At 32.8% G+C, this 72,089-nt stretch overlaps 3 long non-coding RNA genes across 3 annotated transcripts; 1 reads left to right on the top strand and 2 right to left on the bottom strand.

Annotated features, from left to right (window-relative positions):
• Positions 1-271: 271 nt before the first annotated feature.
• Positions 272-6,316, bottom strand: LOC143056042 (uncharacterized). The gene is made up of 4 exons (XR_012972220.1): positions 6,184-6,316; positions 4,546-4,702; positions 2,515-2,592; positions 272-1,192 (listed from the first exon to the last, which is right to left on the bottom strand). It is a non-coding gene; the product is annotated as an uncharacterized LOC143056042 (long non-coding RNA).
• A 25,454-nt stretch (positions 6,317-31,770) lies between these two features.
• LOC143057819 (uncharacterized) lies at positions 31,771-36,439 on the bottom strand. Its single transcript, XR_012972826.1, has 3 exons — positions 36,046-36,439; positions 33,481-33,573; positions 31,771-32,459 (listed from the first exon to the last, which is right to left on the bottom strand). It is a non-coding gene; the product is annotated as an uncharacterized LOC143057819 (long non-coding RNA).
• Positions 36,440-40,986: 4,547 nt separating this feature from the next.
• LOC143057818 (uncharacterized) lies at positions 40,987-45,827 on the top strand. Its single transcript, XR_012972825.1, has 3 exons — positions 40,987-41,596; positions 44,286-44,373; positions 45,064-45,827. It is a non-coding gene; the product is annotated as an uncharacterized LOC143057818 (long non-coding RNA).
• Positions 45,828-72,089: the final 26,262 nt, after the last annotated feature.

Genomic DNA, 72,089 nt, shown 5'->3' on the forward strand with positions numbered 1-72,089 from the left:
AAATAGCACACAAATAAACTTTTATCAACAAAATTATGTAATGTGAAGCAAAAAATTATCAATATTGAATATGTACTTGGACAATTGAAGAAAATAATAAGTTTATATGCTTATAAATATATTTGGTGTATTGACTGTCTCCTGATTAGTTAAAATTTTTTAGTTTTATTTTCAATTTTTTTTGTTTACAAATTTTATGAAGTCAACATGTGCATGATGTGTGTACTTTGTTATTATTTATATAAATAAAATAAAAAAAAAATTTTGAGCCTTATTTTTGATAGAAATTTATTTATAATGAATGGCAATAACTTATTTTGATTTTATTGAACCATAAAATTAATTTTCAACTATTTACATTTTACATAATCCTCTTCGCAGATTATCTAATGTGAAGATTCAAAAAGTTATCTCCCTTTGACCAAGCGATTATAAATAATGTGAAATCTTACAGGAAAAATCTTGACAGCAAATACAAGACACTGAAATGAGCAACACTCAAATTATTATTCAGCATTTAATTAATTAGAAAAGGCAACAGAAAGTTTAAGTAAAAAGAAATATGTAGCTTAACCAAACACATTAACATAATCTGATGTCACCGATATGCTGCACTTGTAAATAATTTTAATAAAAAATGCAAATGTTGAAATAAAAGAGCAGTAATTCATTTTTTTACTTTAAAAAATAATCAAATTCAATAAACCAAACCACTTCATTTTAAGGGTTCCCCCCTTAAACTGAAAACTGTCAACTATAATTCAAAAGTAAACATGAAGGTATTTTTGTTCTTGCAAATTCCAAAAGTGTACCTTTGAATTGGTCCTTTTTAAAATTTAAAGAAATTTTTATTGATATCTCTCAATTTTGTGTCATATGCCCTTAAGTAAAAATCCATGCAAGTTCTGTACATTTCTTGTGACAAGGCCTCTCTGATTTACTTGGACCTCAGCTCTTTGCCCTGTGCATTCAGCTGTCTCTGGTATTTACAGTCTAGTAAATGACTTTAGTTTATCCATGTAAGATTTAAAATCTTGTGACAGTCAAATCCCAGTTGTGATCAGGCGAGTTTATCTACAGAATCACTGTCCCAACTTGACATTAAATCAATTTGCATGGCCTTTCTAAATTTGTCCTTTTCTGACACTGGCAGTTTCTTGGCTTAAAGGGCCTTAGCTCTATTTTGTAGCTTCTGTAATAAAGTAATAAAAAAAAATGTTTAATTTTATTACATTGACAAGTGATATATATGTGACAAAAGCAATAATTTTCTGCATGCAATTATTCTATCTTAATGCAGTTGTAATCAAAATCATATATTTAAAAGATATTCTAATGAGTGACCCAAAAATATCTCGTGGAATAACTCTATAAAAAGAATAGCTAGAAGTTGTGATAAATTTTCTATTTTCAATGGACCATGAAATTGGGGTCAAACCATTAATTTATCCTTTGAAAGATCATAACATAAGGCACATGTATATTTATTTTTAAGTTGATTGGTCGTTAACATCATTAACAACTATCCTGACCAAAAACTTTTACCAAAACTTGAACCTAAAGCAGAACAGATGAAAGAATAAACAAACAAAAGCATGGATCATTAAACATAAACCCCTTCTACTATTGTAGGCTGGCATAACAATTTATTACAACTATTACACATTGTGATTTATTTATCAACATCAAAAAAAATATTGATTTGTATCAGTTTAGTTTTTCAATTATATTTTAAAACTAACTCCTTCTATCATTGTTTGGTCTTATTCACGGTGTAGAATATATACAACTTTTATAATTTAATGTGTGATCCCCTCAGGGGTTCAGGCTTATATTTTGGCAAGTGTTTGATGTGTCTATGGGCACTATGGAGGTCTAAAATTAGGTAGCACCCCATTTTTTCCCTAGGGAGATTGATATTGGAATAGCTCATTATTGAGTTTGTTGTCTTTATCAATTTCAATATAAATCACAATATCAGGTACAGCAATTTTTTTTTCTTTTGACATATAAGAAGTATTTGTAAATAGTATTAAAATACAATCAGCTGTATACAATATAACCAAAACAAAAATCTGAGACTGGATTACTGCCCTTTTATCTATTTATTATTTGATCTATAAAATAATATTTAATCAATAGAAATGTGAAAATTTCAAACAAGATTTAAGTCAGTTATTGTTTGATTTGGCTAATTCTACTAAATACACAATTATTTTGATTTTTGTTGTTGTTGTTTTTTTTCCTGCAATTATTTTGTAACACTCTAATAAAAATGAGTATGAATTCAATCCTCCATGACTCTATTCATGCTATTTGTTAGATATCTCTACTCTCATTGGCAACAACACATCATCTCCTTATAAATTAATTTTTGCAGGCCTCAACTAACAGTATTTTCCATAAAATATATAAAACAATAAAAAGCTAGTACAATCATGACAATGAGTACTATTAATTTATCCCAAGACTGGTCTGGTCATGTCAAATTAATGTAATCACCAAATAGCTTACTTCAAAATAGAACCAGCTGCTGTTTTACATGTCCAGACTAGATTGTTTATGCCTATAAGCATCACAAACAGCTGCTTACTGCAAAATAAAACATAAAAAGTTCCTAAAATAAATGTGTATTGCCAGGAGATAATTAGTTGAATTTAAACATTCATATTATATTTGTTAAACTTGGTCTAAGGAAAGGGTGTACAGGATTTCCAATACTCAATATATATATATATGTCTAGCGGGACGGCTGCAGTGCAGGCGATTTGGTGTCACAATATCACAGTAGCATGGGTTCGAATACCAGCGAGGGAAGAACCAAAAATTTGTGAAAGCAAATTTACATGTACAGATCTAACATTGTTAGGTTGATGTTTAGACGAGTTGTATATATATATATATACATCAGAGGCGGATCCAGGGGGTGGTCATCCGGTGCCGGTGACCACCCCCTGGGTTTGCAAAAATGGTGCACCATGTACCAAAAAATGGTGCACCTTGAAGATTTTGAAAAATAAATTCGTCGATCAAATCAATTCGTAATCACCAGTCATAAAGTTGTCATTACTTACCTTAAGGCTAAATACATGTACCTTGACAGGTATGTTGGGTTTATTCCCTCTATTCCCACTTTTATAAATCTGGTAAGAAAAGGTAAAATTTCATGTGGGAATAGGAGGAAAACTTGTGCAAACAAAGGATTATACTGTACAAACATTTTTTAATCAACTATTACATTTTTAATTGATCAGTGTTCTCTTTTTTTTATTAGAACAGGTAATAAGTTATTTTTGCATCTGTATGAATTCTGTTCCGTGAAGAGAAATCATGTAAAAAAAGTCATACTGAAGCTAGAGCAAAAGCTCAACTTTTTCTTGACAACATTGAGCAAAGGACTACTGATATTCAAACATTTATTGATAAAGCAATGAATGAACGTATAAAAGCAAACAGAACTGTTTTGAAATCTATATGCAAGTGTGTTTTGCTTTGTGGCAAACAGAATCTTCATATAAGGGGCCATAAAAAAAATGAATTTTAATTTAAGATTTCAAAAGGTGACCACCCCCTAATAAATTCCTGGATCCGCCCCTGTACATGTATATAGCCCAGGTGGTCGTGTGGTCTAGCGGGACGGCTGCAGTGCAGGCGATTTGGTGTCACGATATCACAGTAGCATGGGTTCGAATCCCGGCGAGGGAAGAACCAAAAATTTGCGAAAGCAAATTTACAGATCTAACATTGTTGGGTTGATGTTTAGACGAGTTGTATATATATATATATATATATGTAAAGTCTCTGAATGATTGTATAATAAAAACTATAACACAAATTCCCATACGTTTCGGCCATTACGGCCTTCTTCATTGGAATAAATTACAACATTGAAACAACAATTACATCGCTTGGATACATTACGTTATAATAACTTCTATGACGTTCATTTGCCGCGTTTTTCGCTTTTTTAATATAAATATATTTATTATCGTTCATACATTGTGTTGAGTCCTTCAGGTTCTAAAGTTTTTAATTTCTTCATCCAAAAGGCTTCTTTAGTTTTTCTGTAAATTTCTGTCCCAAATACTCTCTCTATGGCGGTAACTTTTAAATTTGTCATTGAATGATTGTTCTGAATGAAATGGTTGGCTACTGGATCTTCTGTTTTTTTTGTGCGTATTTTTGAAAAGTTCAATAGCATTCGTTGATATAGTGTATCACTAAAACTAAAATATATATATATATATATTACAATGTTTGGCTATTTGAAACATTATGATCACATGCATATATGTATATATTCTGACAGACATTTCAACATACATGTAATATACATAAGGTATATTTATAGATTTTAACAAGGCTAAGTAAGTATATAAGCTGATAATACTAAAAAGGCATACATGTAACTCTATCTTTTATCAAAGACAATGGCACGTCTCTATTTGAATTACATGACTTACAATGTACATTTATATCTTTTGAAAGATTTTTAAAATCATAAATTCAGAAAATGTAGACAAAATATATATATACAATATATACCTTTATATGTGAAGGAACATGGATGGCTGTTGTATTCCCTTATCTTTGAGCATCTGTTTCTGCTTGAAATCGATTCTCTGTAACAATTGGTGCAATTCTTCAATTTTTTCACTGTCATCAAGATTTCTGTTTGGGAATCCATCATCTTCTTTATTAGCTAAGTAAAATAAAAACTTTTTGAGAAAATGTAAATATTCAACATGATGTTCATACAAAATGATATTAAGTTTAAATTCTTTTATATAAATGCCTTTTAAACTTGAGTCGCTGAACTGTAGTAACATGTATATGTTACAGTAAATACATGTAGGTGAAATTAGGAATTACATGTAATTACTAAACACTTGAAGTTGGTCAAAAATTATCTGTATTATAATGCTCAACTTAAACTATTTTGGATTAAAACTAAAGTTACTCTGATTTAACCAAATATTTGAAAGTCCATATTTATTTAAGATATTTTTTATACATATCAACCATTCAAAATTTTAAGAGTACTAACTGATCTTCTAGTTAGTATTACACAGCTAAAACAATGTTGTATTATGGTCAGGTGATCAAAAGTTATGGTTGTTTTAGCAGTCAGTAAATAGGTGTAAATATTCATTTTAAATTTAGTAATTACTGGTAATAACTGGGCCGTTTAAGGAATTACTTGTATTAACTAAGTGCATCAGGAATTACCTGTAATTCCTAAATTTTAGTAATTACATGTAATTCCTAATTTCACCTATTTACTGTAACATATATATAAACAGTATGTAAAGGTTTGAAATGTTTCCAAAAAAATACTCAATAATCATAATATAAATGAAGGAAGTATGGTAACCTACATGTATGTATCATTTGTTTGGCTATAGTAATTGGATCAACATCAGTTGGTCTTTAGCGGATAGCATTTATTTTGGAAACATACCACATTGTTTACTTTAATCTAATTAATCTTCATATACAACATGTACAATGTACATATACATATATCTTAGTTTTCTCGTTTGAATTGTTTTACATTGTCATATCGGGGCCTTTGTGGTATGGGCTATGCTCATTGTTGAAGGCTGTACAGTGACCTATAGTTGTTAATGTCTGTGTCATTTTGGTCTCTTGTGGACAGCTGTCTCATTGGCAATCATACCACATCTTCTTTTAATATATCATTAAGCATTTGAATAACAGGCACTTGTTTCTATCCATTGGAAGACCCACTATCAACGTATATTTTCGAGAAGGTACCCAAGTAATTTTTTCACCTCTCCGCTTAAAACCATTATTTCTGGTATATATATACGTTAATAGTGGGTCTTCAAATGGATAGAAACAAGTGCCTGTGATTTGAATTGATACCAATATCAAGGGTACAACTGATATGTCACCTGGGTAAGTAAGGTACATGTACCTATAGAACAAGTCAATTATCCAATAATCTTAAAAACTATAGCACAGTTTGTAATTATTCCGTGACAATAAACAATAATTTGGTTTGCACGACACTTTGACCATGCATGTCCCCTCCTTTTTAAATAAGGTTTTGGGAATAAAATATATTGGGCATGCATCTATCAGATTAATCATAAAAAGTAAATTGATTGTGTAAGGTTATGTAATATATAATGATCTATATTAAAGTAATGCGGTTACCAAATCGAAAATCATGTTGAATTTGAAGTGTGTTCTTCTTTTGGGATTTGAAAATCCCGCAACATGACGACTTAAACATTGCTATAATAGAAAACACTCGAGACTACCGAAAGGTGCACGGTCGCACTAAATACCAATAATATGTTATTAAGCCAAATAAAATAATGTATCCTTGATATGATGCGTATATAATATAATTGTTTAAAAGATGTGAATAACAGAATAAATGACAGACACATGATCTCCAGAAATTAACTATTTAAGATAATAAAGTATTTTCCTGGTCTACTTTTTGGTCTTAACTTACACTGTTATTATAACAACAATACAAAAAAAAAAACGCGGGACATGACCAGATAATAAATATAATTTTTCATACGTACAAGGCCGTAACTAGACATCTTATTTTAGTGAGGCAAAATAATTGAGCCGAGCGAAGCGAGGCGAAAATTTTTTTAGGAGGGTATGAAATGAATGGTGCAAAATCCTGCATTCTAGGCATTTTTAGAGAGTTTGATAATGTTTTGAATTTGGACACTTTTTATATAAATTTTTCATATTTTAAGACTTTTACTAACACCAAATTTTTAAAAACTTTATTTAAATTTATATGTAAGATAATCATCCAAATGTCACTGATTTGAGTCTGCTGCCAGAACATAGAACAAACATCGATTCAATAGAGTTTGCCAAATTTTTCTATGGCCGGTTATGTTAAATCGTTTCAGAATCATTATTTGGTCTGCTGATATCCTTATCGCGATTAACATGGATGCATGGCAAGACCACACAATCTCTCGCCACTCATGCATGCTCTTTTCCAAGTTTTCAGTCGTTTCAGGGCAGTCTGTGTTTCTAAAGGTAGCACATCATCATCAACACAATGATCAATGTCTTCTTTCAATTCCTTCTCCATCAGCAATTCGGTAGCAGCATTGGCAGTAACAGTTTTGTTTTGCAAAGTTTTCCTGCATGTAAGCACCATCATACAGTCGCAGTTACAAAATATTAAACTCGCTTTTATGCTGACAAAAAGTAGACAAACTAGGGATAGAATGAGATAAGATACATATATATGATTCTATCTATAGAGTTAGTATATATATGATATGGGTACAGGGGAATTGGAATGGAGTTTTTGACGTTTAAATGTAGGTCCGTAATTTCAAATTATTTCTGGAAATAGTTAGTGGTATTTTAGTTCCAGAATCTATAAATTTAGGGGTTATATTCCGAAACCCCCAATATAAAGAGACGAAATTCCGTAGTCCCGAATAAGTAAAGACAAAATTCTGTGTTAAAGGTTCTACCATTCCTCAATAATATCAAATTGGAATATGGGATATTCTTTCAATTTTTAAGGTTAAAGAAACATGGATAAAAACTAATCCATGCATGTTTCATATTATTTATATTTCATTTATCTGTAAAGAGAAAGATTAAAGTTCGTGAAATGAATACGCAGACAGGACTGCCTCTTGCGATGCCCAGTTCTTGAGTTGTCAAAAGTTGGTGAAACGGAGAAATGAATACGCAGACGGGACTGCCCCTTCCGATGACCAGTCCTTGATTTGGCAGTCTACGTATCGTTTTTGGATTGTTCTAATGAAGTAATATGCAATACTCAGACTCTGTTCACAACAAAAAAAACTAGTTTACTAGAATTATTCCTTCTTTACCTTCAGTGTCGCTCTTCCTTTTTCTGCAAGAGCCTGTTTTTAACTATAGAGATCCCTGATGATTATCGTTTCTATGCTAATGTAATCGAGAAACATCTCCCGTTGAGATACTGAGTTATATCCAGGAAGAATAGTTTAAAAGGAATGATGACAAGTTATAGAAATAAAGGTTGAGACAGAACAACAAATGACTATTATATTTATATATGTATGTATAAAAAACATAAATAGTGTCGTAATTTTAGTGAGGCAATTGCCTCACTTGCCTCAAGGGTAGTTACGGCCTTGTACGTACAAATCAAGTTGATCGAGTTACCTGGACTCATAATATTCACATATTAGTATAACCTTTAATATATATTTCTCAAATTATTGCTTTAATAGTAAGCATAGGTACTTGGGTACAGGACATTTTTTTTACCCTACCCTTTTTTTCCAAAATCTGTTATATTTTCGTTTTCTCACTTTCGTATTATTTATTTTTTTCGCGTCTGTCTGTACGTGTCATTAGAACATAAATACACTACAAATTACTTGGTTTTGCTATTTACTATCAATTCCAAGTTTACTATCCACAGCAGTCACGGATATATTACTAAAGAGAGTGAATTTTAAAATAGAAAACGAAAAAATAACGGATATTGGAAAAAAGGGGGAGGGTAAAAAAAAATGGTGACATCCCATTAGTCTGACAACCATTATTCGGACAGCCCAATACTCCGACAACATGTACTATTGACAGCCCATTATTACGACAACCCATTACTCCGACAGCCCATTATTCCGACAATATGCGTTTTTCTTAGTGTATGGATAAATTTTCTCTAAAAAAAAAACCAACTCCGCTCTCTGATATTTGTGGTTGTCCGTTTTGATTCCAATTATTTTTTGCATGCGGACATTAATTTTGTCTCAGTATATTGGAGTTGATACACATGATTATAGCAACTGCTCAGTCCTTAACCTCGCCCCTCTTTCGTTTTGCGTGTCTAGTTACTTTATTTATCTTTATATTTCGTTGTTTGTGTGTCTACTATCAGTCTGTGCTGTTCTAGCTCGCTATTTCTTGCATGTGTGTCTTGATCTACCTTCTTTTCACTAGATCTTCGAATCCCCCTTTTCGCGTATCAGGGGAGTGAGGTTCCCCCACTATGAACTACATAAATAAATAAATAATACATCGGAGTTGGAAAACACTACCCGCCCTCTTTGGTCGCAACACTTTCTCTCCTTGTATCACTCATCTGAGTTTTATTTAAATTTATTTTGTTGCAGAAATAATGGGATAAAGTAGCGTCAGTCAAAATAAGAAAAACAAAGAGACAAATACGTACCCAGAACCTAAAAAATAAGAAGACAAATAGGACGAAATATGTGCTAAGAAAAGATGAGCAATTCCAATCATGATCAATCATGAATACGGTATCATGTTCAGGAATGAGAATCCACGAAATACGGAGACAGTACATGTAGCACTTCTAATAGCGATCGTTCAGACATAATCCGAGAGATGACACTCAATATTTTGTTGGGAGACTGATTTTGTATCCTAAGATTATTTTAAATTCTAGAAAGATATGCCTCTTTTTTAATGATTGTTGGAGATGCAGGACTGCATGATGATTTACAACAAAACTTATTACGAAAAACAAATATGACGGACATGAATATTTCGGCAATTTCTATCTAAATATGCATAAGGAAAAGTGATATCGGGTCAGTGACTGTATATGTCATATAAATATACAGTCAACGCATTTTGACTGCTCAAGTAGAACGAGTGCAGTATAAAAGACAATAACAAACTAGTAGAATAAAACAATGTGTGACATTCTTGTCCTTGTGTCTTTGTCAAATTGTTTAATTGTAAAAACTTAGTAATATGTGTTTTGTGGGAAACTTATTTTTCATTTAAAAATTGGTTTCAAGAAGAAACATATTTAGATATCATTGATTTTAAGAAAGGTAATTTATATGTTAATTCAGAATCGGTGCTCTTCCATTACATGAAGAATTGAAAATGCTAAATACTCAAAAAATCGTATTGTACAGCTGATAAAGTTTAGGATGAGCGTCATTTTTCAATCGAATGCTCACTTCATTATAATTTGAGGGAGGAATTCTTTCGCCATATTTCTAGCACATATCAACTTTAAAACGTTAGACAATTATGATTAATTTCGAAGTGAACACAAGAAAACTTTACTATTATGGAGAAAAAAAAATGAGGATCATATCGTTAGCTCTTTTGAATAATGTAGTACATGTCTGGATACTGACTGTTAATTGATATTAATACGTATTTTTTTTTTATATTTTGTCTTAGCTCCGATTGTGACTGAGGCTTATAGTGCTATAAATATAATTATATCATATTAGTATTGTAATGTCTTAATGTTGACACAATCATTAGACCGCCGCTTCGAAAAAGTGGGGGTATACTGTTTTATCTCTGTCTGTCCGTCCGTCCAACCGTCCATCCGTCAGTTCGCCGCCCGTCCCATAACTATTTTCGTTGCATCTTTTTCATGAACTACATTACAAGGATTTCTGAAAGGTTTATTGAAGTCAGTTATATCGTGTGATGCTTTTTCAAACTCATTACTCATTACATGACAGCCAAGTTGAAAACTTTTGTCACATTTTTCTCAGGTACTACAATACCATGATTTCTGATATTTAACTTCAAGGTTTATATAAGTCAGTTATACTGTGTAATGCTTTTTCAGATTCACAACTCAAAAACTTTCTATCTACCGAAATCTTTGGGCAGGGTATCATCAGTAGCTCGCGCCATCAATGCTTGTTGTTGATTTACATAGATCCTTTAATTTGAAAAATAAAATATTATTTTCTGTTTTATTCTATATACAGATTTCGAATTGAGAATTAACATTGAAAGTATACGAACTACCTTATTATATATATGTATTATATATACGGAGTTATTTCTTAAAATATGTTATTACAAATATAAACGTAATAATACAGACAGACACATTTTATTTTACCCTGATATCCTGATATTTGACTTGATAAGTGTCGGAATTATAGGTTGTCGGAGTATTGGGCTGTCGGAGCAATGGGTTGTCGGACTATTTGGTTGTCAGACTAATTGGTTGTCGGACCAATAGGCTGTCGGACTAATGGGCTGTCGGAATAATGGCGTGTTACCAAAAAAAAACAAAGTTCCGATGATAGTAAGACCCTTATTACTATACACATCCTTGATTCGTGACAGTGATTTATGCATTATAAACTGTATACAGAAATATACAAGATATTGACTTCTAAATTAACTTAATGTTACCTCAGTTACTGACTCCATGTTGACATTATTGTGTAATGTTGGTGTTAAATGAGATAGGTGTTGAAATTCTTCGTCGAATAACTGAATTTGGTGTGTCGATATCTACTGATCCTCCACATGCCCCGGGCAAACCCAGAGGCGCTAACCGGGCATTCTTTTGCATCTGACCGAGAAGACTTTCAGAAGGACTGTATAGACGAATCTTTAATTGTTTTAGAACCTTCATCAGACCCGAGTCTTGCATGGAGATGGACACTGATATACTTAAGTACTGGTACATTGTATTAACGATTTCACTACGAGGAATATCATCATCTTCAGAATGTGAGAGACAAGCAAATCCGCCAGACGACATATCCAGACAGACTTAGTCAATGATGCAAATAATATTCTTGTATACTTGTAGCCAGACTGGTATATATATATATAAGCAGACTGGTGGACGTGTAGGACATGAAGGCAAACTGTTAGAAACGTAATCTGGCGGGTAAACATGTATATCGACTTGTAAACACGGAGACAGACTGACGGACACATAGAGACCGCGGTTAAAACGTAGTGACTTGTGGACATAGTCAGACTGTTGAAAATCATATGGACAGACTAGGGGGCTATAAGAAAGACTTGTGAAAGTAAAAACAGACTAGTGGATAATTGAAAAACTGGTGAACATGTAGACAGACTTGTGCAAATGTAAATTGACAGAAAATATTTGTCAGCCTAAAAATCTAATTCTAACTCTATTGGGTTTGATTTTCAGACTTACATTAGACATTATTTTATTAAACCAATCATGGGCCCTTGTCAGGCAAGATACAAAAACATCATACAGTGATTATATAAACATTAGTGAAATACACAATATTATAAGTAATACACAAATAACAAATTGATAACATGAGCATTGTAGGATATAATTACATGTATATGAATACGAAATCTATATTCTTTGGGGGGGGGGGGGGGTATTATGTTGTAGGGCAAGCTAGGGTAACAGTTATCAAAGCCCCCCCCCCTTTTTTTTCCAATAAACGATTTTTTTTTATTAATCTTCATTTTGTCGGATTAGAAATGTTCTATGATCTCATTTATGATTTAAGTATAAACTAAAGGACACTTTTTTACTTGGTTGTGCTATAATGGATTTAGTATTACCATTTTTTTTCAGTTAAGAACAAAAATGAAAATAATGGATTATTTAAGGTTTTCTCATTTAAAATATTCAACATAATGATTCTTTATTTGCAAAACAAACAAAAAACAATTTTGATTATTGCAAATACATAGACTCACTAAACAAACATAATGAAAAATTGTAAGGTTAAATTAAGTGTAATATTTTCAAAATAAATTCAACATCATGTCAGCTCATCGGGTCAATTTAATTAGCCGGATATCGTTGCCTTTACCAATTATTTCACACCACATTTTACACTAGTTTAACAAATAATTCATACTTTTTATACTGATTCAGAAGCGTTGTCTATGTGGTTTATTTATTATAAAAGTTGTAGGTCACTGGGTCATTATCAAACACTACAGGAAATTAAACAATGTATAAATTTGTCTTTGGTATACACGTCTATATACTATACTGACTAATATGAGTTCAGCAGCGCATATTTTAATATATTTCAACAAATAAACAATACATATTGTCTGTGTGTGTGTTACAAGTATGCAAGTGATCTAATTATTACAGGAAATAAATGGAACCATAATGCGTGATTTTCTTTACTTGAAAATGGAAAAACTTGACAGAAATTAAGATAGATTTGACTTGAATGTATCTGTTGTTTTACCTTTTTTGTAAAGCAGTATATTTTGAATTTGTTAATAGTATAGAATTTTTTATTAATCTAATCAAGAACCCATAAAGGGCATCATTTTACAACACAATATGTTAGTATACTAGTATATATAATGCGACGTAGGTAAAGATTTTTCTTTATAAAATATTGTCATTTCCAATTTTAATGAAAACACATTATGTGGTCAAGAGGATAGCGTTGAAAAACTAAAAAAATGTTTGCACTTCGCCATTTTTTAAGTTAATCGGTCAGTTTCATTTGGCCTTATTAACATTTTTTAGTCGAGCGTCACTGATGAGTCTTTTGTAGACGAAATACCCGTCTGTCGTGAATGTAAAATTTCAATCCTGGTATTTATGATGAGTTTATTTACCATATTTACAAATATCTTTCTATTAAATATACCAACCGAGCTATACACTAGCTGTTGGCGCTTCTAATCTTGGTTGCAGTATTGAAAATAAATTGTAAAAATGAAACAATGTTACTTTTCTTAAAAGAGGATTTACGTATTCAGCTTCTTTTTTTAGAGTGAATGGCAATATATTTGTATTTTTTTTAAACAAATACTTGACAGGGTGCTGCCTGAACTAAAGTGAGGGGTATCTCCAGTCAGTTATTCCCTTTATGGTATATAATCAATAAAAAAAAATCCCACAAACGGGGGACCCGGCCCCCCCCCCCCCCCCCACCCCAAAAAAAAAAATTGGATCCGCCTATATCAACCGAGCTATACACTTGCTGTTGGCGATTTTAATCTTGGTGTTATTTAACATTTGCAGCTATTGAGAATAAATTGTAAAAATGAAACAACATTACTTTTCTTAAAAGAGGATTTACGTATTCAGCTTCGTTTTTAGAGTGAATGGCAATATATATATATATATATATTTTTTTATATATTTTTTAACAAATACAGGACATGGTGCTGCCTGACCTAAAGTGGGGGATCTCTCAAGTCAGTGAATCCTTATATAGTATATAATCAATAAAAAAAATCCCACGAAAGGGGGACCCCCCCCCCCAACTGGATCCGCCTATACCAACCGAGCTAAACACTTGCTGTCGGCGCTTTTAATCTTAAGCTATTGAAAATAAATTGTAAAAATGAAACAATATAACTTTTCTTAAAAGAGGGTTTAAGTATTTAGCTTCGTTTTTAGAGTGAATGGCAATATATTTTTTTTCTTTTAACAAATACATGACAGGGTGCTGACTGACCTAATGTGGGTGGGGGTCTTTCAAGTCAGTGATTCCCTATATAGTATATAATCACTAAAAAAAATCCCACGAGAGGGGGACACGCCCCCCCCTACACTGGATCCGCCTATACCAACCGAACTATACACTAGCTGTTGGTGCTTTTAATCTTGGTGTTATTTAACATTTGCAGCTATTGAAAATAAGTAAAAGAGACAACGACTCGAAAACAAGCAGACGATAGACGAAGGCAATTGGGTCTTCAACGCGGCGAGAATTCCACGCAAAATACGGATATATATATAACAGAAAATGTTCTATAATTGCCGATCCGACACATGTATTGTAACTATCCATGCACCCATCGATTCAATCGAAAAACTCGACGTACGACCTTCGACAATAAACCAACACATGCGAAATGTATAAACGTAACAATTTATAAAATGTCCCGATGTGACAAAATGTGAAACAATAGCGTAGAGTATGTAAAAACAAGAACAAAACAAAAAACAAAATTTGATAGAAAGCAACCATTGCATCCCTGAAAAATAACTTTCAATTCAGAAACTCAAATGTATTACGATCTTAGAAATCTTAGAATTCATGGCTATAAAGCTGAAGAGAAATGTTTAAGCATACTGAGCACTATGAGGTTTTGATTTTTTATAAGTATCAACTGCAATTTCAAGCTTATTTTATGACCTCACTTTCATCGAAGGGTATATTAATGTATCACCTACAGGTTCGTTCGTCTACCCGTTCGTCTGTTCGTCAAGCTATTATAGATTGGTTTGTCTGGCTATCACCTCGTACAGTTTTTGAGTTGCAACTGAAACATTTTAAGTCAAATATCCTCAAAATTCAAGGTAGTTGGATACATTTTATTATAAATGCAGAGAGAGATCATGGTTTGTCCTGCTTCCTCTTCCGACATTTTTTTAACTATAAATTTATAGTTTTAATTAATATTTCAGAGGTTGCCTGAACATACAATTGAGATGTTCATGCATGTATTCCTATATATGCATCTTGATTTTTGTCAAATATTCTTAAATGCCAGGAAGTTGAACCTTAACAATTATGTATATAACCAGCATCTATAGAGCTACTCCTACATTTTTTTAAGCAACGACCTTGATATCTTGTAGGATGCAGAGGCGTATCAAGGAATGCGGTAGCAGGTGGGCCTCCCCCTTTTTTGTTACTGATTATAAAGAGAAGCACTGAAACATGACTGGCACAGGCCCCCTTTTCGGCAGTACTGAGACCCACTTTTGAAAATTTCTAGTTCCGCAACTGGGATGTTTATACGCATAATAGTGATGTGCAAGTCCATATTTAGTCTTAGATACATGATTTGTTTTATTAGTTGTTGGTGGCTTTGAACTAGCTGTCAGTTAACTGCGAGTACTTTGAGATATGTTCCTATAGTGTCTTTTTGTTGGGGGATGAACAAGTACCCGGCCACGTCCACTTGTAGTTTTGTCATCTGATGAGTTAAGCCATTTTCAAACGATTTTAATAGTTCGTTCTTATGTTGTTCTGTTATACTATTGTCCCAATGTTAAGTGCATGGGGTTGGGATCCCGCTAACAGGTTTAACCCCGCCACATAATATAAGAATGTGCCTGTCCCAAGTCAGGAGCATGTAATTCAGTGGTTGTCGTTTGTTTATGTGTTACATACTAGTATTTTTTTTCGTTCAATGTTTTATATAAATAGGGCCGTTAGTTTTCTCTTTTGAATGGTTTTACATTGTCATTTCGTGGCCTTGTATAGCTGACTATGCGGTATTGGCCTATCTTATTGTTGAAGCCTGTAGGGTAACCTATAATTATTAATTTCTGTGTCATTTTGGTCTCTAGTGGAGAGTTGTCTCGTTGGCATTCATACCACATCTTCTTTTATATATATATAGGATATTTTTTTCAAATATACATTCATATACATTATAACTAATAATTGGACTAAATCAACTATGGCTGGGGTATTTAAACGTGTCTTATAGACACACATAATTTACGTTTTACTTCTGTATTGCTTTTTGCTAAATGAAATGTATGCAAACCTATGTTGTTTTATGCAGTGGTGTCACAAGGGGGATGGGGAGGGATCTTCTGCATGCATATGTAGTTCCTAAAATTTTATACTATATTCATTTAAATCTGAATTACCCGGCATAGTTTTCTCGTTTGAATTGTTTTACATTGTCTTATCGGGGCCTTTTATAGCCGACTATGCGGTATGGGCTTTGCTCATTGTTGAAGGCCGTACGGTGACCTATTGTTGTTAATATTTGTGTCATTTTGGTCTTTTGTGGATAGTTGTCTCATTGGTAATTATACCACATCACCTTTTTTATGTAGTCTTTCTAAAACATTCGATGAACATCTTTTCATTTTCGCCAATACATTATTTTTTTTCATTCGCCCAAATTTTAGATACATGGCGTAAACACACACTAGTTAATTAATAAAAAAAAAAAACACACTTCTTTCTGCTATTTGCACCCGCCTTGTTCGCCATGGGACATGACTGTGTGATAATCATATATAGGCGGTATGATATAACTTATAATTTTTTGTGAACGGGATGACGATCGGAATTCATTTTTGTTAACTTCGGAAATTAGTACATACATGTACATGTAAAAAAAAAGTTCTTATTTATAATCGTGTCAAAAATATCGCTCTACTATATATTTTGACAACCTGGCAGTCAGCACTGTTCTTCTTTATATTTCTTAAATGTACCACCCTACGCGACATGCGTTGCGGTAGACATAAAACTTTTTCATGGGCGTCCGAACGTGTCCGTGTTTCTGTCCAGCCACCTTTCATGTAAAATTCTTGTCAATTGTGAATCAAACTTATATATATCAGAGATGAATCGTCACAAATGGCTCGGACCAGTATTGAATTTTAACATTTTTTAAAATATTTGATCTCTATTTTGCACCGATTATTATTACTATTATCATCATTATTATTACAAACCTATACTGTTCGCTATTTATATACACATGTTATAAATTGTCATAATAATTGTTGTTCCTTGCAAATAGGCTGCTGTCGTTTTCATCTGGCGCAGAAATAACTGGTGTATGTGTGTGGGGGGTTTGGGGGGGGGGTCCAGTCTGTTGGGCTAGTAGAGAGAAAACTCAAGTGAAATTGGTAAATGGCTATCGCAGTTTTGCGGTGACCATTCCTTCCCCCATGAAATCGAGGATTGCTTCACGTTTGACATTATGTCTGACGCTCGAAGCCGTCATCCATGCATTCTAAGATGTTGTACTTGTATATGCTGAACTTCAAGTTAGCCATCTCATTGCTGGTCGGCTGCACGCGTTGCAAACTGTAAGAATAACGGTGCAGTTTTTCATGGATGTAAACAGAGTGCTTTTATCTTAATTTTACTGGTATGTTTTTAAACAGTTATACCATTGGCATTGTCCCACGTTAGGGCGATGGTTGGGATCCCGCTAACATGTTTAACCCCGAAACATTATGTAATGTGCCTGTCCCAAGTCAGGAGCTTGTTATTCAATGGTTGTCGTTTGTATATGTGTTTCATATTTGTTTTTCGTTCATTTATTGTACAAAAATTAAGCCGTTCGTTTTCTCGTTTGAATTTTTTTACATCGTCAGATAGGGACCTTTTTTAAGCTGATTATGAGGTATCGACTTTGCTCATTGTCGAAGGCCAAATGGTGACCCATAGTTGTTAATTTCTGTGTCATTTTTGTCTTTTGTGGGGAGTTGTTTCATTGGCAACCATACCACATCTAAATTCTTTTTTATAATCCTGCTCGGAAGCCTACTTTCACCTCCTCTTGAGTATGTTACAACAGTTATATATATGTTATAATTGACAATTTATAACTTATGTACTGGCTAACGGAAGAGATTTATAATGATCAAAACGACCCTGTAAGTAACATGTACACAAACAACGCAAATGAAACACAAATTCGGCAAAAAAGAAATAAAAAAAAAATCAGCGCAAAAGAAATGCAGATCAGACCTGTGCAAATGATGAGTAATCAATGATAGCGTTAAATTAGAATTTGAATGTTATGGTCCCATATCATGGTTTAAAAGAATTAGGGACCAAAAACTGGCCATAATAAGCAAAACAACGTTTTTCTGGTTTCCGGACAATAACTTGTGTAAAAGTGTATTGATTTCTATAAAATTATACTACAAATATTTGCACAACGGAGGGAGGGTTGGGTTTTATTTTGTTGGTTATAGCTCAAACCGTTCAGGAGTAAAGTGCAAACAAGAATGTAAACACAATACACGGATGTCCAACTCGCACTATCATTATCTATTTTCAGTAGATAGTGAAATTGGGGCCAAAACTCTAATTTGGCATTAAAATTAGAAATATCATAGTATAGGGAAAATGTGTACTTAGTTTCGAGTTGATTGGACTTCAACTTCATAAAAAAAACTACCTTGACCAAAAACTTTAACCTAAAGCGGGACAGACGGACGACGAACAGACGAACGGACGCACAGAGCAGAAAACATAATGCCCCTCTGCTAGCGTTGGTGAAGAATACAAATGGGTATTTTTAATGATTTTCGGAATATCAGTATACTAGTAATAATATCTATAATTTAAAGCACAAGATTCATAAGACCCAGAGGCCCCCTCCCCATTTTTGTGGGAACAAAATGGTTGATTGTATAGGGAATCACTGAATCATGACTGGAGCGCCCCCTTTTATAGGTCAGTCGACGGGCCCCTCCTTATGAAAAATTATGCATGGATCCGCCACTGAGGTTTCATTCCACAAAAGAAAGGTTGGGTCGATTTAGGGGTTAAGGATATATTGCTTAAAATTGTTATAATAATAGAGGCCAAAACAAGACTTTTTGAATACTTTGTAAAACCTAGATAGTTATTAATCAAAGAAACAAAAACCCTTTACTTCTCCGAAATCATTCCAACTGAAAATGTCAGTTTAGTTGTATACATAGAGATGAACGCGTTACGGACATAATTTTGCATTTACTAATCAATACATGTTGAGTTGTACAATTCATATTTCAATAACTGTTTTTCAATTTTCACTGAAGTTATATAAATATATATTTTTCAGTTCGTGTTCCTAAATTCATGTCTTTAATGTGTAAAGATGTTTAGTAACTTTTTATCACAGTAGTATTGTCAGTTAAAATATTTTGGTTAATCTTTGGTGATGTATTTTTTTCCCTTAAGTTAAAGGTATATAGAGTAATGATCTCTTTTTAAAATGCATCAATATACTTTTCTATTGAACCGTCTAAAATATATTATAAGCTTATATTACACATTCACCTTTTAAATAATTTCAATACATCAGTTTTATTTAAAATTAAAGATAATTCTTCTTCTGAACACCCCCCTTTTTTTTTTGTATGTTGTATCGAAAAGAAAGGATCTGAATCAGAATTTACAACTATTTTTATCTGTGATCATGTTTCATTGAACGCAGCTGTGTACCTAGTTGCATGGGGTTGATATAAATGACATGTTAATTTGAAGTTATGCAGTTACTGATAAGTTTCCTTGTCAGTTTTACTGGATAATTTAAGAGTGTTCAGACTGGAGCGTTGTCAATGTGCACAACTTGTGTTTTTTGAATTATAAAATTTCAATAGCAAGGTCAACATTCCAAAACTGAATGATTACCTTTGGAAGACAAAACAAAAGTTTAGTCGGAAGAATAGCCTGCTACAATATTGTACAGATGCTCGAAAAGCATCTTTAACTGTTGTTTTTGGGAGAGGAGTCGTCAAAATTATAAAAGAGGATGTGTCAAATTCAGAGGCGGATTTAGAGGGGACCAGGGAGCCCCCCCCCCCCCCCCGGGTTTCTGGGTGAAGTTTGGTTGATTAAATAGGGAATCACTGAAGCATGACCAGAGCGGACCACCCCCCCCTATCTTTGGCAGTCAGTGTGCCCCCCACGTATAACATTTCTGGATCCGTTAGTTAAATTCCCTATTCTCATACTATATATTTTTCTTATCATGGAACTTAATGCATTAATTCCCAGGGGAAGGCTATAGGGATAGCTTGAATAGGTCTTTCAAGCTTCATTAATATATGAAAAGGGTGGGAAATTTAAAACGGTCAGGGTTATTTCTAATTAAGTGTCTGATGCTAGTAGTATTTATCGTGTTGCGGTTAAAACCACATTAAAATTTTGTAAATGTGTCAGATGTTTCCGGCATTATTTGTAAATTTGCACCCATTTGACATCAAAAATAGACTGTAGGAATTTGCAAGTGTCGATAAGCTTTGTTTTAAAAATGTTTTAAAAGGGAATGGCAATGTAGCGCAAATCAGATCATTATATAGGTGTAGGTCTCCATTTTGGTATATAAATATCTGGAAATATACATGGACATATATATCATGTTTAAACAAAAATATACATTAGAAATGGGACAGGTTATAAGCAGATCCGGGTGGGTTGGGTTAGGGGGGGCCACGGGGTCGCCCCCCCCCCATTTCCTGAAGAAAAGATTATAAAGAAAATCACTGAAGCATGACTAGAGCGCCCCCCCTCCTTTAGGTCAGTCATTGCCCCAAACCCCTAATGAAAAGTTTTGGATCGCCACTGCAGGTATATGGAGTCTTAATGGCTGACATCTACCTCCAAATAAATGAACAAATTAAATTCAAGATTAAACGGCCTTTTGGGAATAACTTTTTTGAAATGCCTATTTATTGTGATATTTATAAACATCATACAATAATATTTCAATAAAATCTTACTCGCAATGGGGATTCCTTGAAAATAAAGAGAAATTGTCTTTCAAATGACAGCACGCAGAACATGTATCTATATACATGTATGTTACTGTACGGCTTCGTTATCGATCCGTAGCATACCACATCGTCTTGGTTACATGTATATGCATAATTGTGTAAATTATGTTTGCATTTTAACCCGTTTGGGTATTATGGTTTGCAAAAAGATTATCAGCTAATTAAACTACTTATTTGGGTTTTTTGGGCCGCTAATTTGGGCTTAAATTTTATTTAAAAATTACCAACTTGACTGCCAAAAAAAAACTAAATATGTATATATTATAGTCCAGGCATGTTTCATATTAAAGAATTCCCATAATCGAGTTCTTATCAATATTAAAGTCAAACATCGAGTAAGAAAAGAGAAGATAAATGTTTAAGTATCGAGTTAACGAAGTAGGTTCACATTGTCGATCAGACTCAATCAACACTGATCGATGAAGCCACCAGAAGATTGATTTGACTCGTTCAACGAAAATTTTCGGGTGTCTATCTTGCTTGACACTGATTCCAATTTCTATGCGATAACCTTTGAAAGTCAATAAAATTCGAATAGGGACCAAGAAGTAGAATCCATGCACTAGATATTCGTCGGGAAATGTTAGTATATATAGAGAGAGATCAAGAAAGGTCATCATACAAATATTTGAGGTAAACGGACAGAAAGTCACAGGACAAAAGTCACAAGACAGAAAGTGAAAATTTGATAGGACAAACTAACAGTCACACTTACAATCAGTCACGCCGTTGCCGAGGAGGCATTAATTTTTTACCTTGTCTGTTCGTACGTATACGTAAAAATGTACTAATCTTATCGGGGCCTTTTATAGCTGACTAGGCGGTATGGGCTTTGCTCATTGTTGAAGGTCGTATGATGACCTAAAGTTGTCTGTGTCATTTTGGTCTCTTGTGGACAGTTTTCTCATTGGCAATCATACCACATCTTCTTTTTTATAAATACGTCCGTACGTTCAAAAAAATGTATCCGTTCTTTAACTTTAGTTTGCCTTAACCAAATGTAAGAATCTCACACACAATGCTTATCACCACATAACACATATCAAGTTTGAATTTTGGTCTCAATAATTTTCACCGTTCCAGAGTTATGCCTTTTACAAATATGCAAAATTGCTGAATATTTCGTTTCCTGTCTCTAACTCAAATTTGCCTCAACCAAATGTTATGAAGTTTAAAAATGCTTACTGCCACAAAACTCACATCAGGAACACACTTTTAATGTTCTTGATTTGTGAGCCTTTATAACGTCTTATGCAAGCGGGGGGATTATCTGCATATGGCCCATGCACACATTCCCTATTATTTTTTTTTATTAAGTGTTTTCTTTTTCAAAGAAAACTAATCTCAGAACTAAATTGTGACTATTTTGCCAAGTGACTTTTTGTCCGTGACTTTTTGTCTAGTGACTTTCTTTCCTACATATTTTAATGGTCAGTACTTGATAAGCTTGACTTTTACTTGATAAATAAATATGTACGACGCTTGGAGCTCAATGCCATTAATCTGCGTTTTATCTGTTTTCTAGATTTATTCGAACAATACTTCTTGATCACTGGCTGACTACTGCCACCATTAATAAATCCAAACCTGACCTATATTCGACTCTACCAAACTCGATCGCCTTTTGATTCCTATACTTAACCATGCACATGCACGAGTACAAATGATCGCTACAAGACTATGAAAGATATCCACATAGATAGGAAGATGTGGTATGAGTGCCAATGAGACAACTCTGCATCCAAGTCACAATTTATAAAAGTAAACCATTATAGGTCAAGGTACGGTCTTCAACACGGGGCCTATGCTCACACCCAACAAGAAGATATAAAGGTCGATAAAAAAATACTGGTGTAAAACCATTCAAACGGGAAAAACCAACGGTCCAGGTCTGATCTATATATAAAAAAAAAGATAAACGAGAAACACTCTTTCGATCGAGGTATAATATATATCTGTTATTAGGGGCTGAAGGGTCCTGCCAGTCCATTCCATTATTCAAAATATTCATTTCATTATTTAAAATTGGCTATTTTTCAATGTTCACGCGTAATTCGATATTTAAGTCCTTGGTTACTCCTGTAATATCCGTTGCAGAACATATTGACTATATACCTTTTGTTCCTCTTTTAATAAGCTTTCGATTGAGGTATAATATATATCTGTAATTAGGGGCTGAAGGGTCATAGCAGTCCATTCCATAAATCAAAATATCCATTTCATTATTCAAAATGGGCTAACATGTTTAACCCCGTCACATTATTTATGTACATGTATGTGTCTGTCCCAAGTCAGGAGCCTGTAATTTAGTGGTTGTCGTTTGTTTATGTGTTACATATTTGTTTTTCGTTCAGTATTTTACATAAATAAGGCCGTTAGTTTTCTCGTTTGAATTGTTTTACAATGTCTTATCGGGGCCTTAAATAGCTGACTATGCGGTATGGGCTTTGCTCATTGTTGAAGGCCGTACGGTGACCTACAGTTGTTAATGTCTGTGTCATTTTGGTTTTTGTGGATATTTTTCTCATTGGCAATCATACCACGTCTTCTTTTTTATATTTCCTCATTTTTACGCATGTTGTTGCATTTAGGTCCTCCGTAAACCCTCTTATGGTCATTGTGAATCAAAATATAGCTATAGTGTCACAGTCAATTTTTTTTTATATTTATTTCACTATTCACCGCTTCGATTTGAATAATGAAACATAAACCATTTTATTATTCATCATTCATTTTTTAATATTGAATAGTGAATAGTGAACTATGAATAATGGACGTACTTCAGCGCGGTTCATATATGATATATGGGTAGGCCCAAATTGAATACTAACTTTTTTGCAATCTTTATAATGTTCATGTCGTGTTTTTGATACTTTTCGTATTTCATCGAGCACCCATAATATTTCATAATTGAAGGATGGCTAAAATATAGAAATAAGAAATATATTGTTTATTTTCAAATACCACAAATATCTGCCAAAGACCAAACGACGGTAAATTAAACAAACAAGTTGATAGACGGCCTTCAACAATTAGCAAAAGCCATAAAATGTAATAAATTGTTAGACAATTCAAACGAAGATCACCAACAGCCTTCGGTATGTTATGATAAAACATGATAAGACAGAAAGCAAAAAATCAGGTCCCTGAAAATTTGATTTTCACCCTGAATACAGACTTTAATTTTACATGTGACAGAATCACGTTGTTTCATACTTCGTGCTTAAGAAAATAGACACATGCATGGCCCAGAGGCGGATTTAGAGGTTTTTCTTTAAGTTGGCAGCCCCCCCCCCCCCCCCAATTTTTGGTAAAACAAAAATGGTTGGTCAAACAGGGAATTGCCGCGGCATGATTGCAGCAGCGTACCCCTCTTCGGCAGTCAGTGATCCTCCCCCTTATGAACATTTCTAAATCCGCCACTGCATGCATGGCAAATTAGAAAATAAAAGTCAGGAATAAAATACCAGTTTAAAAATCTTTGTTTTCTACTAACACTGTCTATATTTTAAAAAGAATATTTAAGATAACATCTTATTTGAAAACTATTTACTAGTAGGTTTGTTTAAAATTGGTGAGAGAAAACAATGTTGCAGGGAGAATAAAGAATTTCATTGAACTTTATATTTCACTCTAAGTCATAAGCCCTGATTTTACACATAATTTACAGTTTTATCTCAGCATGTTATCAGTAATCTGTTACATATATAAACTTTGTGGTCACACTTTCTCTATGGTTCACTAATTGTAACCAGATGTATGTTGACTAAGTAAACCTCAATGTTAAACTGTTTTTATCAGAAATTGTTTTGTATAATTGGTATGTCCCTGTCCTTCCACAGGTTTCATTGTATTTTCTGCTCTCTCTGGTCAAAACTATGATGATTTAAAAAAAAAAATCTGGGACTATTAGACCCCGTTTACACTGACAAATAAGATCGATCTTATCGAACGCGGCCCTTGTCTTTTTAAGATCGATTCAAATAAAGATCGATTCAGTTTCGTTGCCAGTGTAAACAGGGTCTTATACTAATAGTATAATAGTCCAGATAACATTTATAATAAGAAAAAAATACAAGATTGATAATGAAAAAACGAATATTTATTTTCTATTCCTTGTATTTCTTAATCTAATTTAATTTAATAAAATGTATGGAAAAAAAAATCTAGATAAATTTCTCATTAACTTAATGACTTCCTATTTTTTAAAACTATTGTTGAAGTGAATTCAGGAAAAAACAAAGATGTACCATGATAAACAATTATTCCAGCATCGACAAAGGATCTGATATATATATATATTTTCGTGCGTAAAAATTAACTCTTAAGTAGGCACGAGGTATGCATTGCCCTGCCTGTCTAGTTTGTTTAAATGATCAAACAAACTTTCAATTCCAAGTGTAATACGTAGCTGTAATTAATAGAAAACAAAAACTAACAGATCTTGGAAAAAGGGGGAGGGCTAAACAAAAATATTGTCCTTGATCTATGGATTCATTTTTTATTTATTTTAAATTTTAGATATTGATTGAACTTAAACATACTTTGGAGTAAAGTAGTTTTGACATTTTAGCTACCATTTATTTTACTTAAACTGCGGAGTCCTTGGGACTTTTCTGCGTGACAATTTCTTTTTGGCTTACGGTAATTCATCTTCTTGAATATTTTGTTTTCTTGGGAAAAAAGTTCTCCCTTGATGTCTTTAGCAAAGGTTTTAGGTCCAAAGTTGCATTCACTTTCTCCTGATTATAATTTTGATAGACACCCTTGACCCTAAACAAGAAAATCTGGAATAGGTGCAAAATGAAGACTTGCTGACAAGAAACCTGTATTTGAAAGACAATCTACTGTAACATTTTTTTGCAAGTGTTTGAACGGTTTATTCAATTTCATTTCATTTTGAATATTTTATAAGTTAATATAAACTATACGAAGATTTCAATTGAACAATTTGTTTAACTTTAAAAATCATCAGAATTAATTAATCTATAAGTAAATTTGATAATTTCCAAGCTGGAAACGTTACAAGGTTTAAAGAAAATCCATAAAATAGGGTAACAAGAATTCTGATGATTTGTGACCATAACGAATCACCTTCACAATGTTATTCTATGAAACCCTACTATAGAAAATTCTAAAAGGTTCTATACGGAACTAGATACTAGCTTTTGATCATAAACAAGGTTCTATCCAGGTTTGGCAGAAATCAATGACAGTTTGAGAAGGTTATTATCATTTTTAAACCTTTTACCACAGAATGAATATTTGTGGAGGCCGCAACCAACTACGACGGAATGTAGGATGGCTATGTATCGCTTTTGCGACAAAAGTTGCAGGCTCGACAAAAAGGGAGAAATATTAAAAACAAGAAAAATATCTGAAAAAACTGAAGAAAATAAAACATAGTAAATTAACTAACATGCGATACAAAATTTCAAGAAATTCCATCAAGTAATATGGGAGAATATTACAGCACACACAACTATATAAATCGAGACATAAATGTTGAAAAATAAACTTTGAAGTCCAAAGAGAATTTGAGCAAACTGGATTTTATGACAATATGCACATGACTTTGTTTCATTTTAAGATAACAAATCCATATTTATTTAAGTACAAATGCAGTAACAGCAACACATGATTTTCAAAAACTTGAAAAACATGAACTTGTTTCAGCTACCTGTATTTACCTATCTGGTTAATTAGTATGATTGTTTTGATAAGCATTCCTTTTTGTTGTAATAACTACTTGCACCTTTTTTTTGGCATTTCTAAAGATATCTTACATATGTCTTCCTATGCAAGTCAATAAAGGCATATTGCCAAATTCCATTTCTACAAAAACTGAGGTAAATATGTCATTTGATAAATAACATGGTGTAGCTTTTGGTGTCATTTCAACATCGCACACGCCCTTGTCAAAATCAATTTTATCAAAAGATAAACGAAAAATATTAATTACACCCCAAATGACTATCCCCCTTTCTCCCCCATAACAGTACAATGTATTTACCAATTTCTTCTTTTCCAGCCTGCCCATTAATGCTTGACAATATCTGAACCTATGTCATTCTCTTTTTAAAAGTGTGTAATATTTGCTACTGTGCAAAACAATTAAAATTGCAATACAACATAATCCCTTTGCAGTTGACATAGAATAAATTAAAGTTTAATTATAAATATTTTAATATATTTCTTTTTCTATATCAACTTCTGATATCAAACTTTCACATAGAATCGATTCTAAATGGGCTAGATTTGATTTAGTCAGTTCTATACATAGAACAGTATTAAGAACTCTTTATCTTAAATGTAAATAAGTCTTATTAATAATAATATATACATATTGTGAAGCCAAGGTGGTCGAGTGGTATATATAAATATATAAATATATACAACTCGTCTAAACATCAACCCAACAATGTTAGATCTGTAACTTTGCTTTCGCAAATTTTTTGTTCTTCCCTCACCGGGATTCGATTAAAACTGACGAGGAAAGGTAACACACGGGCGCTGAAAGCTTTATTTTTGTGAAGCCCAGGTGGTCTTGTGGTCTAGCGGGACGGCTACAGTGCAGGCGATTTGGTGCCGCGATATGTCAGTAGCATGGGTTCGAATCCCGGCGAACCCATGCTACTGAGATATCGTGGCACCAAATCGCCTGCACTGTAACCGGCGCGCTAGATCACACGAACACATGGGCTTCATAAAAATGAAGCTTTCGCTGGCCGGGTGTTACCTTTCCTCGCCAGTTTTAATCTAGAATCGTACTTCAGTACATGCTATAAAAGGCATGAAGATGTTATTTTTACAGATCAGCTAAATTATCTATATATATAGTGAAGGATCCTACAAATTAATGTAAGATACAGTCACAGAAATAATTATATTTACAAGTACGTCTGAACCAGTGACAATTTTACAACAGATGTATCTATCGGATCACCAGCAGTGATGGTGATACATGACTGTGTACATTCTGTATATACAACTCGTCTAAACATCAACCCAATAATGTAAGATCTGTAAATTTGCTTTCGCAATTGTTCTGTTCTTGTTATATATATATATATATATATATATAGGGCAGAACAAAAAAAAATGCGAGAGTAAATTTACAGATCTAACAGTTCTACCTATAACAGTTTAATACAGTTCTATCTAAAACTGGTTCTGACAGTTCTACTAAGAACAGTTTTTGGGGTAGAACTGTTCTAGGTAAAACTGTTCTAGGAGAGTTTACAACAGCTCTATGACAGATTATTCTGACAATTCTAACGAGAGATCAGAAGTTATATCCACTGTATGATTCCAAAAGAAGGTCCTGCATTTATTGTTCCCCTTCTTTTTTTTTAAATCAGGTCGTCATTTTGCACTTTTTTTTTTAATGACTCAGAGGACATAAGAGAAAAAGGTAAGCACGTGTAACCTGCCCCAAACGTTAGATTGTGTTTACGATAGAAACAAAAAGAAAAAAAAGCTGTTTATTTAATAAAACAGAATAAAAAGGGTGGGTTACCCCAACCTTGATTTCCTTTTCCCAGTCTAGGCGTATCAGTGCATGTTCATAGATCTCCGTTGTAGAAAAACATCTTCCTATATCTATTTGAAATACATCCAATTTGGGGTCCTCATTGCGGTCTGCTTTTAAATCATTTCGATTTCTTTCAGAAACAAATGAAATACAGAATTGTGAAAAATATAAAATTCAACTTTTGAACATGTTCAGTTCAATATAACTAAATATGTACAGTCATTTTAAAAATGAATTATCTTAATTTACTTGTCATAGTGTTTCTGAAAAACTAATGCGCGCCAATGTAATTACGCAAACGTAAAAAAAACCAAGAAGTAATTGTAACAGGATGCTGTTACGAAGTCTCCCAAACAAAGCTCCCATAACTCGCCATTCCTATGGTACCATCCATTTACAAGTATTCAAACAGGAGGGGGGGGGGGGTGAACACCAGGGACTTTACCTACATTTCATTAGATTTGTTTTATCGTCCCATACAAGAATATATATGGTTTAGGGGTGGGGATCTCAATCATTTAAAAGTTGTGGGGTGGGGTTGACCCCATGGACTCTCCCTATATTTCATTTGATGTGCTTTATTCTTCCATTCAAGAATATATATGGTTTAGGGGTGGGGATCTTGACCGTTTACAAGTTTTCTATCAAGATGGGGGTGGGGTGACTCTCTAGGGACTTTCCTTTTATTTCATTTCATTTGTTTTATTGACCCCTACAATAATATAGATGGTTAAGGGATGGGGATCTGGACTGTTTACAAGATAATAGCACATTCTCAAATTGAACAGGGTGGGGATGACCCCAGGTACTTCCCTTTAATTTCATTTGATTTGTTTTATCCTCAAATTCAAGAATGTATATGGTTTAGGGGTGGGGATCTGGACCGTTTTCAAGTTCTCAAACAAGAGGGGTGGGGTGACTCCCTAGGGACTTTTCTTTTATTTCATTGCATTTGTTTTATTGTCCCCTACAATAATATAGATGGTTAAGGGATGGGGATCTGGGCCGTTTACTAGTTAATAGCACGTTCTCAAATTGAATGGGGTGGGGGTGACCCCCCATGACATTCCCATTAGTTTTATTTCATTTGTTTTATTGTTCCATTCATGAATATATATGGTTTAGGGGTGGGGATCTGAATGGTTTACAAAATAATAGCATATTCTCAAATTGAAAGGGGTGGGGGTGACCCCATGGACTTCCCTTTTCTTACATTTGATTTGTTTTATTGTCCTCTACAAGAATATATATGGTTTAGGGGTGGGGATCTGGACCGTTTACAAGATAATAGCACATTCTCAAATTGAATGGGGTGGGGGTGACCCCCGGGACTTCCTATTAGTTTCATTTGATTTGTTTTATTGTCCCATTCAAGAATATATATGGTTTAGGGGTGGGTATCTGGGTCGTTTACAAGATAATAGCATATTCTCAAATTGAAGGGGTGGGGATGACCCCCATGGGACTTGCCCTATGTTTTATGCAATTTGTTTTATTGTCCTTTGAGCATTTCTGAAGACTGCATGTGTCTATCACTTATAGTTTTCAAGTTATATTTTTTTGAAAATTTTAGAAAATAGAATCCTATGCCCCTCCCTTCTTTCTGCCCCCCCCCCCCCAAAAAAAAAATAACCCTAAATAGACCCCAATGCACAAACGAACAATTATAAATTGCTCATCTAGACATATAAGTCTAACATTCTATGAAACCCTAAGTTAATCTGACAAGCGATTTGGAGAAACGCTGCGGACAAGTTCATTTTTAAAGTGGCGGAAGAAGAGGAAGAAGGAGAAGAAGAGGAAGAAGAAGAATAATAAAAATAATAAGAACTGAGCAAAAACAATAAGTCTCCAAACTTTGTTTGGGAGACTTAATAATCACAAAATGCGCGCAAATGAAATGCGTCCGCATAACTTTCACTTACGGAAAAGCGATTTATGTTGTACAAACGGGTATCATTATTTGCGAAAGAGTCGTTAGCAAAAGACGACGACTGGGAAAAAAAAATCCCGTTTACTTCGTGAATATTGTGAAATTTGCGCTAAAACAGCTTTTACTTTTTTTTAGTGTGCCCTTTTATACTAGTATGCGGCACATTAGGTTATTTTTTTTTTAAAGAATTATCCACCCATCTGTAAAACTGTGTTGAATATATTAAAAAGAAAGACAAATTTTAAAATGTATAATCTTAAATCTTTACGCTTTTCCAATGTAATGGGAGATAACTTATTTTTAAAATAAATATTTTCCTCTGAAACAGATATGATTGTTGACAAAAAGAGTTACATCCCATCATAAATATTATCAAAAAAGTAATACGATATTTAAAAAATATCTGACAAAGTGCACTGTATAGAAGTAAATTTCGTATATATATGATTATTATAAATATCAAATGAAAGAAAAATGTCAAAATGTCAAAATATATTTAGTTTATAATAAGGGGGATAATCAAAACTGCTTGTTTCTAAAAATATATTCTATTTGTGTTGTTGATATGTACATATGTACTTCGATAAATACATGTTGTTTAAACTATTAACAGTCTCCGGGACAAGTTTGCAATTCCGCTGAGTGCAAAAGTTGTCACCTTAATTTTTGGAGTTAAGTCAAAACAAAGTTGATAACTTGGTTGGTATTGGTTCCCTGATATTTGTCCTAAAATTTTTTGGATCTAGCACCACTGTTGAAAAAGTTATGCCCCTTTTTTCAACAATTTCCTCAGAGGAAAAGTACTTTTCCTCAAGGGAAATCAAATTTCCCTGAAGGAAAAAGATTTTTCCTCAAGGGAAATTGTTTTTTCCTCAAGGGAAAAAGATTTCCCTTAGGGAATTTGCTGCATAATTATTTCCTTTGAGGAAATTCTATTTCCTTTGAGGAAATTCTATTTCCTTAGAGGAAATTCTTTTTCCTTTGAGGAAATTTGCAGCTTCAAATTTTCCTTGGAGGAAATACTTTTTCCTGTGAGGAAATTTGTAGCTTCAAATTTTCCTTGGAGGAAATACTTTTTCCTGTGAGGAAATTTTTGACAAACACTTTTCCTTGGAGGAAAATTCAAGACAACAAATTTCCTCTAAGGAAATCATTGATCTTCAAATTTCCTCTAGGGAAATTTCTGAACATCAAATTTCCCTTAAGGAAATGTTTTTCCTCTATGGAAATTTCATAACAGTACAAACAGTATTAATATATTTTCTCCTAGACTGAATTATTGATACAAAAGATAATTAAAACTTTAATACTGTAATACAAATTTTCATGGTGAGTATTAAACATACAAAAACAAAAGGCTGACTGTTTAGCATGTTTAAGACAATACAATAATAAGCAAAATGCTATGAATATCATACCATTTGTGATGTTATTAATATTGTGCTCATATTTGCATATTAAATAAAATAAACACTTTTCATGTCAAATTAACTTGTCTTCTGTTTCAGCTGCTGTGTATTCGACCCCCTACATAACAGTTCAGTGAATAAATAATTCAATCCACAAGACATCTTCCTTCAATTGGTTGAATAAATTTTGGCAATGTATGTTCTTCAAACATCTTTTGTATATTTGATATGATGGAGCCATGTACATGAATTGATAAAGCAGGTGTTTATTTCGACAACAAACATGACAAAGATACTATTTTTTTTCTTAATTTCTCCATAATCCATCAGTTAATATGAATGTAGGTTGTTACATTTTACACAATTGTGTTCTTTGATAGTACTCCATTTTGTTTATAGCAATTTTGTAGGATTTTTTCTATTTCTTTTTCCAGAAAAACACACAGTTGAGTTCATTTCACATTAATAATCCAATTAGCACATTATGTAGAAAAGTATTAACAATTAAGTTTCCTCTTCAGTATAGACCTGCAGGACCTGTTGATGATCATAAAAACCAAGATATCTGACCTATAAATACACAAAATAAAAAAAAATGTTATAAATGGAGAAAAAAACAGCAATATAAATAAGCTTATTTTATCATGTTTTAATGAACATTTTGAGAAACTTTCATTTGATATTCTTACTTGTCATGCTTATGAGTTCTCTTATTTCAGTGCTTTGTGTTCAAGATTTAATATTCGTTGTTTAGTGCCTTGCAGTGATATTTAAAGTTGAGCCACTTGCAATAGTTGTTATAGAATGTTCATATGTTGTGTTAATATTTGAACCACTGTCCTATATTATGGTCAGGTTGAGTGCTCACAGACATGAGGCCTAAATTAATATATTGTTTGTTTCCCTAATCCCTATTCTGACAAGCCAGGTGTGGGTAGGTAGGTAGGTAAATAATTTTATTTTTCCCAAAAGCCTGAATATTATCGGATGATCCGGCAAGCCTGAAAATCAGAAATGAATAAAATAATATTTGGCTTAGTTTTGACAATAAAATTTTATGAGTAGGGCCATTTTTGCAGGGTCGGTCAGGATTGGAGAAACAAACAATATTTTATATTAGGCATGATTTTTTTTATTAATTGTTATTGACTTTGAACATGTTGAACTATATTGGATTGTTTAAATCTTTATATGTTGAGATCTTTAATGGATGACCTATAAAGGAAGTGTTTTCTCATTATTGAAGGCAGGCCCATGATTGGCCTTTAATTTCTTGCATCCGCTTCATTGAACTCTGGTGGATAAGTCACTCATTTACCATACCACATTTTCTTATTTTTATATGAGTCATCATTCAAAGGCAATTTCTTTTATTACTGTAATTCAGAAATTATCGAAACTTTTTAGTAATGCGAATAATGTGACTGGGTGAGTATCGCAAAAATAAGAAATCATATTTTGATAACAGAAACATATATATATATATATATCATGTAACTATATAGATCTTTATGCAGATTGTTTTTGTAATCACAATAAGTTGTCCCTTCCCTGAAAAATCTGAATTTACAGTATATAGAAGTGGTCTTACCATTTAGGCCTTGTTGTATTCTGTTTATCTTGTTTTGCGCTCATTTCTATTGTAACTGTTTATATTTTTCATCATTTTTCTATATTTCTTGTCCTATAAAACATAAAAAGGGTAAAAACTATTATAAAACATCAGTTTGTGTTTTTCTTTATATTCAGTTATATTTAAAAAGAATGGAATATTTGTGCTATTTCATTTCACAAACTTTTTGCCAGTCATGACTTTCAAAGACTCTCACCCTGGTCAATAGTTTAAAAAACAAACATTCCCATACTTTTTCTTTGTGTTCGTACAAATTTTTTATTTGACAACAAAGACATGATTCAACTATTCTTCTAAAATTTGTTTCGCTTGACTACGTTAAACTCTGAAATATTGTTAACAGTATAATCTGTATGTGTCTCACTTGTCAAAATTTCAAATTAATATATAAATCAGATAAAAATGCTATGCATGGCTCAGCTTGATACAAACGTACAGGTTGAACCCAGAACAGTTGGGGCAAGTATGGACACAACATTCAAGCTCGATACAACTCTGAATTTTAAATTTGGATTGTGATTCAATAGTTGATGCAGCATTGGTTTCTGACACAGAATGAATGCGGTCCAAGTACTTAAAAATTTTTAAATTGACAATTAACCTCTAAAATGGTCCAATATTCAAAATCTCAATACATGGTTAGATGCAGCATATCAACATGATCAAAGAACCCCAATAATTCATTTTTTGGTGAAATCAAATAAAGTTAAATTTTGGACCTTTTAGAACTCAATGTGGACCAATTTGATAATGGGTCAAAATATAAAAAAATCTTAATGAATGGTTAGATTCAGCATATCAAAGAGCCCCATATAATCAATTTTTGTTGAAATCAAACAAAGTAAAATTTTGGACCCCGATTTGGATCAACTTGAATTTGGGCCCATAATAAAAAAATCTAAGTAAATATTCAGATTCAGCATATTAATCTGAACACCAAGAATTTAAATATTGTTAAAATCAAAATAAGTTTAATTTTGGACCCTTTGGACCTTAAGGTAGACCAATTTAAACAGGACCAAAAAACTAGGAATCTAAATACACAGTTAGATTTGGCATATCAAAGAACTCCAATAATTCAATTTTCTATAAAATCAAACAAAGTTTAATATTGGCCCCTATTGGCCCCTAATTCATGTAATTCCTAAACTCTGAACAAAAACTCTGGTCACAAACCTTGTGTTTGAATTTCATAGATTTCTATTACTTGTACTAAAGTTATTAAGCGAAAACTAAATGTCCTGGGACAACGACGACTACATGATAAAATTGAGAATGGAAAAAGGGAATGTGTCAAAGAGACAACAACCTGACCATAGATTTGAGGGTTGGAATCCTTTTCTTTTACCGAGCAATGCATTTGAATGGGAGATATAGTTGGAACCCCTCTTTGCTCTTGGTTGGGACCCCCCTTTTAAAATGGCTGGAATCGCCCCTGAGAAGCATTATAGAAAAATCTATAAGCTTTAACTCAAAATAAGGATAATTTTATTTTTAAAGGGCAGGCACAGATCCAGAGGGGGGTTCAAGGGATTGGAACCCCCCTTTTTTTGGATAATCAATGCATTTGAATAGGGACATGTAATTGGACCCCCCCTTCCCCTTTTGTCCTGGGTTAGAATCCCACCCCCACCCCTTTTTAAAATGACTGGATCCGCCCCTTAAGGGTCTATAATTAAGTTTGACAACATCAGACGACATACTACTTTATCAAAAAAAAAAATGCCACATTTCATCCAATTTAATTTCATCCCTTACTTGCTACATGTATTTCATCCATAATATTTAAAGAAATAAATTTGGGAGGAGTATGATTTTAATTCATTTGTAATTTGCAAGTTATTAACTATCCAAACTAGAGACCTAATAGAGTAGATATACTTGACTAATTTAAATCAAACTTGGGGTGACTGGGAACAAAGATTTAAGGGAATAGATGACAGTTTACCTACAATGACCTAGTTTCATAGCAATAGCATACATTAATAAAGACTACATGGTCATTCTTATGTTTAAATGTGGTTTTAACTTTGGGTGTTCATTTTTTAATGTTTAACATGTTTAAAGCTAACAATTTCAACTACATACATGTATCAAGATTTGATCCTACATTATTTAAATATTGAAAAAAAATAGCTTTTTAAATTTGGATCTATATATAATTGTGAATGTCACATGGATGTATTTTAATGTAAAGCATCTGAAAAATCATTAGCCGTCTCATATTTTATTTCAGTTCTTCAAAAGGCAAATTTATATGAGCTTATGCTGAAAATAGAGATTTCTTATTAAGGAGAAATCCCTGCCCCCCTTTTTGTGTGAAAAATTTTGTTGATTATATAGGGAATCACAGAAACATGACTGAGGCAAGCATCCCCCATCTGAACCCCCCCCCCCCCCATGAATATGTTTTTTTAGCTTGTGTAGGTGTAAGTCAGTAAGGAGGCAACCATTTGATTTGTAGGCCGGGTGAAAAATGTGATTAATCTTGCTTTGTAAACTTGTGCTATAAATAAAAATTACCAATCCATTAAAAAATCCGTGAGCCCAATCTCATCCAGTGAAATAGATTATAGTCTGTTTTCGAAGTTATATGGAAGTAAGTTAGTAGTCCAGATAATTATGACGCATTGCAAGGCATTTTTCTAAGGAGAAGTGTAGAATGGGGGAATGGAACCAATAAATTGATCGGATCCGAAATGTTCTTCCCAGTAAAGGAGCACCTATTATTTTGTAGGTAATTATTATTAGTGTCGGTGGTCTCACAAGTAAATCAGAGTGAATATTGCATGCACATTAAAATTAGCAGAGAAGAGACAATTATCAACTTGTGTATTATTCATTTTCTCGCAGTTATTTACGGTAAATCAGCTATATAGACATAGGAAGATGTGGTGTATGTATATATATATATCCGAAAACAGGTGTTCGGTTCTAGTACTATATAGTGGCTATAGTATATGACTTTTAAATAACAATTATCAATTATATCTGTATTCTGTGGCGGGTCGAAGGGAATGGAATCCGGGGTTGGCCTCCCCTAGCATTTTGTGAGCAATCATTGCATAAATGATAATCTCGGGAATCCTCTCAAGTTTCTATATACAAGGTGATAGGACGTTCCGTTGGAATAGGTTACCTGTGCATCAGGAAAAGTTTTAAGGCATAGCGTGAAAAGGTAACCTATTCCAACGGAACCGAACGTCCTATCACCTTGTATATAGGAACCTTAAAAATATGTGAATAGGTCGGGAAAAACTCTCTTTTGACACTTAGGTATTGCACTGTTGCATTGCACACCAATCAAAACGCAAACACTATGGGAAAAGATAACATTTTAACCTACACAATATATGAATAAGGTATACACTTTTGAAATCTAAATTATATGAAAAGGGTGGGGTAACAGAAAACCAGCGGCAACGACACCCCTTATTTAATGGAGACATGTAGTTGGAACCCCCTTTATCATGGCTGGATCCGCCCATGATTTTACATGTAAATCAAGCCCCGGGTATTTGTTGGCATAACGGTAACCACGAAAGGGGGGGGGGGGCTAATTAAAAGCACGAGGAATTATAAATATACAATTCAACAGGGGTAGAGTGCATCGAGGAATGGGAATTAAAATTGTCTCTTCACGATGATCGAAAAAAGTATCTTTCACGTTATTTTCATCATCTTGTCTGAAACACTCTGAATAATGAGCTTCAAGGCGAAAACAAGGCATGTGAAATACTAATAACATACACTTCTTTTTTTATACGTTGTATGGACAAACCCATAAATCCCTCAACAAAAATTGCTTGATTCATGTCATATCAAATAAATTACAGCGCGGAAAGGTAACTTTAATTTAATATCAAAACTAAATTTTTGTTATATTTTTCAATAAATTTATAAATCTTAATTAGGCATGCGTTGCGTGAGTTCCATTTCATGAGACCTACACAGATTTCTATAAAACAAATCAAAAATTATAAATACAGTTTTTCAATTCTTTCCGGCATAGATAAAAAAAAATATGTATATAATCTATATACGATTTGGTTGAATTATTTCACTTCATTTTAATGATAAATCCTTTAGTTCTTAAATTTTTAATTAAAATGAATTTATCATTTTGATATCTAACGATAAACTTTTTAAATTGAAGTGACATGGTCAGTAACCTAATTAGTTGCATGGCTGATTACCATCTTACAGGTGACCCAGTAATTTTCCATATGACAGTAGCGTGTACCCTCGGGGTTATATCGGGGTGTGTATAACTTATTTTCTGGGGAACATCCTGTCCACGTGTAGTACTTAGCATATATTGCAACAGATGACATTAAACAAATTTTCTTTGTAGCATCGGAGGCAATTTCATGTTCGACCACACAAAATATTTCACAAAAAAGATATATGATAAAATCAAAAGAAAAAGATAAAGAAATATTAACAAATAAAGGTGGAATTGAGTAAACGGTGATTCGTGTTTTTATGAGCTTATTTTCAGTGGACAACAACAAATGGAAGTTTTTAACGACCTTGTGTGACCTATAGTTGTTAATGTTTGTGCCATTTTGGTCTTTTGTGGATAGTTGTCTCATTGGCAATCATACCACATCTTTTTGACTGGCTATATACATGATATAATATATAGCACTTACACGGTCGGTCCAGTGGACATATTTCATACTAGATAACTTATACAGTAATTCTTTTTATATATATATCAAAATTATTGTCCGATCTGATACACGTACCTATAATGTACAGAATTTTGAACAGCTTCAAATATATGGGGTCCGTAGAAACACCCCAAAGGACCTCCTTAGTGCACCAAGAACAAAAATGTGCACTAAGGACCTACTCCTTTCATAATTTTAAATTATATTTTTTCTAATGTTTTCTCGACACGTGCCTCAAAAAGTTGATTGTCACCTTTAGTATAATCGATAGCAATTCATGTTCGCTCAACCTTGGCCCGTGAATAATCTACTAGTATACTGATTAAACATGTATATATGGTATTTCAAATTGTTCTCTATTTTTTTTTCATTTGTTTGTTTTTGCCGTATTTATTCTGTCTGCTATATTTTTTACTTCTAAATTAATAGCGTATTTTCAACTCTTTTCAGTTTGGGATTTTTCATCCTTTTAATTTTAAAAAGACAAATAATTGTGAACACTTCACGGAAAAGTGAGGATTGATATTTGGTTGCTTAACGTCCAGTTGCCAATACTTCATTCATTTTTCTAATGTTAAGAACTATGCCATTTATCAATATTTCGATTTGAGCGTTACTGATGAGTCTTGTGTAGACGAAACGCGCGTCTGGCGTACTAAATTATCATCCTGGTACTTTTGATAACTATCACAGCAATGTTTTTAAACATGTTTAGGAAAGGAACATATTTCTGATTCGATGTTTATATACAAATGCATTACAAGTATAAATATGTATAGGTTGATGTTTAGTCCCTTCGATGTTTTAGACTGTAAATAAATTATGAACAATTTATTTCTGACATCTTCTTCATTTTTAACTTTTGTGGATAGGTGTTTCATTGACAGCCGTACCACATCTCCTTTCGCTTATTTTTGTTGTATATATTTTTTAATTCACTTTCCTTGTCTTTTAAAATATATTTATTCAATTATTTTTATTTGATGCCGAAAATAAGAATACGTACGAAGTTATTTGAACAACCGTTAATAATTATGTATATGAGCATTATATCTATTTATAAAATATTTTAAATACAAGCAGACATACCATTTGTGACACCAATTTCATTTATTTCCAAATCATAAAATCATGCATTTCCGTTCTTTAGCGTTTCTTAATAATGGCAGAACGGGCTTAAGAGTCATATATGATTAAGTTAACTAAATAATTTAGTTTTCCCACATCATTAGCGGATTTAGAGGGTTAAAGCGATATATTTATTATATATATATCTTTATTAGCCTCCCTTAGAGTGATACAACAATTGCAAAACGGGTAGATACGATCTGTAATCAAATAATTAACCTTATAAAATTAATACTTAAATTTTTTTTTAGAGTAACCATATGCCGGATGAACAAAAAGTGTGCCATTTATTGAAAAACATATGGTTTGGTATAACATGAAAACTTCTCTAGTGTTTTAAACATTTCTCACATAACCCCTCCCCCAAACCCCCACTTCAAGCTCTGGATCCGCGCCTGCCCATAGTGCTTATTACATTATAAAATAAAATGGTATTCATCTTCAATTGTTGAAATAAAGATGAATTGTTAAAAAAAAGCATTGACACCAGTTTAAAGTTATCGTTCATAGAAGACAGTTATGATTTATTCTATAATTCTCTTTTTAAAACGTAATATAATTTTACCTCTTGGAGTTTTTCTATATGTTACTTCTGTAATCGGATTTTGAAGAACCCCATGGACACCACATACTCTCAAATGTCTTTCAAGGAATAATGATAGTATGTAAACTCTTGTGTTGTTAGTAAGGAAATGAAATATCAAAAGCATTTGTTTCTCAATTTTTATCTCAAAATAGGGTTCTTTAAATAAAAAAAAAGCTTGCATAGCAATTTCCTTAAAAACTAAATATATATAACAAAGGCAAAGTTTTAAAACACAAAATTTATTTTTTATTTTTCTTTCATAAACTTGAATTTATACCACGCTAAACCGTTAGGTTAACAACCATTGATTAATCAATAACTAACGATCAAAAGACAATTGTTTATTGGATTAGGTTGATTGAACATGATGATTCGGGAATCTGCAATAAACCGTTGGTCACGTGGCGAGTGGCAGGCGTTGATTAAAAAGTCATTTAACTTCAAAATTACAAAATCTATTGATACCTAACTTTATAGATTTGAGGTATTTAATCATATCCTCTTATATTCATGTTCGCTGTGATCTTAAAACATCGTTTTAGTGTCCTTAATGCAAAAACTTTCTTCTTAGTGCACTAAGAAGTCTTTTGCGGTATTTCTACACACCGAAATATATGGCCTTATTATTGGTAATATACCATATTAGTGTCACTAATGGCTTAACGTGTTACCAAATTAAAAAGAAGAAATAGGCTCAAAACCGCATTTTTAACTTTAGATTTTTTTTCAATCCCAAAATAGAGAAGAGGTCCGGTATACAGACTTATTAAAAAGTCCAGATGAGAAGTTTAACTTGCTTTTCTATTCCCGGCACTTTTAACTTAACGCATGCAAAAAAAAAAAAAATGCAGTACCTGGTTACAGTTGCGCATTGACAAATTATAATCTTTCGATTAAATGATCTTAAATCTATATGGTCTTTATTTTAAAAGTTATAAAATCTAAATGTAAAGTGATCTAAAATGTTCAATATTAATGAGTATTTAATTTTCGCTGTGAAATGAATCTAAGGTCGTCTAAAAGTGTATACATGTGTATTTGACCCGATTACTGACTACATAGTAAACTATTCATTATGTACCTATAAGGGGGGTCTGAGCGGGACTCGGGATTGTCGAGGCGTATTTTTTGTAAACGTGACACATGAAAGTCAAATTATGAGGGAGGGTAGGAGGGGTACTGATCCCGAAATCCCGAGCTTAAAAACACGAAATCCCGAAATCCCGGGCTTAAAAAACACGAAATCCAGAGGTCCCGAAATTCGAAAAAAGAATTATCGTATCCCGAAAGGGTCAATCCCGAAATCCAGAGCTTAAAAACACCCGATCCCGCAGTCCCGATAAAGGTCCTATCCTCCCTCAAATTATTGTGCCATGAAAACGCGAAATGAAGTTTAGCGGGACATGGGAAATTACAAAAATAGCAGAATTGTTCACTTACATAGTGTACGCGGGATGGCATCATGCGAGAATCTAAAAAAATAAGTAGTAACTAAGCGGGATCCGTGAACAGAACCCCCAATGAGACCCCCATTAGTTGTGGCTTATTTTGGTCTTTTTAGTTAGTTTCTTTCCCCTACATTACTTGACCGTTTTTGTAAAACAACAGCACTCGAGGTCTGACAGTATTTTACCAAGAAATGCACAAAATATTCAAAAAGAAGGCCTAGAAAATTTAAATATTGGTATGCACACATACTCCCCTATCAGCACAGACAATTATATTTTTGTAAAGGCGCCAAACTCGTTTCTAATATTTATAATAGAACCGAAAAGAAAATGGAAATGGAAATGGGGAATGTATCAAAGAGATAACAACATGACCAAAGAGCAGATAACAGCCATAGGTCACCGATGGGTCTTCATTGCAACGAGAAAATCCCGCAACCTGAGACTGGGGTGGATCTAGTCATATAAAGGAGGGGTTCCTAACCCAGGACAATTTTTTTTTTTTTTTTTGGGGGGGGGGGGGTGTCCAACTACATGTCCCCATTCAAATGCATTGATCGTCCAATAAAGAAAGGGGGGTTCCAACATGTCCAACCTTCAGCCCCCCCCCCCCCCTGGATCCGTGCCTGTGAGGCATGCTTTAGCTTGCCATTAAACAAAAATGTATTCTAGTTGAGTGATAATTGACGTCATACTAAACTCTTCAATATAAAAAAAAGAAACTAAAATAAAAATCATACAAAGGTCACAAAGGCCATAACTTCTGCCTCCTGAATTAGGAAAAGTGCAAAATACAGTGAGGATAAAAGCCTTTACTGTAAATTCCTGAAATTACAATTATATAAATCATCTCACATCTTTGTGCATTTCTTGAAATTGGTCATATTAATAATTGCATGCAATATTTTCAGAAAATTTCAATATATAGGCTGTCAATCTTGTGCATGATTATCAATGATTATACTCACACAATTAACACATGTGGTTCTCAAAACTCAGAGGTGTCTATGCTATTTATGACAACATTTTAATCAAGTATAAATTTACAAAATATGTTAAGAACTATATGATTTTTAGGTTTTTAAGCATAGATATGGTAGGTCAGGATCTGCGAACTCTCACTGACTGACTGACTGAGCACATGAATTCAACACTAGTTTTTTGGTGATGTTGGTGTTGCTTAGTGTTTTGTTTTAATTGTTTTTCTTTTCTGCATCTTAAGTTTTGCCTTGGCATTGTCAGTTTCTCTTTCATTGCCTTTGGTTTTTTTTGTTATGTTAAATAACAAGTCACAAGAGAGAAAAAACAAAAAAAAATATGTGAAAAAATGGCTTAGTTCAGTATATATTAAGGACAGAGATAACAAATAGCTAAATAAGAAAAAAGAAAAAAGGAAATTCCTTTTCTATGTACAGTCAATTGTCTGATAATCTAGAAGATAGCCTGATTTGGTCTAATTCTCCTGAATTCTAGCAGGTACTTTATTCCAACTTTTTTAATTCAAACAAACCATGTCTTAGATAGTCTTGGAATTAGAATACATTAATCATAAAATTTTCATAATACTTTGGTGAATTATCTATTGATATAATCATGATAATTAAGCTCCTTTTTAATTTTTAGGGATTTTAAATTTTTAATTTAAAGTTAGGGATTTTATTCATAAAAGGGGGGATTTTTCCAGTACGTATACTATTAATAATGCTTTGAGCAATTTTCATGAAACTTGGTGAATTATTTTTGTATAACATAAACATGATAATTTTCCTTTTAATTTAAAAAAAAATCTGATTTATGTCATTGTACTATCATGACTTGGGATTAGGATAGTCTCAAGAATGCTTTCACAAATTTTTATGAAACTTTGGTGAATTGTTTTTATATCTTGACAAACTCCCTTTTTATTGTTATGACCCAAAGTGGAGGGGGCATAATGTTTAACACTTGTCAGATCGTTTGTCCGTCTGTCCCAAAGTTGTTTTTTGTTCTCTTACAGTACTTTAGTTTGCCTCAACCAAATTCAATTAAACTTTTACAAAAGCTTGTTATCACAATTCTCATATCAAGTTTGAATTTTGGTGATGTCAGTGTTACTGTACTAGAGTATCAGAGTTATGCCCCTTTAGAAATGGGGAAAATATGCTGAATTTTTGGTTTCCTGTTCTCTAAAATTTAGTTTGTCTCAACCAAATGTTATGAAATCAATACACAATGCTTATCATCACAAAATACAGATTAAGTTTGAATTTTGGTAGTGTCTCTTTTACTAAATTCTATAGTTATGTTCTTTAAAAATGGAAAAAAATGTTTCGGCCTTCTAACTTAAGTTTCCCTCAACCAAATTTTATTAAACTTTAAAAAAATACTTTTTATCACAATTTTAATCAGATCAATTTCAAATTTTGGTAGTAAAACTTTTACCGTTCTTCAGTTATGTTCCTTTAAAACTTTGAATAATATGCAAGCTGGAGTATCATTCCCTATTTATCATGTATATTTTTTTATAAGATGCAGAGTTAAGGAACTTTAGTTGTTGCAAAGTTATTTTAAAATTGTCCATTTTCAAAAACTTTGAAAGGTTTTAGAAATTTATGGATTTGTTAAAAAAAATCACAGCCTTAAACTTATAGTCACTTGAGATATATATCTATAAATGGAGCCAAATTATATACATGTTTTATGTCAATAAATACCACTGTTTGTGCATGTTTTGTTTTTTTTTTGGAGGGCAGGGGTCTTATTTGCACAGTGCTCATAGTTTTTTAGTCGATCATTAAAATTCATTTAAAGCTATAAGGGCAAGAAGCTTATCAAGCACTCATGGTTTAGATTTTTATTAAACACACATTAATATACATAATGTACATTAAACAGAAAAAAATATTGATGCAAGATGTCATTCAACTTTTACTCTTTTATGTATAGGACAAGAACTATAGAAGATACAGAGAAATTATATACAGCAGAAATGATAGGCAATGTAAAATTTGCAGAAGCCAACTAAACCTAAATGGTAAGGCACCTTTTAATTTAAAAAAAGTTATTGAACTTGAAAGATGATTACTAGTATCATGATTACTATAAAAATTAAAAGATGTGGTATATTAAATATGAAAACTATCTTTGAGAAAGCAATTGTAGGCCTGTTACGACCTTCAATAATGAGAAAATCTATACCCTATACTATAGTCAAAGTAGGCAGCTATAAAAGACCTAAAGATGAAACATTGAAACAATCCAAACTGTAAAACTAATCATGGTAATTGCCTAGTTTATAACAAAATAAATTACAAAAAATAAATATGACCGGTATGAAACAACAACAACAACAACCACTAAATTTTAGTGTCAGACTAAACTGACAAAAGCTACAGGCTCTGAACTTTGGACAGGCACAATAGGAATATGGCAAGGTTATATAAAAATAAGATGTGGTATGATTGCCAATAAGACAACTCTCCACCAGACAACCAATGATGTAAATTTCCTGCAAACACGGACTTGACTTCTGTAAATCAACTAATTTTTCGTGAATACTTTATTTGGCATTTTATACTTTCTAGTCTACATCGCAGTTATTTATTTTTCTCGAGTTCAAGTTTACTTAATGTATTTTAATAAGGAAAGATACACATGAAAAACATTTATTGCTGTTTCTCTCTCCATTTATAACATTTTATTTGTTTATTTTGTGTATTTATAGGTGATCAGACATCTTGGTTTTCATGATCAATAGGTCATTACTGAAGAGGAAACTTATAGTTGAAATTTATTTACATAGTGCATAATTGGATTAATTTGAAATGGAATGTGTGCTTTCCTGCAAAAAAGAAATAGGAAATTTCAACATTATCACATGATAATGACCATAAACAAAATGGAGTTCTATCATAGATACACAAAAACACTATTGCATAAAAGCAACAACATATCTTAATCAAAAGAAAGGAGAATGCTGAACAAATACTATTTTGTTGTTGAAAAAAGGAACACCAGTTTTATCCACTCATTTACATCGCTCCCTCATATCAAATATACAGAAGAAGATCATTGAAGAACAATTTGCAAAAATGATTTCTCTTAGAATTGAAGGGAATTGTTTAGTGAATGGAATAATGTATTCACTGAATTCTTACGTAGTGGATTGAATAACTGTACACAAGCTGAAACAGAAGAAATTCTAATTAAAATAACACGAAAAGTGTTTATTTTATTATTTAATCTGCAAATATATAAACAAATTCTTTAGAACACCACAAATGGTATGACATTCAAATGTATCGCATTGAAACAATTACAAAGAAAATAGAAGCATTTGCTCCAAAAAAAATTATAAATCAAAGTTAAATTTATAAAAAAAGTATAAACAATACCTAGATCTAAACAGTCAGACTGTATTATTTTCAATGTCATTAAAATGTTGAGTCAAACATTTATTAAAGTTTTAAATATCATTTGCATCAATTATACAGTCTTGTAATAATTATATTCATACTGTTTGTATACATGGTGTAGTGAAGAAATGTTCAACAAGTAAAAATAAGGGAAAACATTTCCTTAAGGGAAATTTGATCTTCAGAAATTTCCTTAGAGGAAATTTGAAGAACAATGATTTCCCTAGAGGAAATTTGTTGTCTTGAATTTTCCTCCAAGGAAAAGTGTTTGTCAAAAATTTCCTCACAGGAAAAAGTATTTCCTCCAAGGAAAATTTGAAGCTACAAATTTCCTCACAGGAAAAAGTATTTCCTCCAAGGAAAATTTGAAGCTGCAAATTTCCTCAAAGGAAAAAGAATTTCCTCTAAGGAAAAAGAATTTCCTCTAAGGAAATAGAATTTCCTCAAAGGAAATAATTATGCAGCAAATTCCCTAAGGGAAATCTTTTTCCCTTGAGGAAAAAACAATTTCCCTTGAGGAAAAATCTTTTTCCTTCAGGGAAATTTGATTTCCCTTGAGGAAAAGTACCTCTGAGGAAATTGTTGAAAAAAGGGGCATAACTTTTTCAACAGTGGTGCTAGATCCAAAAAAATTTAGGACAAATATCAGGGAACCAATACCAACCAAGTTATCAACTTTGTTTTGACTTAACTCCAAAAATTAAGGTGACAACTTTTGCACTCAGCGGAATTGCAAACTTGTCCCGGAGACTGTTTATTCATAACTGAATTATTCCTTATAAAAGACGATAAAAATCAATCCATGAAATTTAGCCATTATCCAAGCTCTTGTTATTTGTTGTGTTTTGTATTTTCTGTTACTGGGATAAAAGATAACCAGAACGTCCATGGAAATCTGACAAAGACCTTTACTTACTTGAAAATCTCTAAAGGTTTGGGGGATTTTCAAGATTTAGATATTGATTTACGTAAGTTGTAAATATTTTTTCAACGAAAGTTTCTTTTTTCTTCTTCTTCCTTTTGAACAATTATAATAAGCCCGATCGTAAAGTCGTCTTGTTTTCTTAATAACGTTTTCGCTCCATTTTATTTGGTACAACATGTATTCATATGACAGTAGTGAAGCCTTGTTGACCCTTAAGAAGAATTACTTCATCATTGAAATTAAACAAGAAACATAATATAAAAAAGAAGATGTGGTATGATTGCCAATGAGACAACTATCCATAAAAGACCAAAATGATACAGACATTAACAACTATAGGTCACCGTTCGGCCTTCAACAATGAGCAAAGCCCATACCGCATAGTCAGCTATAAATGGCCCCTATAAAACAATGTAAAACACGTTACCAAAACTGGCATTAAATTTCAAATTTACCGAACAAAAATTGATCCGTATAAACTTGTTATTTAATCTAAATTAAAATTCAGTTAAATCGTTTGATATTAGTAGTTTCGATAAAAAATAAACGTATACCAAAACTGGCATTAAATTTCAAATTTACCGAACAAAAATTGATCAGTATAAACTTGTTATTTAATCTAAATTAAATTTCAGTTAAATCGTCTGATATTAGTAGTTTTGATAAAAAATAAACGTATGTTTAAACGAAAAATTTAACGGTGATAAACTAGATTTAAACCTTTTAAATAACAAATTTAAACTGCTATTATTTTTCAAATAAATAACAAGTTTAATAACCCATAAATCGGAATTAAACTAAAGAAAATAAGAAATTAAAAAAAATTATTAAACTTTCATAAACTACTAAAATAATTCTTCATAAATCAGACCTTAAATTCAAAACTAGAAATTTAATTTATGAATAAACTTTGTAAACGTATCATTTCATGCAGTGTTACTATAACAATATTGTCCATACGTGACAAAAATAAGAAAACAACTCGATACATGTGTACCAAAATTACGTTCCGATATCGTAAGTGACGAGTACAAAATGTAGAAGTAGTGGCGAGTAGTGCGAATTCTCGCCGCGGAAGAGATTACGATAAACCGCGAGATTCCAATCCTTCTAACTATACAAATCCTTGCTCCGACCTAACAACTGATGTGATAAATCTGTTCACTGGCATCCACTCTATATGTAAACTAAAATTGGATGCATCTATTAGCATCCCGTGGACTTCCAGGTCGACAAAAAGGACGAAAAACGTCAAAATTGACGCTTTTTGCACATGAGGAACAACTTTGGGGTAACTTCCCGCCCACCCATCCCATCCCGTGATTCCTCATCTTAGATTTAATACAATCAGTATGCATCAACATCAGGGTACAACTTATGTGCATATAATTTGCATATTCTGGCAAATACTAGAAATTGAGACAATTTCTTAAAAAAAAATCCAGCATACCAAAGGTAAATATCCTTGAGGTTAGAAACCATTTTTTTTCAGTTTGCTCTCCAATTTTGATGTTTTCCGTCTTTTTCGAGGCCTACAGAGCTTATAAAGGCCTTCAGATACGCTGGTTTGCTCAAAACGCTAGAAACAATTGAAATATTTTGTTGATACTTAACCCTTGCCATACGGGGGCCGTAATATTACGGCCGTACCCAGACCACCGTTATTTGGCATAAATGGTGCTCCATACATTTGGAGATCTTCGTAATGCCATTTAATTCGAAGTGTATGCATGTTTACTCAATCTGCCACTATTGATTATCATGTTTCTCACTTTTGATATTAATTTTGAGCTCAAATACGAACTTCAAAATTGAAAAAAGTTTTAAGGGATCGGCTTACCTTAGAGTTCTGACACACGACGTTGTGAAGACTGACACCTTAACAAATACTATTAACACGAAGACATGTAACAACTGATCGTGTTTATTACCAAACTACGCTAATGAAACGATCACTTCCGGTTGCAAGTCCAGTTAAAGTTCGAAATCCGAAAAAAATCGGATTTTTAATTTTTTGGGGTGCAAATGACCTTCTTTAAACCGATAAACTCAGATCAGTTTCACTCCGACCTAACAACTGTTGTGATGAATGTGTTCACTAGGGTCTATTCTACATGTAAACTACAGTTGAATGCATCTATAAGCATCCTTCGGACTTCCAGTTCGAGAAAAAGAACAAAAATGTCAAAATTGACGCTTTTTGCACATGAGAACCAGTTTTGGGGCAAATTTTATCCACAGTTTTGGTCTTAATTTTTGTATTGTTAAATTGCACTTTTCCTTTAAAAGTACCGATGAGATATATCGTTCGCTGCATCATATTTCAGTTGGCGGAAGATTCGCTCAACTCTTGGAAAAAAACATTTTAAAATAGCTTTAGATTGGTCAAGTGTTTTGCAAAAAAGCCTCCTTGAACATCCTATGACGTATGTTGGGATAAATATATATAGTTACCATGAAATGACGCTGTTGATGATATTCTACTTGCATTGTGGTCAATGTTGTCTACAGCAGATGCAGCGAAAACATTCTGTAGTAGAACTGTAATGTATACAATACCTTCCTCTGGAAATAACACGACGACAAGCATCATTTGTTTTTTTTTAAGTAGAAATTTCCAACACTGTCGTGAAACAGGTACTTGTTTAAAAATTTGTGTACTAGATCCCTTTTTTTAGTCTTACAGTGGATCATGATTCCCGAACAAGCACCCACTGGGGATTCATGGTCTTCCGAGTGACGGTTGGATTGGTTTTTTTTTGTACAACTAAGCATTAGAAGCTGACCTATTATTAATTTCGACTGATAAATTGAACTATCTCGAACGATGCTTTCAGACTGAATCATGCTGACCAAAGACAGCAATGGCTTTGGTACAGACGCTTCTTATGGATTTAATAGATACCTTTATATACGAGATGGTAATAAACATTATAACTGACACTATGCAAAGTTTCATGCTTTTATTATTAAGTGGTCACTTGCACAAATATATTGAAATTAGCCTTTGACTATTGGTGGCTAATTTTGCGGCCATTTCGTATTTTTTTTTGTATAAGGCTCCACGTTCAAATGTTTCTAAAAACCTCATAACTAACACTGCAAAGTTTCAGGCTGTTTCTATAAAGAGACCAATTACACCAATACATTGGACTTAGCCTCTTGATTATTGGCGGCCATTTTGAATGTGGCTGCCAAAAGTGACCTTTTTCAGATGTCTTCATATCCAAATTTATGTGTTAGCATCATAACAAAGACTGTGCAAGATTTTATGCTGTAACTCTAAGGTGATGAAATACACCAATAATTTTCTGGTGGCCATTTTGAATTTGGCGTCCATTATGGATTTTTTTTATGGCTTCCTATCCAAAAATGTATCCTAGTGTTTCGTGCGTTTACCATTAAATGATAAATCATACCAATATATAGGACTTAGCCAATTGCCTTTTGGTGGCCATTTCTGATTTGACGGTCATTATTGAATTATTTAAGGTGTCTTTGTTTGTCGATCTCTTCTGCTAGCTCGACTGTGCCTCGTCATGTGCTGATTAAGTTTGTTTGATGTATTCGTTTTTATTCTGTAGTTATTCACCACTTCCGTGTTATCATGTATATCTATTATACAGTCATTTTTATGAATTTACTGTTTGCAAAAGTATGAAATATTCTAAATACCAAAGATGTTCTTATCCTAGGCAGAAAACCATGGTCGTATTGGACATCCCTTTTTGGAAGCTTTGGTTCTCAGTGCTCTTCAACTTTGTCTTTGTTTTGGCTTTTGATATTTTGTTAACTAAGCGTTACTGATTTATAGTCTTGTGTAGAAAAAACGCGCGTCTGGCGTATTAAATTATAAACCTGGTACCTTTTGATAGCTATTATTTGTGTGATTCTCTTGCCAATATGTTCTCCCATATTTCAAATATCATAATGCCGAAAAGCACACCAGGTTTAATTGTTTTATCAAATAAAGCATGATATATGTTTATAGTATAATTTAATTCTTAAAACCAGTTTTATACTGCGAAGCGTATCGATTGACTTGGTCCTACCTATTATGTTTTTAGCCGAGTTGTAATTCAATCTAATTCGAGTATTTTTGGCCCGACATCGTTACATGAGACAAAGATAATTAATAAACATTAAATATAGCAAGAAAATTGTATCAAATCTTTCTTTACAAGATACATTGTTAGAAGAAATTACCTTAGACTTATTTGGCACAACTGTTTGAAAATTTGGGTCCTCAATGCTCTTCAACTTTGTACTTGTTCGGCTTTACAACTATTTTGATCTGAGCGTCAGTGATGAGTCTAATGTAGACGAAACGCGCGTATTGCGTATTAAATTGGAATTCTAGTACCTTTGATAACTATTTATTGACTTTTTCTGATACAACAATTGTAACAAAAATGAATTGGATCTACAATTCACCAAATAAAATAAGATGAACCGACAAAGATTGATTGGTTTATAGTTTCTGCTAATAGATCAATGGCACAAACTAAGAACAGTTTTAAAAGTCAACCAACAAAGTATTATTGATTTGTTCTCGCCCTGTGAATAAATGAAATATGTGTCCAACAATCAACAATCAATCCATTATCAAAGTGTGTGGACTGGTACGGAGGGTGTTGAGATTTTGACGACAGGTTACCTGTGGTCAAAGGTTAAGCTTTCCAATAGACCAACTACAGTTTTCGTAAAGCGGTATTGTAAGAGATTAACCACAGGAAGCGTGACATAGCCATACAAAAACCTTCTTATTCAACCTCCCTATTTTGTTTCGATGTGGATGCTTATTAACACATCCTGCATAGCAACCTTGCGACAAAGCCTAACCTCTACGAAAAAGATTTTTTAACAATTTGTCTATGCTTGGTACGAAAGGTTCGTTGTAAAATCTGCTCCCGACCAGATAACTGCAAAACCGAAAGACCTCGTGGTATGGTGTCGGTTTTTATAATATTAAATTTCCCCTAAATTACAAAATTCAATTGCCCTTAGTTCAGAAACCAGAGAAAATATCTTCTTAATGACAAGCACTTAATAAGTCATAGATTAATTGATTGGTGTCTGCTTAAAACAGTTATCAAATATTTCATTCATTTTCAAGACGATTGATTGATTGTTTTACGGCAAGTGACACATATCTATGCATATTAAGGACGAGAACAAATTAACAATAAATACAAAAGGAGCGACCGGGATGACGGTTGGTATAATTTTGGCTTCCACTTGAAAATTAGGAAAAATTGGAAAGAGACAAAAAGTAACAGACCACCTTCTAACCCCTCTAGATCTTTACGTGCAGAGTCTGGCACTCTCTCTGTACGAGGCTTCCAATGTAACGGTCCAATTCAGACCAAACGTGACTGTGTACGTGTACATCCTGTACAACCATGAGGGCGTCCAACTTTGGCAGGGAAGATATTTAGTGACCAAATTTCTATTCCCCAATGACCCTAGGGTTATTTTACATCAGTTCATTTGCAAGACGATTATTAAAAAATAAAAGTACTATCAATGTGCAAGTACTGTGAAATGGTGGATTTTAAGATAATAAAAAAACTCTGAACCTTTTTAATTGAACTAAATTGTTGTTCAAATGATATAATCGAAGCCTTTTTTTATTTATCTTTTTCAGAAAGAGAAGAACCATCAGAACACTCTGTAACATCTAAGGGTAAGTTCGATAGCCAACAGAAAATCATGTAACATCTAACATTTGTCCAGTCAAAGAGATATCTAGTCTTAATTTTAACATGAGTCTAAGATTGTTTATATTGGCTTTGAATTAGCTTCAGGTAACTGCGAGTACTCTCAGACATGTATTTTGTGCCTTTAGTGTTTGTGTTTGTTTCGTCCATTTTTACGATTTTCATCTTTTTCTCGTGTATATTGTACTGTTACACAGCGTTGTCAAGGTCGGAAAATAGTTGGACGCCAGCGAATCTGTTTAATCCAGTCACAATCTGTATGTGTCTGTAGTGTGCTGCTGTTCATCATATTTGATTTACTGTTATTATATCAGGCATGAATCAGTTGAAATTGTATTTGTTCGGCAATCATGCCACATATTTGTATTATGATATTTGTTAAATCGTACTCATGCATCCTAGTCTCTCATCAAATGGAATAATCAAAAACTCGAACACATCCAACGAATGGTGAACAACTATCATATACCAGGCTATGTTCAATATTTTCTTATATATAGAACATGATGGATTAACCCTTTTCTTATAGCTAGATAAACATCTCACTCGTTTGACAGTTGCATATAATTCCATTTTATCGACAAACAATGTGTGAACAGAAAATACAACCATAAAAGGATATAAATGACAATAAGAGGCGCTCAGCCTATGTCGCTCACCTGACTCTTATTTGGTTTTGGAAATCATATAAAAATATATAAAAATTACAACAGATACTCAAATAATGATTGAGGCCAAAGTTGGTTCAATATTGACCCTGTTATTTAATAAACAAATCCTGGTGGCCATCTTGAACAGTAAATCGGCAACAAAGAAGCAACACTGCATCGGCACCACATAAGGAACATTTATGCCATGTTTGCTTTCAATCCATTCTGTGGTTTTCTAAAAAGAAGTCATTTGTATGCATTTTCTAAGGGCCCTATGTTAAACTAAGTCTCCTGATTAAGACCATCTTGGATGTTAGAATGGCTTCAAAGTAACAGATCTAAGGCAGTACATCATACGGAACATTCTTAACATATTTAGTTCCATTCTATACAGTAGTTATCTAGAAGAAGTTCAAATGGAAAAAAAAGCGGACGACGACGACAACGGACGTAAAGTGATGAGAATAGCTCACTTGGCCCTTCGTGCCAGGTGAGCTAAAATAGGGGTATATCAGTCAACATTGTGTTTTAATCTTGATTACTATGAACAACAAAAAAATATGGCAACAAGGAAAAAAATAACATAAAGACAAAGCAAATAAGCAAAAACGAGACAAGAGTTCAAAAAGTAATAACCCCAATCATCATTGCGGTTGCACTTAATCGATAAGTAACCAAATAACATACGATTTTTAAGATATATCTTTTTTTCCGTAGAGACCATATTTATTATTATTTCACCTTCTGACAGAACACAAATAAGACAACACTTAATAGACAACCCTGACTGATGATCGGCTTGGAAAACACTATGAAATATTGACAGCTACAACATGAGGGTATTGTGGTATTTAGACTCTTCAAAATAGGCAACATAAGGATCTTCAAAACAAAACAAACCAAAATCGTATAAGAGTCATCTAATACATTCACCCATTTCTAATCTAATGGTGGTGCGTACCTATTGTAAAGAATTGCGGTACGGCCACTATCTTTGTGACGTCGCGTTATTTTTATACTTTATGTTGTATTGAATAGAAACGTATAATGGCAGACGTAGTTCTATCTTTAACCCTTTCCATGCCAAGACAAAATTTTAAAATTGCCAAGACGTTATATACGTAACAATATTACGACGTCACCGATAATATAGGGTTATTGCATGAATATTGGGGAATATTGTCTCGAGTAGAATTTTATATTGCACGAGCTTGCAAGTGCAATATATGTTCTACGAGGGACAATATTCCCCAATATTCATGCAATAACCCTTTTATTGTATAGCAATATAATATTTGAAAGTAAACACTGGTTTAAACTAAGATCTTGTGTTGATGACGTTCCTAATGCGTTTCCTACTCTTTCTCCACGCATAAGACTCGTACGATTTATTCATTGCACACTGTGGCGGTTGAGCATTTTTAGGAGAGGAGCAATAAACATTAGTAGTATAAAAATTAGTTGATTTTCGCAACAAAAAAAGAAAAGAAAAAATATAATTGCAAAAAAAACAACAGTAAACTAACAAAACAATGTAAGAAAGAAAAATTGATTGTTTCAAAAAATATATGACAGAATAATGGGGAAAGTGTCTAACCATTTGATTGCATTGTCCTTGCATTGACATATTTACCACATCTCCTTTTATTCATCATTGCCATGTTTACCGTATCTCCTTTTATTCATCATTGACGTATTTACCACATCTCTTTTTATTCATCATTGACGTATTTATCACATCTTCTTTTATTCATCATTGACTTTTTACCATATCTTCTTTTATTCAACATTGACGTATTTACCACATCTCCTCTTATTCATCAATGACGTATTTACCACATCTTCTTTTATTCATCATTGACGTATTTACCACATCTCCTTTTATTCATCATTGACGTATTTACCACATCTCCTTTTATTCATCATTGACGTATTTACCACATCTCCTTTTCTTCATCAATGACGTATTTACCACATCTTCTTTTATTCATCATTAACGTATTTACCACATATCCTTTTATTCATCATTGACGTATTTACCAGATCTCATTTTATTCATCATTGACGTATTTACAACATCTCCTTTTATTCATCATTGACGTATTTACCAAATCTCCTTTTATTCATTATTGACGTATTTACCACATCTCCTTTTTTTCATCATTGCCATGTTTACCGCATCTCCCTTTATTCATCATAGACGTATTTACCACATCTTCTTTTATTCATCATTGACGTATTTACTGCATCTCCTTTTATTCATCAATGACGTATTTATCACATCTCCTTTTATTCATCAATGACGTATTTGCCACATCTCCTTTTATTCATCATTGACATGTTTACCACATCTTCTTTTATTCATCATTGACGTATTAAAACCACATCTACTTTTATTCATCATTGCCATGTTTACCGCATCTACTTTTCTTCATCATTGACGTATTTACCACATCTCCTTTTATTCTTCATTGACGTATTTACCACAACTCCCATTATTCATCATTGACGTATTTACCACATTTCCATTTATTCATCATTGACATGTTTACCACATTTCCTTTGATTCATCATTGACGTATTAAAACCACATCTCCTTTTATTCATCATTGCCATGTTTACCGCATCTACTTTTCTTCATCATTGACGTATTTACCACATCTCCTTTTATTCTTCATTGACGTACTTACAACAACTCCCTTTATTCATGATTGACGTATTTACCACATCTCCTTTTATTCATCATTATCTTTTTTACCGCATCTCCTTTTCTTCATCATAGACGTATTTACCATATCTTCTTTTATTCATCATTGACGTATTAACCACATCTCCTTTTATTCATCATTATCTTTTTTACCACATCTTCTTTTATTCATCATTGACGTATTTTCCACATCTCCTTTTATTCATCATTATCTTTTTTACCACATCTTCTTTTATTCATCATTGACGTATTTACCACATCTCCTCTTATTCATCAATGACGTATTTACCACATCTTCTTTTATTCATCATTGACGTATTTACCACATCTCCTTTTATTCATCATTGACGTATTTACCACATCTCCTTTTATTCATCATTGACGTATTTACCACATCTCCTTTCCTTCATCAATGACGTATTTACCACATCTTCTTTTATTCATCATTAACGTATTTACCACATATCCTTTTATTCATCATTGACGTATTTACCACATCTCATTTTATTCATCATTGACGTATTTACAACATCTCCTTTTATTCATCATTGACGTATTTACCAAATCTCCTTTTATTCATTATTGACGTATTTACCACATCTCCTTTTATTCATCATTGCCATGTTTACCGCATCTCCCTTTATTCATCATAGACGTATTTACCACATCTTCTTTTATTCATCATTGACGTATTTACTGCATCTCCTTTTATTCATCAATGACGTATTTATCACATCTCCTTTTATTCATCAATGACGTATTTGCCACATCTCCTTTTATTCATCATTGCCATGTTTACCGCATCTACTTTTCTTCATCATTGACGTATTTACCACATCTCCTTTTATTCTTCATTGACGTATTTACCACAACTCCCATTATTCATCATTGAGATATTTACCACATCTCCATTTATTCATCATTGACATGTTTACCACATCTCCTTTGATTCATCATTGACGTATTAAAACCACATCTCCTTTTATTCATCATTGCCATGTTTACCGCATCTACTTTTCTTCATCATTGACGTATTTACCACATCTCCTTTTATTCTTCATTGACGTACTTACAACAACTCCCTTTATTCATGATTGACGTATTTACCACATCTCCTTTTATTCATCATTATCTTTTTTACCGCATCTCCTTTTCTTCATCATAGACGTATTTACCATATCTTCTTTTTTCATCATTGACGTATTAACCACATCTCCTTTTATTCATCATTATCTTTTTTACCACATCTTCTTTTATTCATCATTGACGTATTTTCCACATCTCCTTTTATTCATCATTATCTTTTTTACCACATCTTCTTTTATTCATCATTGACGTTTTAAAACCACATCTCCTTTTATTCATAATTGCCATGTTTACCACATCTCCTTTTATTCATCATTGACGTATTTACCACATCTTCTTTTATTCATAATTGACATATTTACCACATCTCCTTTTATTCATCATTGACGTATTTACCACATCTCCTTTTATACATCATTGACGTATTTACCACATCTCCTTTTATTTATCATTGACGTATTTACCACATCTTCTTTTATTCACCATTGACGTATTTACCACATCTCCTTCTTTTCATCATTGACGTATTTACCACATCTCTTTTTTTTTTATTCTTGTGCTTATATATGTGAATGCTTCCGTTTTTTCACATGATTGTATGGCTTATAAAAACCATATACAAGGAAACAAAGAAGATATACACGTAGTAAATTTATGAAGAATCAGGTTGCAATTAAAAAAAAAGTCAAATTCTACTAGAATGGGATGATTATGAACTATGATCTTTCTTGTCTTATTTGAGCAGTTTATTTTTAATTTCTTGTTATGTACCTTTTTTTAATTGAGGCATTCATTTTCACAAGTGATATATATAATTACATTAGGCCAAACAAAAAAGTATGTGTGGTTACTGTCACATGCTAAAAAAAAAACCAGGGTAGGTAGGGATTTTTTTTTCTATTTTGAGTCTATGGGAGCAACATTGTGACTTTAACAGTACTTAATTAAAAATGTCAAAAAATCTTTAGGGTAGGGAATAAAAATTACAGTAGGTAGAGGTACAGTAAACACACATACTTTTTTTGGCCTAATGCAACAGCTGATAAAACTCACTTATATAGATGTATCAATAACATAATGATTTGAATTCCCCGTAGAAATCGCTCCCTGCATCATTATAAGATAAGATAAGATTATAAGACATTGCATAGTTACTTTCTACGTATTCTTCGTCTTGCATTTTAATTAATTGTTGTTGTTTAACGCTTCTTTCTGTACTATATTGAGACGGTCAGTTTTGTGTTTTGTTGGCGGCAAGCCAGAGTGCCCAATTAGAACCATCTTCCACGGGAAATCTAAAGTTTTTAAAAAAAAGTGTTATTAAAGTAAATTGTCTTTGTTTAAAGGGGGGGGGGGGCTAAGTTGACAACTAATACATGTTACTATTATATATTTTAGAAATCATTATTTGGAATAATGATATAAAATTCTAAATAACATGTGACAAACTTTATTATTTGTAAATGTCAAAATGGTACTGTTCGTCGCACAGAACTAAATGTCGGTTGGAATACAGACTGTGTACACCACGGAGACATCTATAATGTACCTTCTATCGTTTTTTCGATAACAACATACGACACAATCTTTCACTTTGCCCTTAGATATGCTTCCGATTTTCTAACTGACCCGGGAATCGATCTCTTATGTGTTCTGTTGACTACTTCATGAATAAACTGTGATAGAGGACGAGGCTTGTTTGAGGTTTTTTTTTATAAAGAATGTACGAATCTATCATAAATGTTTGTAAAAGATTAAACAATAAATTTCTTTCACATTTTGACGGTTTTCCTTTCATATTTGTAGAAGGCTGTGAATATATCATTCCGAGGGCCTCCTCCCATAGTTTTGCAAGCAGTTTTTAATGCTAGTGATACTAAAAAAACTATCGCAAAACACGTCATACCCTAGCTTTATCAAATAAACAACTAGCAAGAAGACTTTTAACTACATGTACCATACTACTTCGAGGTTCCCAATCTGATACAGGACCAAAACGACGGCTTCTGTAAACAGTTCTATGTATACATAAGATAACCGGAAATAGATTCAACCAGCATCCAAACTTAAATGCCAAATTTGAGGATTTTTGACGGTATATATTGTGTCATTACAGAGCGTGCACGTGTTCCAACCAAAGACTGGTCAATCTTAATGTGTATACAGATATTTAAATCGCATGTTCAACGTATCAATAATCGTCTTAAACTTTGCCGATGGGTCATAAGGGGGGTCGTTTCTGCCTGATACTTTACGTTTTGTAATATCAAGCTGTAGATACTTCAATATGCAATGTACAATAAGAAATCAATCAATAGTCGAGTTAATCGATAAGTTCGCGAAAAAAATGTCTTAGCTATTCAGAGGAAATAATTTTGCAAACCGCAATATATTTTTCAATTGTCTGTTAACATTCAGGTTCGTTAATTTTATGTCAATATTTTTGAAGATTTTTTGGAAAATGTTTTTTTATTTTTTTTTATTCTACCTAATTTGAGCGAGATTCGTGGTTATCTGTAAATATGTTTTGAAATATAAAGGGGGTTTCTCATTTCTCCAATTAGAAAAATGTAAAAGAAATGCGAATATATGTTGGCATTTAAATAAATGATTTATGTGAATTCAAAAAGAAATATTAAATTTCTGAGATGTTTATAGTATGACCTTTTTTCGGCAGCAAAATAAGAATTGGACTTCAACGAACCTTTATTGTGTTCAGTCGGAAACAAAAAGTAGCAACACACGATCATTATCATATATTTACAGTTAACATTCACGATACGCGCACCCTCACCGACCCTCCCCCAAACACACACACAAAATAAAATATAAAAAAGCAAACCCCGCTTCATTATAACTTATTATATTGACATACCGAAAAACTTTTCAATAATGCCTTTGGTTATATTTACTATGATACTTCCTATAGAATTATCACTTCTTTTTTCTAACGGTTGTACATTTGTTCTTTTGAACATCGGGATATTGTGCTTATTATTTAGATGGGGATTGGTTATAGGGGGAGGTGAAATAATCATTAGATAAGATTTTAAGAAATTCACGTGCTGACGGAAAGTGCTTCTGTTAAATCTATACTCTACAGATATGTATAGGATAGCCAAAGATATGATTTAACTCTATGTTAAAGTATGACAAAATCAATATACTCTATCAATAATATGTGATCAGTTTCATGAAGACAGAAATGCCAGAATAGCGAACATTTCGAAGTTTACCGGATTGTGGCATTGATTAAAATTAAACATAGCACGTGTAGCATATGAAAAAAAAATGAATTGATAGAGCTATGATATTATATTTTTTTTTATTTTCCATGCGTTTCCATGTGTTAAATCAAACTCTTTTCCTCAACATATTGTTAAATGATTTGATGGATTTAATTCATTCCTTCAAAATTTTGTATTCACTATTTTCATTGCAGTGTACGTTTGTTTACATTGGTTCATCTCGGATTTCCCCATGTACAGTTTGCAATATGCATTGACCACAGTTCTAACGAGATGTAGTTTGTTACTCTCGTTTTTTTTTCAATTTTGGCCCGATAATTCCTAATTTTCTTTTCATGATTTTATAACATATAGATAATAATTTGATAGAACACATATGAGGATTTCGATAGTATAAAGGATTTTCCAACACATATAAGAAATAACCATTTTTCTTTAAAATTTGAAGTTTCATATATGACTACAATTGTCAAGATTTGGCAGTATTCTAATACCGCAGTCCCACTAGGCCACGATCGCACTACGATCTGTGTAAAAAATGCAAAGTTTGATGATCGTAGTACGATCGTGTCATGTAGATCGCAGTAAGGTCGTATCACGGTCATAGTGAGGTCTTTGAGATCGTGATGAGCGTGGCCAACTTTGAACATGTTGAAAATAATCGTGGTGCGGTCGTGGGTAAATCAGGTCGTAGTAGAAGCGTAGTGAGAGCTCACTACGGTCGTAGTAAGATCGCTGTACCATTGTAGCGAGAGCGTAGCGAAAGCGTGATTCTATTCGGAGAGACTGCACTACGATCTCACAGCAACGTTATAACGACCTCACAACGACCATCACGTTCTCACAGCGACCCAAGAACTACGCTTCCACTACGACTATACCACGTTTATACCACGCTGTTCAAGACCATAGTACGATTGTAGCACGCCCTTGCCTTCCTCATCACGCCCTACTTACGACCTGACTACGTTCATACTACGACCATCATTCTCATTATCATTTTCACCGGCCTCACCCCTATGAATTTTACTAACCCTCTATGGATCCTTATGGGGTCAGTAGCGAACCATATAACTTATACTGTTCGGTGTGAGCCAAGGCTCCGTGTTGAAGACCGTTCCTTGGCCTATAATGGTTAACATTTATAAATTGTTACTTGGATGGAGAGTTGTCTCATTGGCACTCATACCACATCTTCATATATAATATCTATTGACACATCTGTGTCATCTCTGCTATCGTTCACTTACATATCGTCATTTGAGCTTAATAGACCAGCAAAAGGTTGTAATTTAGGTTTGGATTGGTCGGTCCGAAATCTCTGCTTGATCAGAATTCGTTACTATCAGAGCTCCCTCTGCCTCTACATCAACCCCTACCACCACATTCGCGTGTTTTAGAAGATTTTGGCGGCATGACTGTATTGTTTCTGAGAAATCTATTTATTTTAAATCAGACATAGAATGAATGGAATTGTATTGATATAGAACACGATGTTAACGTTATTACTTATAACGTAGTAAGATCGCGGTATGAACGTAGTATAATCATGGTAAGAACGTATTATAATCACAGTTAAAGCGTTGTAAGATCGTGTTGCAATCGGATAACTCGTGGTATGGTCGCAGTGAAAGTGTTGTTGTTGTGAAAGTGACGAAAAAACGTCAACGTCAGACTATATTGTTTACAGTATATGAAATAAAACCGTTAAATTATTTGCATTTAACTGTCGTAGTTATCAAACCAACTTATTTTCAACATTTTTAAGAGACATAAAGCCGTATTTAAAGATATGATTAATATTGACGGCCAAAATATTGGCCTTGTGGCATTTTTCAGATATTGCATAGGTCCATTTATTGGCCCTATGGCACATTAAGCTTACGATCAAAGTACAGTACACAATGCAATGCAATAATATACACCTATACATCCCGCATATCTACCGTATACTACTTGCAACAATCCCCCCCCCCCTTTTCAGACCTAGATATTGATATCTGTGCCGATTTTTTTCTTTATCCTGTGATTGGATGCTCCCTTGAAAAGCGTGCTCAGTGCCATAACTGAGCGTAACCGATTTTTTTCTGTGCTAAGGTGTATAGTAATGTAATTTTTGCCAGTTCCAATACAACTTGTGTTAACGTTGGCGTCTGTTTGACTGTGCGAAATGTTCAGGCAAGTCTGGTCAGGACGGGGATGCTAAATCCGATGCCACGTGTAGAAAGGTGCCACGTTGTCTGTAAGTTAAAAATCCTTGTAACAACCCTTTGAACCCGTAAGTTGCCTGTTTCAAGGCAAATTACATGCCCACTTCCCAATATACCCTACAGTTTTCCCGACCTTTATCCGGCCGGTTGACCTCTTTCACGGGATCTTCTTATTTTGTTCATTGTCTAATGATTTCGTCCTAAACATGCATGACATATTGGTCACTGGACGTTAAGCAACCAACAATCAATAACTCAATCTATCCAATATACAGTGAAACCTGGGTAAACCGAACCCTGATAAAACCGAATTTCAGTTTGAACCGAACAATTTTCAAAGTCCCACAAAATTTCCCTATCAATTAACGTTAATCTAACCTGAAAAAACCGAACCCTGTCAACACCGAATTCCGAACGCTTTTTGAAGGCTCGTAAGTAAATTATTATCTCAAAATTACCTGTCAAAATCGATCAATACCAATCAAAACAATAAAATATTATTAATTATTTGCATGATTTAATTAAACAAACACAGGATGGCAGAGTATCCCCGAAGGTATTTGAGGTTTAATGAACTTGTGAGTTGTTATTACAAACTAATTAGCATGTATGTGTCCATGTATAAAGTGATTTTTTGTACAGAAACGTTAAACTGGTCAGCTACCCCCATCGCCGGCCGATAATGACGAGAAAAGAACTTTCCCTCAGATCAATTAAATGCACCTTACTCAAATAATTACGGCCACAAAATCGAAACTGCCATTCTGTAGCTAAACTGTTTAATTAAATATTAGTTTTAAAGCCTTTCACCGGATTAAGAAGTCGTGCAACACAACAAGGTCAATGGATTTCGATTGCTGGATTCCCTTTATAGGCCCTATATATTTGATTCGAATGCCCCCGAAGACTTCCGTTAGCTATTTGGCACCGATAAAGTCCGAGAATAAACTGGACCCCTGCTGTTGTTTCACTGTTATCGTGTGCCGAAGTATCAATCAGTGGGTGACCAGTTTATTTCGAGAACTCGTGTGTACAATGATGTCCCCGATTCAACTACGGAATCGTCATTTGACATTGACTGTGAATCTGAATTGGTCAGTGAATTAACGGATGAGAAAATAATTATAAAAAGCAAAATCGCTCCACGTCGGACATCTCCCAACGACGAGCGTGATTGACGGAGTGGCGTTTGATTTATAAACAAAAATGTAGCAAAACGTCTATCTTCATCTTTGTTTATTTTTACATTTACATCTAAATCACCACAAAAATAAACTGTCGTCTGTTGTGTCACCTATTATCACTTGTCAGTATATGCCAAAATTATTTGGTGTCGACTTCCGTTTACCTCTACAATCCGAACACCTGTGAAAACCGAACAAAACGCAAAGTCCCGTGGGTGTTCGGTTTGGACAGGTTTCACTGTATATTGTTTGTTTCCTCTTTTCATTGAGACAAAGTTTTTCCATTATCTAATGTTTTTTTTATTAGTTAGTTCTATGATTTCCGAGAAAAAGAAGCGGAAAAGACGATAAATTTATAAGTAACCCTAAAACCAAACACTTTAGGACAAGAAGAACAAAATAAGCCTATACATCATTGACAACATGACATAGATAGATAGCACCAAACAAATAACGTGTGCATAAGTCTGTCCTAGACATGAATATACTCAACACAATTCTCCTTTGTTTTCAAACTCTTTCATTAACACACTCTTTGAATTCGGTACAGATTTTAAAAATGAAAATCTTAGTCTGGTAAGAGCTGAAAATAAATAACTATCCCTTAAACCGAATGTAACACAAAGTCCAGGATAATGTGCAAAAGCAAAAATAAAACTGAAAAATAATAAGTAATCGATGAAAATGATATCAATCCGCAACAAATCATACCAATGCTCCTTTCCAGTTAGCACTTTCATACTGTACTTAATCAGTGTTTTCCTTTTTTCACTAAGGGAAGGTGGGTGTTTTAAAAAAATCATTTGCAACCGGGTGTTTTTTTTAAATGTCCACCCGTTTTTTTTTAATTTACTGTCGGTGCACGTGGGGGTCACAAAAATAAAGATTTGTATAATATTCACATTTAATGGAGTTGAACAAACATAAATAGACGTAGTCATATTAATTGTCAAATATTCTTTGATTTGATTTTTTTCAAAAATTTATCTCTTTTCTCTCTTCTTTCATTTACAATTTTATGTCCTGTTTCTTGCTTTTGTGCCGTATTTTTGGCCCATAGAACAGTAGTATCCTTCCCCTGTGACTATAAGCCATTTGAAGTCTTGCTCATATTTGTCTTCACTTGGGTGTCTTTTCCGTTGTTTGGTTGATTTTTGTTCAATTTCCACAACTTCAACATTACTATCAATTTTATTTAACTTATTTGGTCTAGTATTTTCTTTATCACCATCGTCATCTGCCTTTCTTGTACCCCGATTGATAAATGAAAACATTGAAATTTGACGATTGGACGCCATCTTTGTCAATGAAAACAAATCAGCGAGGCGCGATTAGTATTCAAATTTTAACGGTATGGAACCGAAAAAAATCCGAAATTTGAAAAAAAAGCCGACCATCTCCTAAAATCGAAAGGTGGTCGGCTTTCAAAAGAAGGTGGTCGGCACACCCGGCTTAAATGCCGAATGGAAAACACTGACTTAATGAAGAGATACGTTACAAAAAGGTAAACTTAGAAAAATACTGAACTCTGAGGAAAATTCAAAATTAAAAACTCAAATACAGCAAACGAATGGATAACAACTGTCATACTCAAAGAAAAAATAAGTTCAAATTGTTGAATACTTGAATTGAATCACTTTACTTGTTATATATATATTTGATTGTTATATGCACCTGTTCGGATGTTTCCTCCCCTATGATATTTTGTATCAGTATTAATAACTTTATCAATATTTTACCAATCCATATTGAATTTTGTGTTTGTATGATTTGTGCTTGTATTGGAATTTATATTTCTGCTCCTTTATATTACAACATTCAATCCATTGTTTTCAGGTATTTTTTTATGTTTTTTTTTTCTCTTTTAGAAAACACAAGCACAGAAGAATCATTCACCCAGGCTCAAACACCTGTCAAATACAACCTTCCTGTTTCTGTCAGTTTACGTGAACAGTTAAATATACCAAAGTCAGATTATGGACGTCTGTTCCTTTCTAGCTGTATCAAAACAGGCAATACATTAGTGTTTACCGATGTTGATAACCGACTTATTATTTGTAATTCAGACGGTTCTGATATCGATTACATTCCTCTGTCCTTTAGACCACGTTTAATAACAGAGATAGATAGTAACACTGTAGCAGTATCCTGTGAGGACAGAACCATACTGATAATAAATATATCTACACGTTCTGTCACCAGTATATTCAAAACCAGTCGTTACTGCGACGGAATGTCATATAATGATAATAACCTGTACGTTGTTATTGATGAGTGTATAATACATTTGATGGACCTGACAGGTAAAGTAATACGTACTATACCGGTACCTACAGGCTTTATCACCGACATTACAGTAGACAGAGACAGGTTGGTCTGTATAGACTTTACATCAATATACTGCTGCTCGTTAGATGGTAAACTAATGTGGGAGTTTAAAAATGATAAATTTCAATCTTTAAATTGTGTAACAACAGATAATGAGGGGAATTTGTATGTGACTAATGGGAATACACACACTGTAGTAGTTGTATCTGATGATGGTCAGAATCATAGAGAACTTCTAACTAAATCAGATGGGTTGAATAGTCCCTTCGGAATTTATTTTGACAAAAAAGAAAATATTCTTCTTGTTTGTAATGATACAGAAGAAAAAGTGTTTCTTTTTGACGTGAAACATAAATTAACATAAATATTTCTTTCAGACAATCAGTTAATTTGGAATCTGATCTGTTTTTGAAATTAATGTTACTTAACCCAATTTGCACGGAGTACCTAAATTGTATCTTTTAAACATAAAGAGCATCGTTATTCTTTTAAGTTTTCTTCTTGACTTAAACGTTTTTATTATTTTTTTTGACATGTACATCTTTCAAATAGGTAAATTTATTTAAATGTTCTCAAAACGAACACAGTTTATATCAACAGATGACGCATTTACTGGAAAAAAGTATATCTACGGAAACGTCATCGTTAAATAGGAGTAGGTAAAATATGTTACGATCATCCATTTCTTGAAATATGAATAAACAGCATCTTCAATATGTTCTAAATATATGAAGAACAAAAATGTGAATTTAAAGCATGAATGCACCTTTTGGGACTCCTTATTACAGTCATTGATCGACTGGAGGTCGGTTCAGGCTAATTTTTCTAGGATTGAATATGGATTAAAAACTAAATTGGTGACACTTAATGTATATAACATGATCTGTTTGTGATACATTGTCTTTAGAAGACAAATCTTGCTATAAAATGGTCATAATAAATATTTTAAATCTGTCCTAGGGCTTAGGAAAACTGCATGTTCTATTTCAGCGAAAACAAACTGAGCAAATTTCGATGGCTTTATTTATTAAAGCACAAGTCAATTTATATTTTTGTAGATTTTATACTAATGATATAATCCTCTGTTAAAAGTAGCCTTTAAATCAAATAAGTCACTGTATAATCAGTCAGGGGCATTACTTAAACAAGTAACAATTAAAATTACCTATGCAAGTAATGTTGAAAACGAGGCTAATTTAAATATAACTTATATAAGTTATTTTTCTTAATATTATTTTTATAAGTGTCCAAGAATACAGATTTTACTAGCTTTAGATAATTTTCACAGTTATCTGGTTATTTTTCCCCTGATATATAAAAACTAATTCTTCAGAAACACTAATTAACTTTCCGACGCACTTATCTTTCATACCGACGCTTCTGGGTCAAAGATTGGTCTCTTGGGACTATTAAATTATCATTTTCCTCTAAAATCTTGAAGGTAGACTGATATAAATAGATAGATACTTGTGAATTAATTAAGACCTGAAGTTTTTTATAATTTGTAACCTAAATCAATTACATATGTGCCTTAGATAAGTGTAATTGCTATTTTTTCAAAAATGTATAAAATAACTTATTCAAGTAATATTTTTGTCATTATTTTCAAAGTAACCCTTTATCTCTATACTCCTCTCAAATCTGATAAATTCTTTATTTTGTGATATAAAATGTTGTTTAAAATCATGAAGACTACATTAATTCTATGTTTCTATTGAAAATTAAAATAACTCTATTAAGTAATTTTATTATTTTTAAAATAAAAAATTACTTATATAAGTAATTAAAAAAAATAACTTGTTTAAGTAACGCCCCTGACTGATAATGATGGTTTTCATAGTGGGTAAACATTTCCTCCAAATATATTTAAAGAGACCCAAGTGCTGAAGATTTTGCAAATTATGATAACTCATACAATAAAATTAAGAAGATATAGGAAGATGTGGTATGACTGCCAATAAGACAACTCTCCATCCAAATAACAATTTATAAAAGTTAACAATTATAGGTCAATGTACGGCCTTCAACATGGAGCCTTGTTTCGCACTGAACAACAAGCTACAAAGGGCCCAAAAATTACTAGTGTAAAACATTCAAACGGGAAAAACAACGGTATAATCTATATAAAAAAACGAGAAACGAGAAACACGTATACATTACATAAACAAACGACAACTACTGTACATCAGATTCCTGACTTAGGACAGGTACATTCCTTTAAGATGAAGTTAAAACAGGTATCACATGAAGGAGAGTAGTAATGTCAAATATCTTTATCGTGAATCGTCAGATGTCTCAAATAATTATCGTCTTCGTCGTTTTTGGAAAATGTTTAACGTGATTCGTCAAAACCAGTCATATTTTTATCGTCTAAAACATGTAAAAGAAAGTGTACCTTTTATCGTCATACACCAACAATTACCGTTAACATAATTTGGTAGTAATGTTATCCGTTATTCGTCATGAAGGTATCCTAATTACGACCCTCACGAAGTTTATACAAAATTAAAAAAAGTCCTGAATAAACTTTCGTCACTAACAGCCAGTTCAAAATTATTTCTATACAGTCGAATAAAATCTGAGATAAAATTGAGAATTATTTATTGAAAGAATCAAATTTTCAAACCAGACAATTAATTCCAAAATTAAGGGTTAGTGACCATAACCTAGAAATTGAAATGGGAAGATATTAAAATGTACCGAGAGTCAAGGGTTAACTAAACTTTGTAATAAACTTGATGATGAATACCATTTTTTTTTTAAATTGTAAATTAAACTCAACTTTATAAGAGATTGCTTATTTTTAAGGTAGTTATAAACAGTAAGGAAAATATATTAAAAGGAGAAGGTTCAGTTAGACCCCTTTTGGCCCCAAAATATAGCAGTTTTACAAAATCGTTAAAATGTTAACTTTAAGTTATTTATTGGACACAATAATGCTTCTGCTACATAAATATGGGTTTGTTTTGACAATATAATGCACATATTTCGGGTACTAGCACCATTAAGTCATGCTAAATTACTGAAATCTTCACAGTTTGAGCATTTTAGTTAAATTTTAGACGGTTTTCGTTTAAAACGAATGTGGCCGCATTCGTGTCCATCCTTAATATTGAAATGTAAGTTGTATTTTATGATAATACATAACATATATAAAGGTCGAGGATGAACACGGATGGGGCCACTTTCATTTTTGACAAAAACCATATTAAAAGTGACATTTTTTCGGCATACTTGGTAGATTTTTCATACTTGAGCTAGAATCGGATCGTTTTTAATGATTAAATCAGTTAAAATCGTTCACATAAATTAATTGATTCAAATGAAATAGACACTTAAGTGTTTTAAAAGTCGTCAAAATCTTTCGTCAGATCAACCTGAAATTTGAGGCCAAAATCGGTCCTTACCGGACCTACTCCTTTGCCCTCATAAATTTTACCACCCACTTTTCACTGCTTTCTTTCAATATTAAGCTTACTGTTTGTGTCATGTATATGCATATGTATGGAATCAGAATCTTACATAAACTTTATATCCAGTAAAATGGCAAAATATAATTTATTTTGGGTGTATCTATGGAAACAATCTGCATTTATTTGTTATAAAATATTGCAAAAAAGGGAGGGAAGTCACATATTTCCCCACAATTTGGCTAAAAGTATAATTGCAATCGCTTAAAGTAATACTTTTTCTGAAATTGTTCACATATATCTTTCAATAAATTCAATGAAAATTGTATGTCTTTCATCTCATATTTTGGTAAAATTTCGTCAAAACCTTCGTGTAGAAAAAAAGTGTTTGTAAACATAACGTTAATTTCTTGACCGAGATGACCGGTCTAGCTATGAAAATACGGATAGCCGATCAAAAAATATCCCATAAAACATGTAAAATATAATCTTGATGTTCTTATAAACCATCTTTGAAGGCTAAATTAGTAAACAGCTGTCTAAAAATGAATTTTATTACACAATAACTTCCATATTTAAAAAATCGACCGGGTCCAAAATGCGAAACCAAACTCCAATCTGTGTATTGCTACCTTAAGGTTAATAATTGTTACCCTGTTTATACAAATTATCAACCACTTTTACAGCTACGATAACTTTTAAATCCTGAATCTGAGCTTTGACAGAAGTTGGTGACTTTATAAAGCAATCTTTAGAATTGCGAAATTGAGGCCGATGTCCATCAAAGGGTACATTATCATTATAACTATGTTTTTTTATGATTATGTTTGTAGTTTTGTATTATGCATGTTTATATTTGTGTTTGCTTGACATATATGTGTATATTTTGCAAATAAATCATTATATTATATATAAGGATACATCTACAAAATTTAAAAAAAAATTGTCTGGTTCATAAATAAACGTAGGTGAACAAAAAATGTCAAAGTAGGTGCAATGAGGGTAACCTCATGTTAGTCATTCAAGTTAATTTATATTTATTTTTGGTTGCTTTACTATCAGTCTAACGTAATTTTGTATTTCCTGATTTGATAAAATATGTTAAAATGTTGATGTTAATCAAGTACAAATAACACTTGGTATAGGACCATACAGACTGATATGCCTGTTTTCAAATAATGTTGTGTCTTAAATGCTGATAAAATTCCGTTCAAAAAAAATAACGGAAAGATCATGATTTATTTTGAAAATGTGACTTAGATCTTCATCGGCTGGGATGGGGCCACTTTCATTTTTGACAAAAACCATATGAAAAGTGACATTTTTTCGGCCTACATGGTAGATTTTTCATACTTGAGCTTGAATCAGATCGTTTTTAATGATTAAATCAGTTAAAATCGTTCACATAAATTAAATGATTCAAATGAAATAGACACTTTAGTGTTTAAAAAGTCGTCAAAATCTTTCGTCAGATCAACCTGAAATTTGAGGCCAAAATCGGTCCTTACCGGACCTACTCCTTTGCCCTCATAAATTTTACCACCCCCTTTTCAATATTTTCTTTCAATATTAAGCTTACTGTTTGTGTCATGTATATGCATATGTATGGAATCAGAATCTTACATAAACTTTATATCCAGTAAAATAGCAAAATATAATTTATTATTTTGGGTGTATCCATGGAAACAATCTGCATTTATTTGTTATAAAATATTGCAAAAAAGGGAGGGAAGTCACATATTTCCCCACATTTTGGCTAAAAGTATAATTGCAATCGCTTAAAGTAATACTTTTTCTGAAATCGTTCACATATATCTTTCAATAAATTCAAGGAAAATCGTATGTCTTTCATCTCATATTTTGGTAAAATTTCGTCAAAAACTTCGTGTAGAAAAAAGTGTTTGTAAACATAACGTTAATTTCTTGACCGAAGACCGGTCTAGCTATGAAAATACGGAAAGCCGAACAGAAAAAAGCCCATAAAACATGTAAAATATAATCTTGATGTTCTTATAAATCATCTTTGAAGGCTAAATTAGTAAACAGCTGTCTAAAAATTAATTTTATTACACAATAACTTTCATATTTAAAAAAACTCCAAACTGTGTATTGCTACCTTAAGGTTAATAATTGTTACCCTGTTTATACAAATTATCAACCACTTTTACAGCTACGATAACTTTTAAATCCTGAATCTGAGCTTTGGCAGAAGTTGGTGACTTTATAAAGCAATCTTTAGAATTGCGAAATTGAGGCCGATGTCCATCAAAGGGTACATTATCATTATAACTATGTTTTCTTATGATTATGTTTGTAGTTTTGTATTATGCATGTTTATATTTGTGTTTGCTTGACATATATGTGTATATTTTGCAAATAAATCATTATATTATATATAAGGATACATCTACAAAATTTAAAAAAAAATTGTCTGGTTCATAAATAAACGTAGGTGAACAAAAAATGTCAAAGTAGGTGCAATGAGGGTAACCTCATGTTAGTCATTCAAGTTAATTTATATTTATTTTTGGTTGCTTTACTATCAGTCTAACGTAATTTTGTATTTCCTGATTTGATAAAATATGTTAAAATGTTGATGTTAATCAAGTACAAATAACACTTGGTATAGGACCATACAGACTGATATGCCTGTTTTCAAATAATTTTGTGTCTTAAATGCTGATAAAATTCCGTTCAAAAAAAAATAACGGAAAGATCATGATTTATTTTGAAAATGTGACTTAGATCTTCCTCGGCTGGGATGGGGCCACTTTCATTTTTGACAAAAACCATATGAAAAGTGACATTTTTTCGGCCTACATGGTAGATTTTTCATACTTGAGCTTGAATCAGATCGTTTTTAATGA

The sequence above is a fragment of the Mytilus galloprovincialis genome, chromosome 13 (assembly GCF_965363235.1).
Source record: "Mytilus galloprovincialis chromosome 13, xbMytGall1.hap1.1, whole genome shotgun sequence".
Classification (NCBI taxonomy): Eukaryota; Metazoa; Mollusca; class Bivalvia; order Mytilida; family Mytilidae; genus Mytilus; species Mytilus galloprovincialis.